The following is a 70,345-nucleotide window of genomic DNA, read 5'->3' on the forward strand; positions in this document are numbered from 1 at the left end:
GGTTATTTTTGTATAAATCTTTATCAAAGGAATAACCTTTACAATCATAATTACGTATGTGAATAGAATATTTTTGTATAATCATAATTACGTGTGTGAATTAAAAGATTCTTTTAGATGCCATCAGGTGAAACTTGAAGTGGCTTTCAGAATATCTTGACGTATTTGTCAGTTTAGCATTGATACGGCCTTATTTACAATCGGTAGCCATAAAATAAGTAATCTAAGAGATAAGTTGACCATATAAATGGGCACTACGCCTGACCACACTTTGGCATTACGTGCGCTGAAACGTCGCGATGTGGAGCAATCGCTGCTCGATTTTTATCCTGGCGCTGCTGGTCGCCAGCAATGCGGGAAAAGTACCCGGAAGATTGCCGAGAGTCCTGCCGGAACCCTTAGCCGAAGGGGATGAAGGAGTGATAGTGCGAGGAGATTGTGAATTTAAGGTCAACGGTGACCTCAACGACCCTGCTCCTCTGTTTTCGCGACACAACTCCTACGAAATTGTAGTGCCAGATCCCACGGACACAGTGCGTTTGGTTAATGGAGAGCAGTTGGATATGTTCTGCCCGGGCGTGGGATTTGCGGCTCCTTTCGCGAATCGCTCGCAGGTGACGGCCACGTGTCTGCAGAACAAGTATTTCCTGGTCGATGATCTCATCTATCCGTTCGCCAACTTCACCTGCACCAGCTGGCCCATTTTTAGTGCCCTGCGAACAGGCAAGGACTGCAACGGAGGCACAGATCTCGTCCAGGTGGGCTTCGAGGTGGATGATGGCGGCTTCCTGCAGTCCTACGAACTTTGCCACGATGCCGAGGCGGAAGCAACGCGATATGTTCACCATGTGCTCTACCCATCAAGCTATGACTATCAGCATGGAGTGGCGCGTCCCAGCTTTATCGAGCTCGACTTCTACGGGGGCAGGGATGTGAATACGAAGTACACTCAAGTGCAGCAGAACATCACCATCAGCAACATACTCGGACTAGATGCCTCGCCCTATTTCAATTATAGTGACAATCGCATCCTGGCCCGAGGGCATATGATAGCCAAAACGGATCAGATCTTTGGGGCAGCCCAACACTCGACTTTCCTGTTCATCAATGTGGCACCCCAGTGGCAGACCTTCAATGGAGGCAACTGGGAGAGGGTGGAGACTAGTGTTCGCAAGTTTGTGGCCGATCGGAATCTCACCACAGATTGCTATACAGGCACCTGGGGTGTTTCCACCCTGCCCGATGTGGATGGCATCGAAAAGGAGCTATACCTCGACTTTGATGCGAACAACAACGGTTTGATCCCCGTACCCAAGATATATTATCGCGTAATCATCGATCGGCTGACTCGCGAGGGCATCGTGATCATTGGCATTAACAACCCCTACTTGACATTGGAGCAAATCCTCAAGGATTACATTCTGTGCAAGGATATTGGTAATCAGATAAGCTGGCTAACTTGGTACAAGGAAGATCTCCACGAGGGTTATTCCTATGCCTGCACTGTGGAGGACTTTACAGAAGTGGTCAAGGACTTGCCGTTGGAAGATCTGCATACAAATGGAGTTCTTGGACTGGACGACGTTACAACTGTTGAGCCTTCTAGTACTACGAATACACCTGAGACTTCTACCATATCTTCAACAAGTACTGAAGAACCAAGCTCAACTACCACCACTGAAGTTCCCTCAACCACAGTGCCTGTAACTACACCTAGTACCACCACTGTTTCTTCCACTACCGATGAACCAAGCTCAACTACTACCACTGTAGTTCCCTCAACCTCAACAACTACACCTAGTACCACCACTGTTTCTTCCACTACCGAAGAACCAAGCTCTTCTACTGTTACGTCCACTGTACAACCGACTTCAACTACTGTTTCGTCCACTGTAGAACCCAGTTCCTCCACCACCGTGGAGACCACCTCAACCACTGTGGAATCCTCTTCATCTTCTTCGGTGTCTCCCAGTACCTCGAACCCCCCTGTCACTACTCCCTCACCCATTGTAAGTCCCTGCAAGTTCAGTACGAATGGGGATCTCAAGGACCCTGCTCCGCTGCTAACTCCTCAAGGAGCCCTCAGCTGGCTTCTGCCTGATGAAAGTGGTATTTACACAGTTGAAGAGGGATCTTCCATAGATCTGCATTGCACTGGAGCTCTATTATCACCCTTTAATAGGTACACCGCTCTAACAGCTCGTTGTGTTGGTGATCAGTTGTACGAGGCTGAAGGACAGCGGGTTAATATTCGGGGATTCGTCTGCCAGAGTTGGCCCACCTATGTGGCAGTCCGATCTGGAGAATCCTGTGAGGGTGGTACCGATCTTGTACAGATTGGATTCGATGTGTCCGCTGGTTTTCTCAGCCATGTGGAGCTCTGTTACAATCAGCTGGAGCAGATCTCGAAGTACGCTCGATATGAACTGACACCGGCCAATGTGGCCTATCAAAAAGGAGTTGCTGAACCGGGATATCTTCGGGGTGATTTCTACACAGGGGAAGATGTCAACGTTCTCTACGGCCAATCGCATCAGCTGGAGGCATTTAGTTCAGCCCTGGGCTTGGATGCCAGTCAGTACTTCGACAGCACTAAGGATCTCTACTTGATTCGAGGACAACTGGCCGCTCGTCTAGATTTTGTGCATAGTTCCGCCCAAAGAGCCACTCACTTCTACATCAATGCAGTTCCCCAATGGAGGAGCATCAATATTGGAAACTGGTTAGCCGTAGAATCGAGCCTAAGGCAATTTGTGGCCGATGAGGCCTTAAATGTGAGTGTACATTCTGGCAGCTATGACGTTTCAACTCTACCCAATTCCCAAGGAGTCCAGACTCCCCTCTATCTAAATGCCGAAACTAAACAACTGCCCGTAGCCAAGATACTCTATCGCATTGTCATCGATCAGGAAAGTCAGAAGGGCATTGTTTTGATAGTGGTGAACAATCCACATATCACTTTGGCCCAGGTTCTGGAGGATTATGTGATCTGTGAGGATGTGGGCGCGCAGCTGGATTGGTTGGACTGGGATAAGACAAATCTGCAGAAGGGATACTCGTATGCCTGCTCTGTTGAGGACTTTATTGAAGTGGTTAAGGATCTGCCCACGGACCAACTGCAGACTACAGGTATCCTTGGCTTGAGTAGCCAGTCGCTGGAAAATGAACTCTGCAGCTTTCAAGTAAACGGAGATCTGAAGGATCCGGCTCCTTTATTTGTGATCAGAAGTGAGTTGGGTCAGGCCAGATATGTGGAACCCAATCACGAGGGCTTAGTCGAGCTTAAGCATGGAGAGGCTCTGGAGTTCCACTGCATCAAATCCTTCACAGGACTATTCTCTGGCCTTACCTTCGTGAACTCCACCTGCTGGCAGCAGCAGAGTTTCCTCACCCTGGGCAGTTTGTATGATCTACAGGACTTTGTCTGCACCTCTTGGCCAACTTACACGGCTCGTCGGACTGGTCGTTCCTGCAATGGAGGTACTGATCTCCTGGAAGTGGGCTTCCAGCTCTCATCCTCCACTTCCGATGACTTCCTGCAGACCTACGATGTATGCCATAATGAACTGACTGAGGTCACCCGCTATGTGCATCATGTTTTGTACCCGGGCAGTGCCCAATATCAGCGATCTGTCTCCAGGCCGAGCTTCGTTACCGGGGACTTTTACGGCGGCAAGGATGTGAACACCTTGTACACCCAGGTGCGGCAGAATATCACGGTCTCGGAGATCCTGGGCATGGATGCCTCGCCCTACTTCAACATCAGTGGAAATGTTTACCTGGCCCGTGGACACCTTTCGGCTAAAACCGACTTTGTCTTCGGGGCCGCCCAGCAGGCCTCCTTCTTTTTTGTGAATGCGGCACCCCAGTGGCAGACCTTCAATGGAGGCAACTGGGAACGGATTGAGGATAGTGTGAGGAAGTTCGTGGCCGATGAAAATATTACAGCGGATTGTTATACGGGTACTTGGGGGGTGTCCACCCTGCCCGATGTGGATGGCATTGAAAGGGAGCTATATCTGGACTTTGATGAGAACAACAATGGCTTGATTCCAGTGCCCAAGTTGTACTATCGCGTAATAATTGATCGTCTGAGTAGAAAGGGCATTGTGCTTCTTGGAGTAAATAACCCGCATGTCAATCTAGAGCAAATCGAAAATGAGTACATTATTTGCAAGGATATTGGCGAGGAATTGTCTTGGGTCAGTTGGACCAAAGAGGATCTGAAGAAGGGTTATTCTTATGCCTGCACTGTAGAAGACTTTACTTCGGTGGTAAAAGACCTACCACTCGATGATCTACAGGTTGATGGTGTGCTGGGCATTTAAGGCTAGATTTTGTGGCTGAACAAAATCCAAAACAAAACGAATTTCTTAATTTAAAACCAATAAAAAATTACCCAATCGCAAACTTGTTTTCCTGCCTGGGAAAGCCCATGACGAAGGCTTTTGAGCACGCTTAAATTTAGTTGTTGCGGGCCATAAAGCTGAGGAATCACGTTTCCTTTTTGTTCTCTTTGGATTTTATTGCATGTTGGACATACTGATAAAAGTAAGGTTATCAAATGCTCGGCGTTATCGTTTATGGCCGGCGCACAGCTATTTATTTACCCTGCCATTGGGCTATTTGCTCACGTGCCGCACGTTTTCCAGTGCCTTTGGATTTTTCTCCTGCCGTTCCAGTGGCCCAAAAGGCGGTCCCTTGGCCCAAATCGAAGTCCCCATGGCAGTGACTTTCACATTACTTATCGACGCCAAGGAATTACCTGGTATTACTCGTGCGGTTTCTTTTGTTTATCTTATCGCACCGCAATCGCCTGGCTGGTTAATGATTATAATGGACTTTTCAGGGGATAAACAAAAGGCACAGAACGAGAGAGATAGAACTCAGCACGCGTGTCTTGATTTATTTTTGTCGAGTAATCATTCGAGTACTTGGGATTGTTGTGGATTGAAAAATTGGGCTTTAAACTATCTACCTTTGTTTCAAATAATCAGTAATATCAAATTTTAAGGCTGGACATGAATATATACGTTTATCACCCGGTGTTTGTTTATGCCTTGAACTTCTATTAGTTCAAAGACCGTTCGATGAGCTTTTTGCCAACCTACTTATGTATATATTAATTCCCTATGGGTGCAATATCCTATTGATGAACTTTATTTTAAATACTTCTGAACCATAACATTCCATTCGAAAATTTAATTGAATTTAATCTAAATTAAAAAGAGCTAGCTATTAACGTTTATATTTCAGTGATTTAATTTTTCAAACACAAATTATAGTAGCTCTTCAAGCGTAAATTTTGGAATGATATAAATTCGACAGTTTTTTCTGTAACGAGTTTAGTTGATTTCCCAACTCTTACCAGACTAGTATAAAATGATAAAAATATTTGGAATATCTTTAATATTAGCCACGGCAGTCATTGCACAGGGATACAGGAGTGAGTCAGTGCTTTAGGATTAATGAAAAGGTCTACAAATTATTCTTTACCACTTATGCAGAATTTGGTCTTAATTGCGAGGACATAGAATGTATATCGGGTAAAAAATGCATCATATCCAGGGTTCCCTGCGAAAATCCAGATCAACGAGAAGGGGAACAATGTGGAACCTATCCGGAGTGCAAAACAGGTTCGTGTCAGAATGTTTTTTCTCTGGATTTCACCACTCACTTACACTGAAATCTGGCTCTTTTAACTGATCCGTTTCAGATCAGCTGGCCAGCGATTTCTCCATCGACACCACACTGACCATCGCCAACACTCGCAATAGCATCATCATACCCAACACCATCACGAATAGCAATTGGACTTATAGGGATATTGACTTCGAGCTATTGACCGACTTCAGCAATCCCGATAAATTTGCATCGCATGCAGGGCAACGGCAAGCTAATGTTTTGGTTATTGTTCAGGATGGTTCTCAACAGCCACAACGGCAGAATCCTTGGCTGAATAGAGGACAAAGTCCTCCCTGTGCCGTCAGCCCCCTCTATCCATATTCCTGCAATTATCCAGGCAACATTCCCAATCCTGGCTCAGGAATACCTTCTTATCCGCAGGCGCGATCGGCCAATGGGCCACAATTAGTTCCTCCCACACCCCCTTGCTATTACAATTGCTATCCCAGAGTGCGGTCTAGTCCGTACGGTCAGTATGGATACCCCCTAGCTAGATCAGCAAATCCCTCATCCACCAATAATTATTTAATATACCTCACACTAGCTGGCTAAAAATTTTAAAATCTTTGCATTATATTATATAATCGTTGAGCAAATTATGATGAGACCCTTAATTTTTTTCTGTGTATTTACTAGCTCGTCACCGCTTTCGGCGAACGCCACAAATGTCTTATCAGCCTGTGGGAATGCCAGCTCCAATGCCTCCTGGGTACCCACCAACACGTCCGTTTCCAATGGAGAAGCCACGTCAATCTTTTCCACAATATATGATTCAATCTCAACCGCAAACTAACCTTCAATACCCGGCTCAATATCAAGCCAATAGCCAAAATGCTATGCAAGGACAACCCAACCCTCAGCTTTACTTTTCAGTAGGGATGTCCTATCCACCATATATGAACTATAATGGACGTTATCCTGGTGCCACACCCACATCCTTCTACAGCCCATATCTTACCAACTATACCACCTATTATTACAATGTTAACTTACCTTTCTTGGGAGGATCTTCTTGAGTTCCCTAATTTCTTTGCAATTATAAAACTCCATAATACCACTATTTAAAAAATAATAATATCTTACATTATTTCACTTTATATTGCTTTTATCCGTCAATTGCCAGAGTATCAAGGAGAGATGGCGACAGATCTTGAGAATGATACTGAATCTGCAGTTTCACGACTTCACAATCGATCGGTTCGACAAATTCCAATGTCCCCAATGCCCGGACCCATGCCTATACCAGGATCGATGCCGATTCCAGGTCCTGTTCCGTATTATACACCCTATATGGGACAACAGTACATGGGACAACAGATGGCAAGACCCATTCAACGTCCCATGCCCATGATGCCAATGATGCCCCAGGCTGGTCCGGGTTTTCCGATGGGAGGTGGTGGATTGAGTGGGACTAGCATTATTGTGGAACCCTTAGTAATCCTACCCATGGGCATTGGGGCAGCAACTGGGGTGGGAGGTAATCCCAATCAATTTTATGGGGCAAATGGTTCTTATCCCACTTATAACAACAATAATCCCTACAATACGTACACTACTGCACGACCCAATTATGACTATAACAATTATAACAACAATAATTACAATAATAATACTGGATATAATAACAGCAACAACGATTACAACTCTTATGGTTAGACTATTTGTATACTGCAATTTAAAATAAAATGTTCACTAAAACTAAATTTGAATGCTTAAATGTACATCGTTAGGTTAATGAAACGTGAACTTCTGACAATTGTATATTTGTTCACTTGCTTGCGAATCACTATATTGAGTAAATTTTATTGTCAATAACGTGTGATGTTTGTATAAAGTATTTTAAATGATTTTTAAGAAATAAAATGGGGTTACCAGGCTTGAGATAAGTCACTTTGTTTACCTTTTGATAAGGCTTGGTGGATTTACAAAAGTAAAGAATTCTTAGTAACCTAGACCTGAATTCACATACTCATTCTCGTACTATGCAAAGAATTCGGAAGCATTTTACAGAAATATTTAAGTAATATTATTATCGCTTTGTTCTCGCTGAGAGTCCAAACACAAAAACCAACAAAAAGTTTACTGAACGGAAAGAGAATGTAGACAGCTTGACGCTTTCAAGAGAAAATGTGAGAAGTTGAAGTCAGGTATACGAACTGAGAATATAAAATCACCTGTTCACCTAACAAATTATTCAGTCGGCGGTAAGATAGCCACCTCAGCGGTCGAGTTCCGATAAAAATGAAGCTTCTCCTGTTCGGCCTTATTTTGGGGATCGTGATTCTGAGAGAGATTCGGGCACGTGAAGCGATCACCTCCATTCCAGATGTGGGTCAAATCATAAAAGATCTCGATGGACTGCAAATTGATGGAGCAACATTTGAGCGGGGTAAGTGGTCGGGCAAGTTAATAACAATACTTGTATTCGATGAGATATCATTTCTCTTTTACTAAATTGTAGAAGACATTTCTTTAAAGGCTTAAACATTTCCAAATGCAGTAAAGGCGGCCAATAATGGATGCCTCAAGAGCAAAATTCCCTGTAACAGTATCTAAAAATAGAAAACATCTGTTTCAATAAACCAAAACATCTAACTTACTAGTTGTAACACGTATATGTCATGCTAAACTAAAATATAGTTTTAAACTCTAACTCTAGAGTTAGAGCTAGAGTTAGAATTAGAGTTGGAGTTGGAGTTAGAGTTAGAGTTAGAGTTAGATTCAAAATTAGAGTTATAGTTGGAGTTATAGTTAGAGTTATAGTTAGAGATATAGTTAGAGTCAAAACTAGAGCTAAAGTCAAAAATTAGAAATGGAGTTAGAGTTAGAGTTAGAGTTAGAGTTAGAGTTAGAGTTAGAGTTAGAGTTAGAGTTAGAGTTAGAGTTAGAGTTAGAGTTAGAGTTAGAGTTAGAGTTAGAGTTAGAGTTAGAGTTAGAGTTAGAGTTAGAGTTAGAGTTAGAGTTAGAGTTAGAGTTAGAGTTAGAGTTAGAGTTAGAGTTAGAGTTAGAGTTAGAGTTAGAGTTAGAGTTAGAGTTAGAGTTAGAGTTAGAGTTAGAGTTAGAGTTAGAGTTAGAGTTAGAGTTAGAGTTAGAGTTAGAGTTAGAGTTAGAGTTAGAGTTAGAGTTAGAGTTAGAGTTAGAGTTAGAGTTAGAGTTAGAGTTAGAGTTAGAGTTAGAGTTAGAGTTAGAGTTAGAGTTAGAGTTAGAGTTAGAGTTAGAGTTAGAGTTAGAGTTAGAGTTAGAGTTAGAGTTAGAGTTAGAGTTAGAGTTAGAGTTAGAGTTAGAGTTAGAGTTAGAGTTAGAGTTAGAGTTAGAGTTAGAGTTAGAGTTAGAGTTAGAGTTAGAGTTAGAGTTAGAGTTAGAGTTAGAGTTAGAGTTAGAGTTAGAGTTAGAGTTAGAGTTAGAGTTAGAGTTAGAGTTAGAGTTAGAGTTAGAGTTAGAGTTAGAGTTAGAGTTAGAGTTAGAGTTAGAGTTAGAGTTAGAGTTAGAGTTAGAGTTAGAGTTAGAGTTAGAGTTAGAGTTAGAGTTAGAGTTAGAGTTAGAGTTAGAGTTAGAGTTAGAGTTAGAGTTAGAGTTAGAGTTAGAGTTAGAGTTAGAGTTAGAGTTAGAGTTAGAGTTAGAGTTAGAGTTAGAGCTAGAGCTAAACTATTTTTTACGCCAAAAATTACGCCAATGAAAGCCAGCCACACCTAAACATTAACTTCCAATTTCAGGTGCCCCCTGCAGGGTGGACCTGCAAAAGGATCTCCCCCGTCCTGACCAGGTGCAGCCCCTTTACCTTCGTCCCGGCACGGAACTCTACTGGCTACCCAATAATGATGGACACCTAGAGATTCCCCGCGGAGCCAGCATAGAGCTGCACTGCAGCCATCCCTTTGCCCCTGTGAATGGAGAGCCCTTGGATGAGGAACTCCGCTCGATTCACGTGAAGTGTGTCGAGGACACCACCTTCGAGTGGACGGGGGCGAAAATGAAATTCCGCGACTTTGTCTGCAGTCACTCCATTCCCTACACCGTGGAGCGAATGGACAGGCGTTGTGGCGACCTCGTCACCTCATTCTTGTATCGCGTGGGCTACGACACCGGAGATGGCAGATTTGTGGCCACCATGGAGCTGTGCCACGACCCAAATCACCTGCGAACCCACTATGCCAGCTATCAGCTGACACCGGCCAATGTGCACTTTCAGAAAAACGTGAAACGCCTGAAGTTCAGCCTCGCCGGGCATTTTACGGGCTTTGACATGGCCGGGATTTATTCGCCCAAGAGCCAGGTGAAACTGATGGCGCCCGGCCTCATAGATGTCAAGAGTGGGCTGTTCCTGGCCCGCGGACACCTGGCGGCCAAGGCGGATCTGATCTATGCCAGTCAGCAGAGGAGCAGCTTTAACTACGTGAACGTTGCGCCGCAGTGGCAGAGCTTCAATGGGGGTCAGTGGGCCGTCCTGGAGGACTCCACCCGGCGGTATGTGGCCAGCTCGGGGATCTCGGCCAGCGTGTATACGGGCACCTATGGCGAAATGAAGGTGGCTGGCAGCAAAAGCCTTCACCTGACCACCGATGCCAATAACAATGGGCTGGTGGCCGTTCCCCAGCTCTTCTATCGCGTCCTCATCGACAACGGGAAACCAACCCGCGGAATCGCTTTGCTGGGTGTCAACAATCCACACGCCACTTTGGCCCAGATCCACGAGTCCTATATCATCTGCGATCCCGTCGAGGAGCAGGTGGATTGGCTGGGCTGGCTGCACAAAAGCAACGCCAAGGGTAACCTGAAGAAGGGCTATCTATATGCCTGCTCGGTGGCGGATTTGGCCCGGGTGGTCGAGCAACTGCCACGCCCCCTTCTCCAGGTGGACGAGCTGCTCGTCTAGATAGGGGCGTTGCGGTTCGGGCTTCGATTACTTTTAAGTGAGTGCAATAAAGACTGAGGGGATTGTGTGTCACAGCTTCAATGATTCATTGTTAGAATAAATTGTACACTGCTTAGAAACTCTTTAAATTAAAATATAAATTTTCGAACGTGTGAAATTTATTTCTTCAATATATTAGTTAAATACTATTTTAATTTTTACAAATCTCCTCATGTTAAAAAAGTTTATAAAGCGAATTTTTTAAGATTATTAAAAGTTTAATTTTTTAACAAAATCCTTTTCTTGTTCTTTGGGATGACTACATAATAAATAATTATGCATTGACAAACACATCAAATATAAAGGTTTAGATACCCGAAGCTTTCATTTTTTCCAAAACGGTCCATCAAGAGATTATCCACTTTTGAGATTTAAAGAAAGCCCGAATGAAACCGTCTGCAGATTTCAAAAATATATCAAGTCAATTTCCATGATAGAGTTGTTGTTCTTGATTTAAATATGTATATGTTAAAAATAATTTTCTTAAGCGAAAATGTGTATTAAACTGTTGAAAAACAGTTTTAAAAAATGTGCATTTATTTTTGTTAATTTCAAGACTATTTTTTAGGAGCATTTTTATCATTTTCTTTGGGATGATAATAATAATTATGCATCGATAAATACATAAAATACAAAGGTTTAAGTACCCACGGTCTTTATTTTTTCCACCACAATCTAAAAAGATATTTTTCACTTTTGAGATTTAAAGAAAGCCCCAAAGAAACCGACTTCAGATTTCATAAATCTAACAAGTTAATTTCCATGAGAGAGTTGTCCTGGCCCATGCTTCTTCCGTTCGCTTAAGCCAGTTTCGTGTGTGTTCAGATTATTAACGCTCGTGTGAGCTTCACGCCATCAAAATCAAATGGGACATCGTGTGTGGTCATGTGGGGGGCGGGGCCACGCCCACAAGGGGGCCCGAACCGGAAATGCTATACCCTCGTTATGCGTTTGCCTTGTTGGCGGTAGCGCAAAATCGGTGGAAGAAACGAGGATATCAAATACGGCTCGGCTGCATTACCTTCATGCCGCTCACAAAACACAATTTGTTCCACAACATTGATTTAATCCTTTTTCTTCTGGGCCACGCACACACACAACGCACAGCGGAGCGCAAAGCGAACGACACAAAAAGGCTGTCGTGAGGAATTTTCTTAAATTTTCCGCTGGGTTTTTCATGGCATTTCCCGTCGTGGAACTGTGTCCTTGGCATTATCATGAATATTTCCCCCCAACCCCCCCAATTCTGCGCATTCGATACATTTCCATTTGCTGATTTGAAGCGCACTTTCCACTTTGCTCCTCAGCTCCTCTACGCTTTTCCGTTTTTCCGATTTTCCGTTTTCCGCTCGCTTAGGTCAGAGTCGGCATTTGGAAAGGGGCAAGTCGAAATTATGTTTTTATGCTAGCTTGTGCGGTAAGCAATATTTGCTCAAGTATCCCTTACAGACTGTTGGACAGTAATCATCAAATGGGGCACACAATGTTGGAAAATGCCTGGTTTGGGTTTCAAGAAAACAAGAAGGGGCTTGTTAAAGGAAGTATTGAATTTATTACCTTTTAAAGGATAAGTGCCTATTTTAGAAACTGATAATTGCAATTAAGTAAATAAAAAATACTTAAATATTGAACATTTAAATACATAACATAAGAGCAACTAAAATATTAGAAAGTTTTATAAAAACCAAATCCTTTAGAGGAATGCACTCCAATCGCTCTAAAAATATCCAATTAAAAACTGATTTCCATGCAAATGAATTCCCACTCTGGGAAAACAATGATAACTTTAAAACATCGCTCACATTTCCTGAAAATGGAAGGTTTTTTTTTGCCAGCTGTCAAACATTTGTAGCAATTGTATACCGCTTTAGGATACGGAATGGAGTGCAGTACGAAGTCCAAAGTCCAGACGACTTTTCTTTAGTGGCAATAACATTTCCCTTAAAATTGGGCTAAAAAAGAGCACAACAAATTGTTTTGCTGTTGTTTGTCTCGTTTCTTTCACTGACTTGATGAAAGTTTATCTGCTCCATGGAGATTGTGAGCTGGCGGCCAAAAGGAGCAGCAAGGATACAAGCGACCAACGGGAAAAAGTCGAATAATTGAACGCACTTCACGCAGATGTTGTCGGGATTCTTTTTTATGTCATTGCCGGCGGTGGCGGGCAGAAGGATATGTTGTGTCCTGTGGCCTCCAGCGGAAATTATAATTTATATTTGGGTTCTCGCTCGGCCTCTGTGTGTATTTTAATATTGCCACCTCCTGGTCGGAGGCCAGCTTCAGTCGGCTCCTTTTTTATTTTGATTAAAATGCATATTAAATATTTGGCAAGCAAACAAAAAATAAAAACACCAGAAATGTATCAAATAAAATGATAAAAAACAACACGCAGCCATACGCATAAAAAATATAATATAAATAATTTCCTGCTACCGTCTGAATTTATTTCCCGCTGCGGGTCTTGCTTCCTTCCGTCCTGGCGATAAACTACATATATACCCCACATGTACATTGAGCTACGACCTGACCCGAACTTGCTGCAAATCCTTCTGCAAGGGCATAAAAAAAATAAACAAACAATGGATATGTTCCCCTGCTTTTGGGTTTATTTACATGTGCGTAAGGGCTGATGGGATTGGGGACACAGGACCTACAAAACCTACAGGAAGCTGTAAACGTTTTGATTTATATTGGAAATTGAGGTTCCTTTGACCGCCCCTTTTTTGGGTCTTTGTTCTTTAATCGATATGTGATGAGGGGGCCCACAATGTTTATGTTAGATTAATGCAAAAATAAATAATTGGCCATGATCTAAGCTGATTTATTGGATATATTTTATAAATAACTTTCTTTTCCCTCCCTCAAACATTATTTTCTTGTAGTCCGCGCTCGAATTGGGTTTTTTATATCCTCAATTTGAGCTACAATTTTGTTCACTTTGACCAGCTCTCCTTTGGCCTGGCATAAAAAGCGAAACAACGAGCAGAAGTGAATAAAATACGTGCACACAATTCAAATGAAATAAGAGGAAAATATGAAAATTGGAGAGCGCAGGAATGTGGGGTGAAGGAAATTCCGTTTCATTTTACTGGAAATTACAGTGGGGAATGCGCCCAGCAAGACAGGACAAGACGACGTTGACATCCAATATCCTTATTGTTGGCCAGCGGAATTTATGGCTAACAAAGTCGTTAAGTAGGCTAAAGTGTGTGGCTTGCAGTGGATTCTGCCACCCGGCGACTGCAACTGGAAGTGAGGGGAAAATGGCCAAGTCAGGGTCGGACCAAGTCATCGCAACCCGATGCTAATGAGGTCATCAACGTCCCCTCCGGCCACCAAATCCCGGCCGCATCCGCATCTACATCATCGTCGTGGCTGCGAAATTGAATTTTGAGTACTGCCAGAGTGCGGCCAGGTAGTCCCTGATTGAGGTGTTTGATTAATGGGACCTTCTCCCAGCCCTGTCCAAAAGCCGGATCCGAAACTTGTTAGCTGGTCAGCCACTAGCGGCAGGTAAGCCCGAGATCCGATTTCCATTCCTATTACAGAAAGAGAACTGCATTCATGGCTGCAGCAAGTTGTGGCAGTAACCTTAGCATTCTCTAATTTAATCCAATTTGCTGAAATGTCCTCTCGGTTGTCTCTGCTTAAATTTTTTACGACTTTAAGACACCAGCATTCACTTTACTCAGCCGATTAATACATTTCTTGTTTCCTTTTTGACTAATCTAGCTAATTACATGTTTGCGATAAGTCTCAGTGCTTTGATAATAATAAAATAGTACCTTTACCATTACTGGACCCACGATGGTCCAAAGTTTGGAGCTGCCTTCACCTAAAATTCTATTATTCTCTTGTTTATGGCTTGACTTTAAAGGCTGGCCCACTCGACCAAAAGACGCCAGAGGATCAGGAAGTGGGGCAGGAACAGGAAGGGGATGGGCAAATAAATTGGTTTCTGGCATAAAGGCATAAAACCATTAGATGCCAGGCTACACACACACACAGGAAGGGTGCTCCGGCCAGGCTCACAGCCTCAATTTGAATATGTGCGAATATTTATGAGTGTATACCTATACCTCCCCATCTGAAAACATTTCATAACCCAAGCTATAAAAAGCAACGATAATGTCGTACCTTACTTGCTGTCGTCGCCAGGTGAGATCAAAGGGTTTGCCATTGTCCTCGATGGCGTAAAGTCACCTGAAAGTTTGTGAATTCGCTTAAAGAGCGATGTTAATTAGGAAATGGTAAGGAAATATAAGCACAACACTTTAAATTTGGAAAAAAACAAATTTAAGCAGGTCAAAAATAAAGCATTAGTAATGATTCTAAAAAAAATCTATTTGATATACGTCTTTAGTAAAAGCAGATTTGATTAAACTTATTTTAGAGTACCAAAAAGTATTCAACAATATATATTTAAACTCAGAAGTACTAGTAATTCCTTCAGAAAGAGAACAACCCTTTATTTACTGCATACTTTTAAGAATTTAAAATGACATCTAATAGTTATTTCAAGCCCCTATGGTGTAGCTCGCCTATATACATATTTTCGGTAAAAATATTTATTTAAAATAGATCTTAACTCAATGTTACCCTTTACAAGGGCATAAAGAGCCATGTTCAAGTAAAATGATTGAGGGCAATCAAGTGCAACTGTGAGCGGCCCGTAAAAGCAGCGTAAAACACTGGCTGCTAAAATATGTAACAAGCCGCAGAACAACAACTGCCAGCCAAATGGGTTAACACTCTGTTTGCCCACCGTGTTTGAGGAGCATTCGGTGCTGCGCTTTTTATCATCTTTCTGTTTCTGGCCCGCCCAAAAGTCCCGCCGTCTTGGCCACAATTGGCATGTCGGTGTGCGGTTGTTGCAGCCTGCAGCCATGTGGGCCACAAAAATGCGGTAAAAAGATTACCAAAAGCGAGCGTGCTGCAAGACGTCGAAAGGAGCAACGGCGAGGTAACAACCGCTGGTGGGTTGGAAACGACTTTGCCATGCTAACCAAATTGTTATCATTCAGTTTCATTGTGGTCCTCATGCAAGTGGAGAGCTTTAAGGCTAGGCAGCTCTTGGTAATTTGCATTTGAGTCACAAGAATGGCGCAATCTCGTCATGTTCTGAAATGGGTGTGCCCTGAATTCAGTGATAGTTAAGAAGTTAAAGTAATCCTTGTGCTACGTCTTAACAAAATTTTCATTCATATTAACACATTGAATTAAATTATATTTTAATAAAAATATCTCAAAAGAATAATTCTAAATATAAATTTAAATATTTTTGTTATGACAGTGCCCTGAACTTAAACTTATCAGTATATTTTGTTAATAATTATCTTAACTTCGTACCTAAGCCAGAGTATACCGATTAGATCTAACAAGTTTCGATGTGTTATCACCGAGATGAACATTGTGGGCCTATTTTCTGTGGACTTAATGTGTTTGCATAATCCAGTTAATACCGGAAAATTAATGAAATGTCAGTAATTGATTTGTTTGTTGTTGGCAATCGAATTAACCCAAAAATATGCGCCAATAAAATGCCATTCATCTGATAATTCGGTGGGCACAATGAGGAATTTTAAAGGCAGCCCCAAATGATTTGCACTTCACAGTTCAGTGAACTTCCCATAGTTAGTGGAGGGGTACTTTGGGTTTCCGTAGTGACAAAATAGGAAAAGCGTTTGCCCGAGACACTTCAAGTGTAAATTTGATGGCCTCGAGGCGTCCGTACAAGTGCAATCAATGATAAATCTCGACGCAACAATGCGAATGGGAAAGTGTATATATAGGCCAAGCCACATATAGGCAAACAGTATATATATAAATCTATATAGGATGTGAGAGCGGCGCTATGGCGCTCCAATTTTATCGCTTTCGTTACTGGAAATCAATTGAATTGAGGCGTTCACAAAGGCGATTCGAATGGATACGTTTGCCGAGGCAATCTCGAGGAACGGAGAAAGGAAGTGAAAGCTCCGGTTGTTGGGGCTGGCAAACACCCTACAATGGTGGTCATTAGACCGCTTTAAGGGGTGCGTACGTATACTATATGTAGTCCCTACAATGTCTGGGACTTGGCCCTTTACTCCCACTCCGTCAGATTATCACCCGGCTGACAAATTGCCTCCCAGACAACGACTTCTGATGCCGCCAAATCCCCTCTGGAGCGGACTTTAATTCTCAATGAAGTCCAAGTGAAATAAAAAATCCTGAAAACCCAGAAACATAAAAGCGAAAATGTATTTCAATCTATTTGGCACAGTCTATAGGTGGCGACTGCTGGCCAGAAAAGATTTATGGCCCGCTCTCGTTAAATGCTCTGTCAGGAGACAACAAACAAAAAGGGTTTAACTGATGGCAGGGATATGGATATTTTTACTGAAAAGGGCGAAAGCAACAGGTTGAATTATTCAAGCGAATTCAACATGGAAATTTCATCTGCATAACTTTGGGTTGAAGAACATATACCGAATTCTTGTTATTGGAAATCAAAGTATTTTAAGAAAACTAAAGTGGTTTTTTATATGTATAATTTATGAAAGAACTAATAACCACACGCAAAATAAATAAATTCACTGAATTTTCATGAAAGCTCTTATTTCGTAATTCTTATAACGAATATAATAAACTCGCAGAATAAAAATGGACTACAAAATAAACCACTTTATCTTCCAGTTGTCAAGGGCCAGTGTTGCCATTTACCGAACACGGAATCTCACGAATAATGTGGATGTGACAAGAATATAAATTTATATTACAGCAACTGTGAGTTCAAATTCAGGCAGAGCCACGCCCACTGCCGCCGGGGGCGGAAGTATAACGAGCTAGAGTCCCCTTCTCCCCGAGAATGAGACTCTAATGTGACATTTATAAGTGCCGGGCGACGGATGGGCGACGTTGCATGTGCCACTCTGACGAGCTACCAGAATTACAAAGTGCATTTTTCATCATTCTCCCAGAAGGGCGAACAACTTGCACAACTATTTTTGAGATACTCATATCATGTTCTTGCTATGGCACTTGAGTATGCGAAATTTGCGACATACTTTTAAAGTTCTTTGAGCGGTAAAGTGTTCTGAACGGGAAGGCAACAAAGTCTAGATCTCACGAAAATTAGGCTCAGGCCCAGCAATATGTATTATCTGTAATATCCAAAGAATCCAAATTAAAAGTTTACCAACTCCTTGAAAATGTCAAACTTGGGAACTTAATTTACTTTTTGCTTCTCTAGCGGCCTTATCCATTTGATGACATTTAGTCATCACAACTAAGTGAAGTTTCCTCCTTAAATAATATAAAACATGTTTACAATTTGCTACTTTATCATATACATTATATTTTATTTTTATACATACATAAAAATGTGTTTATCATCTATTTATCTACCTCTAAGACTATTGGAGTCTTAGTGTTTTTTTTTGCTTTAGCGTTTTCAAGTCTTATGGCATCGTCTAAAACCTGTGTATCAACTTTACCCATCGCAATACGAAGAAGTTTGAGATTTTTACAGTTTGCAATAATTGTCAGTAGGGAATTGGAAATATCCAGTGAACAGGACATCGAGAGACATAGTTCTTCCAGATTCGCCAGGTTAGCCAGCATTTCCACACACTCTGTCGTTGAGCAGAAGCATTTGCAGTGTCTTAAGCTCTGGATGCGGACCAACTGGGATGCCTCTTGTAGAGTAAGACTTCCACCGTCTATGGACAGGTGTGTCAACTGGGATTTGGCCGCCAGAGCAGAAAGTAGAGGCTCAAAGGAGCCACTTCGGCGGATTCCAAAGTACGACAGCTCCCTGAGTTCTGGAAGCATTGCCAGTGGCAAGTACTCTGAAGAATTCGCGGACATCCCGAACTTGAGAACCTCCAGATTTTTGCAGTAGGGCACTATATCTCTCAAATTCTTCTGAACACATGCATAACCGAGGTGGAGGCTGCTAAGATTGCCATTGGACTTGCAGGACTTAACAAGAGTTGCTAGTGGAATTTTCGGTACGAGGATCTGCAGATTTTCGAGGTGACGAAGCTGACTCAGGCGATCCAAACTGCAGTCTGTAAAACAAAACATTTTAGGTCAAGATCTTACAAAGATTTTATTTGAAGAAGAGTTTTAAAGTGTAAAATGTTTTAGGTGGATTAGAATAAAATTCCAAGGAAAGTAATTCTATAATACATACAGTTTATATTTTTCCTAGAAAACAATGGACCAAGTATAAGGGTACTGAGGACTTTCTTAACTTCAAAGTTAAATAATAAAATAATAGTAAAAAAAACTTCCACCTAAAACCATATTTAACTAAATTTTTCCTTACCATCTATAGCATGCACTTCCAATCTTGTCAGTTGCGGCAAATGTCTTACGGCAGCCAGAATTTGATCGAAGGGCTTTACAATGGGTGTAATGAGAAAGACCAGTTGATTCACTACCAAGTGCTCTAACCCAATCATGCCGGCCAAAGTCTGGCAAAGAATTCCAAAGCAGTTTTCAGAAGCTATACATCCATAGTTCCTAAAACATCTGGCCGTATTAAAGTGATCCAGATCGATGGTCAAGGACGTTACCATCTCCCGACAGGTGCAAAATTGTATTAGCTCTATTCTCGTACTGTCTTTATCGAGAATATATTCGCGGTATTTACTACCGCACTGGTTGATAAAAAACTGACGAAATCGCTTGCATACTTGCGAAAAAGTAATGCGTTCTTCAGTGGATAAAAACTGGAATATATAGTATAGGCAGTCATCGTGAAGTTCTTCAAGATTTGGTGCACTCATTGCTAAAGCGGTCAAATTAAAACTGATATCGAAATCCCCATTTTAATCGAACGCAAGTACTAAACACGTCTGAGCTTTTTGTTATGAGTAATATGGTGTTTTTCCCCCCAATCAGATACGTACTCGTCAGCAATTGGCTGGAAAGCCAGTTTGCCGGGTATATTTGGGCTTGACCTATGGTAATATGTGCGTTGTTGATGAAAATCATCAGCTGATTTGAAAGTTTTGAGCTTTGTGTCTACTGGCGCCATCCAGCGGATGGATCGGTTATCTATTAAAGCTTTATGAAAATCAACGATCTTTATAAGGCCATTGTGATTCAGCCTCAATTTTGGGGCAATTTAAATCATTTAATTAAGGTAAGAATGATTGGTTTTTCGTTGTTGATTCTAGGAAAAGGGTATCACTTTAAAAATTTCCCAAATTTCTGATCCCCGGCTCCAGAGTTATTAGGATGCTCCCGTTTAAGGCGCTTCTTTTGCATTTTTTTTCTTGATTTGACAGAGTTTTCCACTTGTATATTAAATTTGGCCTTCGCGAAAAAGTGCTTAGGATTCAGTCTTAAGGGGTCGCCTTTAGGAGGTTGGATTGCTAAGATGTGGGATTTGGATCGTAGGCGAGAAGACTGCAAACGGTGACCGGTGGTGCGTTTCATGGCTATGTATTGTCCGCAAAATTTCGGTATAAAAATCTCAGATTCGAGGACATTGCACTCTACTAGCACCTCGCTGCCGTTTGAGATAAGCTTGAGGGAAAATTGCTGGGGGCTGGATTCTTCATCCGCGGCTCTTGTGAATGGACCTCCATCGATGGAAGCATCCCAGGGGGCCAGACCAGCCGTCGCCGTCGTCAAACGCGGCTGAATCTGTGGGCGCCGGATGATCTGGCCTTTAACTTGTCCCTGGGTGGATTCCACACAAACATCGGATCTTTTGGGTAATGGCCGACGACTACGTATAATGTTCTCCAGCACGATGTTATTCAGGTGTATCTCGGGTAGAAAGATCTCCGACTCGTGGCCCGGGGCCTCTACAAGAACAACATTTTTGTCAGACAGCAGTTTAATGTGAAAGCTTGTCATGGTTTTGCAAGAAATATCAGAAAAATCATTGGGTAAACAGAAATTTGGTAAATAATTATTATATAGTTTAGCAAATTTGGGTTTGAGATGTTTCTCTAGGAAGTAGCTAAAGACGAATATCAAAATCAAGCTCCAAAGTGTAGTTCTTAATGTGCATACAATTCTTGATATTAGCAAACTTTGAATTTGCCAAGACATCCTGGAGATATGTCAGCTGGACAAGCAAAATAACTATTTGAGTATCGAAATCGATGGCAATAACCGATTCACAGTCATCAACTTCGTTAGGATCCATAAATTGCATTAGTTGATCTTCAATGCTGAGCCATACTTTAATCTCAAGTTCCTTTATACCTCTGATTTTAGTCAAGATGTGTATATTACGTAAAATAGCTGGAAACTCTGATTGGAAGGATTCGAGCAAAGAAATAGCTGCTATTTTTGCAACTCGATCAGTAGTATTTATTGTTTTGATTTGCGATAGGGTCTGAATAAGCTTTTGTTTTTCGACCAGCATTGGGTTAAGTTCCTTTTTGCAATGCCAATCATTCAATCTCAATATAATGCTTCTTTCCAATTCTTGATTGATGGCTATTCCAATATAACCCCTACTTGTCAATATATCAATGCTGTTATAGTCAAACTTAATGTCATTCGACGTCACTGTTTTCAAGTCGATGGCAAAGATGTTTGGCAGTTTAAATGGAGTAGGACCTTCTGATGACCGTGTGGGCTTTAACTCGCACCTTAGTCGGTGTAAATGGCCTACTTTGGATAATTGCTCGACTTCCTCTGATCCTAGCTTTGCCTGCTGAATTGACAGTGCCTGCAAATCAGTTGAAGGATTCATCACCATTGATTTAAACAGCGCTCTTAGTGATCCCTCCTCTGGGCTTCCGAAAATTATAAACGTCTTTAACTTTGGTAATTTGGCCAGGGGTGCGTACTCGCTGGCATCCGTTTCTGGTTTCATTTGAATTTCCAGTGTTTCTAGATTTCTGCAGTATGGTGTTATATCTGCCAGTCTGCCGTGCATATCTGTGCTTGTGAATGCAAGTTCGATAAGGTTCGGATTGGATTTCACACATTCCGTCAAATCATCGGCTTCCATTGTCACATACAGGCTAAGGCTCCGCAGGCTTTGAAAGTTTTCCAGACTTCCTGCCGTGTAACCTGATAATAAAAACATTTATTTATGTTCAATCCGATGAGTGTTTACAGTATATATTTACCAAGCATTCGAAGGGTTAAGCTTTTAAGGTGTTTTTTCTTGGCCAGAACCCGCATGGTGTTTTCAAATATTTCCACATGATCTGGACAGTAGTCACTCTTTGGAAAGTAACTCAGCAGGCATTGCGTAAGTCTCGTATTTCCTTTAATAGTTATAAGAAATATATTCCAGAATACTTTCCTCTCAGCTGGAGTGCTTTTCTTCTGGCTAACGTGGAGTTCGTAAAAGTTAATGCTTATGACTTGAGAGGTCCACGAATGGATTTTTTCGACTTGAAGTCGCATGTAAAGACTTTCATTCCAACACCTAAATTGTAAATTAAGATAATCATTAGTAACCGCAAAACAAATTAAGTCCCTGTATCGAATGATGTCTGGAAGTCTTCTTTCATCTTGTTCGCAATTGTTTTTTATTTGCGCAAAGATTGAATATAAGCAATATTGGTTCAATTTAGAAATATCTGTGGTCATTTTTATAAAAATCGTATTTCTTTCGCAACGACGTGAAATGTTAAAGCTATTGCGATGAAGTTTCAGCTTAAACTATTTCCGGAAATCACTAATCTTTTCTTTGCTCAACTTATCGATTCCGATAAGATAAGATAAAAGCTACACAGGAAAACAATTTGTTGAAAACTGTTAAACTTAAAATAGTTTTAATCAAAATAAGGAAATAAATATTTTCTCCAATTTAAAGGTAAGATTTGTATCAGCTCTGTATATCTAGAAAAAATGTTCAACACCAAGTTCTATAATTTAGAGGGCGAAAAACACTTGGCCAGGTGTGAGAAGACCCAAACCATTATAAAAAGCTTATAATTGAATTTTTTATAATGTGCTGCGCTGGTTGAACGACTTACCTTCGGTAGCCGTGGTTTTCATTTCCTTGCACACATCCTGGCCTCTCCTTTTTTTACCAAGCTTCGGCCATAAAATACTGGAGCAGCACGGCAGGAGCTTGGGCGGGAACATTTAATAGTTGGGACAATAAATTAGCCTGCTCTGTTATACAATTAGGGGAAATGTTCGAGCTATTGGTTTCTGGTACATCGCCGATAGCTGGTTCGAGGTCTTCTCCTTTGTCTTCTCTTTTTATTGGCAACTTTCAGGAAAGTTGACGCAAATTGGTAGCATTAAATCCGGCTGGTTAAATGAAAGGAAATGGGTGAGCTAACCCATAATTTTTACCAAGGCACCGGATCAGTGGTGGTAGGTTTATTATACTCACTATTGATAGCCGATTCGTGTTGTTGATGTGCTCGTTAGCAGATTGGTTTTCGTGTCCGACATGTTTTTTATTTTTACTTACCCACAAGGATTGATGTAAGTTTGCGCTTCAATGACCTGTCAGCGCTTGTCGCCTGTCCAAAAATGTGTGTAATTTAATCAGACGGAGGGCCCAAAAATAAAGTAGGCCTAATGTGCGAAAAGATGACAGGCAATGTGTTGTTAGTCCCTGCCGCAGGCCAAGACCTCTGATATTGTATTATGTTTTATCCTTCTTTCATCCGTTTGTGTTGTCTCTGATGGGCAAATGAGAATACGGCATTTGCATAAGTAAGAAAGTGTGAAAGTGGCACTGGGATCCCTGTATCCCAGTATCCCTGCGAGTGCCTTTTGTTTTCTCCAAAGCCGTTTTTGCGCTTTTTGACAAATGACTTAAAGCCTCTGGGGGCATCCAACGGGCCATGAAAAGGGTTCAAGTAATTTGTTGAGACTCTTGAATATTGAATGCGAGTCTGGACCACGTGCAGGGACACAGTCGAATAAAAATGAAATATCTTTTTGGCGAGGCAACGAACCAAGTGAAAAGAAAAAGCACCAACCGCCATGACACCAAATGCTTTATGTCCAAATATGGTGAAATAAAATGCTTTATGGAATTTAGGCATTACGTAACACCATCAGATGTCCCATCAACATTTCATAAGCCATTAAGTATCCAATGACCTAGAGGGGTACGCTTTTTTGTGCCGAGTAAGATAAATCGTTGGCTCTTAAGTCTTAAAACACTTAAGAAACTATGTTATTTTAAAATTTTTTTTTACTTTTTATCTAATAAGTGAAAATATAGTTACAGCTAGCAAGAAATGTATTTCTTAGGGAAAGCAAACAACATTTTTAGGAACCATTGATATAAAGGTAGTAATATAGATCATTTAAGGAAATAAATCTCAGTGAAATATTTATATAACTAAGTATTCAGGAAATCTTTTGTGTTTTTCTGTATTCTACCACTTTAAATGTGAACAGTACAGATGGTCAGAAAACGCTTAGCCCGAATGAACGCCCATCTGTCTTCCATGTGCGTGATGAAATCTTCCGAATATGAGTTCAGATTGGCTTATTCGTAATGCCTGTGCCCGGTTCCATCTCGGTTTTATTGCACCAACTTGCGAGGACTTCCGCCCAAGGAAGCGGCAACGGAGGAGGTGGGCGTTTAATCCGGAAACTTATTTATGTATGCCTTTCCGGTCGTTTCCTTGCCCGACGCATTTCTCGCATGTGTAAGTTCGTTTATTGTCGCACAGACAATCGCACAAACAAGAGTGTTTCGATGGGTGTGTGTTGGCTGTGGGTAACTGTGGGTGCTCCTGGGTGTTTGTGGGTGTTCTCCATTCTTATGACACGCCCGCGCACACTTTCACTTTACATAAGCTCTGTGGCCGGGGGTCCTTTGAAGGGCCGAAAGCCGACGTGTGCGCTTGTGTTGACAACACTTGATAATTCCTTGCATACACGCACTTTGACTGCAAGACACTATTATCCATTGCCGTCGCATATACACATGTATCCACAAGATACTCTACTTCTGCTTCCATATATGTGCGCACTCTGCCCCTGGGCATCTCAAAGTTTCCTGTCTGCGGCTTTGAATTATTTAAAATTGTTTCCACGCCCCCGTTTGAGGGTGTCGCTGTGATATATATTCATAGAGGCACAGATCGATGCGAATTATGCGAAATATAATATTTGTCCTGGTCTATAAATTTTGATTTACAATATGGCCTGCGGGCTATCGTTTAGCTTTTAATCGTGCCTTGGGTTAAGTGAGTCCAAACAAGGAAGAACGCTATAGTCGAGTACCTCGACTATCAGATACCCGTTACTCAGCTAAAATGACCAAAGGAAAATGGAGATATGCAGCAAAGCGAGGTTGAAATGCGCCACCTACCGGCGGTAGACAGATTTAAGCGTTGTGGGCGTTAAAGTGGGCGTGGCAAAGTTTTTTTTGGATCAATCGATAGGTATTGACAAGACCAATACATTTCAGTTAAAATTTTTTATCTAGCATGAATATTGTGGGCGCCACAGGCTTGGGCGGTTTGTGGGCGTTAGAGTGGGCGTGGCATATTCGCGTGACAAACTTGCGCTGCGCTCAAGCCTACGGAATCTAAATCTGAATTCCCATTTCTCTATCTTTGATATTTTCCGAGATATCTGCGTTCATATTTACGATTTTTTGAAGTTTGTGGGCGGTTTGTGGGCGTTCAAGTGGGCGTGGCAAACTTTTTTTTGGGTCAATCGATAGGTATTGATGAGAACAATACATTTCAATTAAAATTTTTATTCTAGCATGAAAACTGTAGGAGCCTCAGTTTTGGGCGGTTTGTGGGCGTTAGAGTGGGCGTGGCACTCTGCTAAAACAAACTTGCGGTGCGTAAGAAGCTCAGGAATCTGCACGCCTAATATCAATAGCCTAGCTCTTATAGTTTCCAAGATCTCAGCGTTCATCCGGACGGACAGACAGACGGACAGACGGACAGACGGACATGGCTAGATCGACTCGGCTAGTGATCCCGATCAAGAATATATATACTTTATGGGGTCGGAAACGCTTCCTTCTGCCTGTTACATACTTTCCGACGAATCTAGTATACCCTTTTACTCTACGAGTAACGGGTATAATAATGGCCTTTTAGCGGCCATGATTTGAGATCCGATTCCTATATAAGGTCTTGAGACTTGAAATTTTAAGCATGTTTTTATAAGTCAATGAATATAAAATACAACTTTTCTAAATTTTGTTTAAAAAAATGCATTGTAAATTGTTTTAATGAATAGTTTATTTTTTACGAAAAGAAATATACAATTATTTATACCCAAGCAAAAAACATATAAAGCGACTGATTATAATTCAGGGATTATTGCATAACTCGTATTACTGCATAGAGAAAATTCTGACGTTCTCATCTGAGTTCAAAATATTCTTAAAAATAGAACGACATTTTTAAAGTTGAAAATATTTCATTTTGCTCAAGTTGAATTGGCGGTACTTACATTTTAATCCTCAACAAATAAACTATTAGTCTAGTCAGTAGTGTATACTTACCAAAAAGTTGTTTCTTTCTAATATTGAGAATCAAAATCTCCTGACACTGTTTTTAAGAACGAATATTCTTAATTCAAGAACAATTTACTTAATTAATTCTCTGTGTGTTTTACAAAATTTAAATCCTGATATTAGTTAGATCTCCTAAAGAAGACATGCATTTTCTTTTGGGCAGTGACATTGAATCGTGGATTGGTTTTGTTTTCCCCTATTCGGCGCTTCGACCCCGTGCTGTGTTAATTTAATTAACGAGCAAAGCAAAGAAATTACTTGCTGCCCCTCGGTGAAAAGTTTTACAGCTGCGGCTGGCGGATACCTTCGCGGAAAAGCCAAGGGAAAAGGAAAATGAATGGCAGTCAGGCCATAGATCAAAGCACGCCTGCTGAGCACGGCTTTTCCGCTCGTTCCTTCTTGTATTTGTGTGTGTGTTTCCTATGCGTGTGGGCTGTCAGCAGGTGTAGGTGTTTCCGTGTGTGTGTGCTGAGCCTTCTCGGTGTTATATAAAGTAGGTCAGTAGTAGTGCCGTGCCAATAAAAGTTAATGCTTCCAGGTGAGAGCCTGTGCCTGTGTGTGTGTGTGGGATGTGTGTCCTGGCCTGTTGATATTTTTTAATATTTATAGAATTTTAAAATGGCTGTTAAGTGTGGTTATTAAACATTTAAATTCGAAATCCAGTTAAAACAGTTTTTCAGCACACTTTAAGTTACATATTTCAACACAATATGACTTTTAAATTGTAGAACGTTCTTGATCACGAGAGTAACTACTATCAATTTTCCCATTTTTGCACTGAACTTTAACTGCAGTGCACACTATCTTTCTAAGTAAACTTGCATTGCACAGCTTTCAGTGAATCGTTTGTCTTATCTTGCCTTTGATAAAAAATTGTGCATTGCAATATAGCTTTGTGCAGTTTTTCTAGCATTTTACTAGTTGGTCAAATACTGTTGAAAATGGATGTCACTGGAATTTTGCAACTCAATGATTATTGTCTCGATTTAATATTACAATTTATGAATACAAAAGATAGAATCAATTTTGCCTACACCTGTTCCAGATTCCGATATGTTTTTCTTATCTGGTCACGTCGTGGACATTCAAATTTTTCTATTATTGGTATCGTTGAACCCTGGGAATTGAAATTACTAAGCCTTATAGCAAAAAGTGTAAGAACGCTCAATTTTTTTGTTGATGATTTGGTGTGTTCATTTAATGACAGTTATTCAAGTAATAAACGCAAAAATGCTGTTTTCAAATTCTGCAACCTGATCCTAAGAATGGAAAATCTTGAGTATGTGAAGATAATGCAGATACATCCTCACCCGATCGCTAAACTTTTTTTAAGAGCGCTACAGGACTTACCCAATTTAAAGCAGTTGCATATATGCACTCCAAGTAATTATTATAATAAATATTTACAATTTGTAACTAATGTTTTATTTTTTTAAAGGGCGGGAGAATTTTGGTAAATTTCATCGCTTGGAGTACATCTCAATAGATGTGGAAATTTCTCCGAAAGTTTTGCTGCGAACTTGCCGATCCCTGACCAGATTAAGAACTCTTCATCTCTCTGAACAAGTGAGCAGCTCCAATCTCAAGGATATATTAGAGCATTTGCCACTTTTACAAGAACTGAGTTTTTATGTTGATCGATGCAATAAGTGGGGACTGTTCGCCTGCCATCGATATCAAAGAAAATCTCTTGAAGGTATTTTTGAGTACCTGGCTAGAGAAAGAACTTTGAAAATCCTCAGAGTCAAAGGAGAAATCGTTGCAGTCCCTGAAGCCGAATACCTGGCCAATATAAAATCACTAAAATCCCTGGATTGCAGTTTCACAGATCCCGAATTAGTGTCATATATTTTGTCGCTCACATCCTTGGAAAGCCTGCGAATTACGTATCTTCATTCCATAGATATATCTTCGATTTATTTGGATATGATTCGGCAATGCAAGGACCTTCGCTTGTTAAGCATCTTTGACTATAACATTAATCCTGACTTTGTTTTGAGAGCCTCAAAAGTACTGGAAGATATTGAGTCAAAGAATACGTTACAACTATTGATCCACGGCCGTCGGAGCTCAGAAACGATGAGGGAGTTTAAGTCGAAGGCCTTGGACCGGAATAATCTGTTATTTCGTTCTATAACAGCCACTGAACTTTTAAAGTTAATATGAGCATTAAAAACCAGGGTGCTAAAATAAGAGTGCTATATAACTATAATGATCTTACTTTTTTGTGTTTGCAACCCACTTAAAGTATTAACAATAAATATATAGTTATAATTTAATGGTACATTTTAAAATAATTTGATGAAACGATTTGTTTTCGTAAACTGATTTTCATTATTATTAATTAATTTAGTTTTAAAAGTATTTTAACCAAACTAGTAATTATGTATTTATAATATTTTCATAGAAACTTTAACAAACAAATGTGTTACGTCTTATCGTCTTACTTTTTCTCACATTAAAAAGAAAATTGTCTTTTTTTGGCCCGCCCATTTGTATGAAAGCCCCTGCGGTGTTTGAAGCCGAAAAAAGTTAAAAGTAAAAGCGTCTTGGGGGTGGAGTGGCATTTCCAATTATGCGAAACTCCGAACTGTTAATGAAATGTGTCAGACACAATTTGGCATAATTTTTCACTTAAAGCTAAAAACAATTTATAATTAGAAAAGGCTCTTAGAATGAGAGCACAAAGACAAGGACGAAATGATGGCACCTGTTGGGCAATCTGCAGAGTCGCACAGTTTTCCCTCATTTTGCAGTGACAGAAAGCAAGGCGCTGGAAAAACAAGCAGTGATTGCGGATAGCCAAGGACAGACAGACGGGAAAACAAAATGGCAACTGTCGGAGACGGAAGTACGTCAAGTGTGGCGGAAGTGGGCTGCTAAAAGAAGAATAAGTGGGCGGCCAGGAAGCGGCCATTGTGTCCTGGCGGAGAAGATACGGATGGCGGCGGAAATGATTGTTTCTATTTTAGATTTTGCCGACTGTTTGACGGCCAAACTTTTCCATTTATAACAGAATCTGTCTCATTTTGGTTTTCCAAGTATAATACAATTGTATTTTATAAATTCAAGTTAATAATGTCATTGTGTTTTTGACTGCTGTTCTGGAGAATATTTATTGACAACAATTCGGTACCGAGTTAAATGTGTATGAATAAAGCCGAAATACCAAATCTTTTAGCATTAACAGAGCTTTACCATTATAGTTTTGATCAGGACTGAAAGTCTGAATTTATTTAGTATAAGTCATGATTTAACATTAAATTTAATATATAAATTCTTAATATGTTGTACAGCTAAAAAAAACACACCAGTCAGCCAAAAATCAATCCATTTTTCCTGGTTAAAAATGTAACTACTGAGACACAAAATAGTATCTGATATAAATATATTAAAATGCTTTAATTCATAAACCTGCATTTTTTTTGCTTAAATCCCAAGTTAAAGCTTTAAAGAGCCATTAAATCCAAATTCTAATTCTGGACTTGAAATATTCAATACTTTCATACTTCTTTTTGTCTCCCAGAGTAATTTACTTGTTTCACCAGTGTTTGAAATTGATTGCCTTGCTCTTGCCGTTTGAGAACTTGAGAATGTAATTGCATTGTTTGACAAAGGCCCAAACAAAACCGTGTGACCTTTTCACTGTTTACAGTCTTAACTTACATTGCCCTCGGGCAGAAGTCTCGAAGTTTTTGTCAAAATCCTTTGGCTTGTTGACACTTGAACTAGCTTGACATGGCGCAATGCTCCGTCAGACTATTTCGTAATTGAATATTTCGAAACATTTTAAAATGTCGTGCAAATTTTCGATGCCAGGAAGCAGAACTTGGTGAAGTGTTTCAATTAAAACTTGCTCAACTTGTTGACATTTATCGAACACAAAGCCATCAGTGTCGCATCCTTTTCTGACTAGGGTTTTTGTCGGGCTAAAGGCCCTCCCACATCCTGTCCGCCCTTATATCCTGGGGCATCCTCAACATGATGGTAGTTCTTAATGTCATTGTTGAAGGGCTCCTAGTTCCCTGGTAGCAGACATCTCAGAGCCATTCCCATGATGTTTTCGAAGGAAGTGCATTTGCCGAAGGACATTTCACAGCAATAACCAGAAACAGAGCTCTGCAATCAATGGGTGACATACATCTGCTGGCTTCGGGAGTTGCTGGTTGGCCAAATGGAGTTAAAAGTCATTTGAATTCTACCAATAGTTTTCTTGTCTCTGTTTATTCCCTGGTACAGCATTTTCTACAAACTACTTGTTACCAAATAACAAAATCGAACTAAATGAGTTCCAGCAATCGTAGTTTCAATTGCTTTCACTTATCAAGTTTACCTTTGGATCTATCCCGTTCTATAGAAAAACCAATTATTTAAATTAGTTTTTTAAATGGTAATGTGTACTTTTTGCGGCTTTTATACCATCCTATTTATGGCTTTTTTATTTGTATTAATTTAGAAAGCCTTTTCAAGCTAAAAACAGCCTTGATACTTAAAAAGTCATTGCATATACTGCATTTATTTGAACATTAATGACTGCAAACAGCAAAAAATAAATTAATGTTTGTCTCTCATTAACTCAATGGCCGTGTCCATCGATGCATTTAACAGCTGTTCTACGATTAATTGACCTACTTCGAGAGGGAAAAAATGAATACTCGAATGCTTTTAAATTACCAGCATAGCCTGGATTAATGTCAGGGACCGAAATCTGAAATTTATGTGACAGTCTTGCGTCTGCGAATTTTACGGCATCTGAGATTTTGTCACACGCGTGCAAAGTGATTGCGTTTTGTTGCCAGCAAAATACACATAAATAATCCAATTAATTGACACGAGGCATCCTTCTGGGACCCCGAATAATTGCTTTACTGCCAAAGGCCCTCCACTCGCTCAAAGTGGCGGTTTGAAGTTTCAGACACAGTTTCAGGTGTATTTGATGGGGCCCACACCCTCGAGACCCGCACGAAATGGCTAATTGGTTGCACAGAAAGGCACATAATTGGCAGGACGGGTAACGGGCCAATCGGAACCAGAGCGGCCGGCTTAATTGAATCTGCCCAGAAGGGTTCTCTGTAATAGATGAACCGTCGCCAGGGAAGATATAATATAGAATTCCTTAAGAGGTTATGAAAATTTCACATGTATTTCCAAGAAATTTTAAGTACAAAATCAAATATTTATCGCTGCTAAGCTCATGAACAAGCACCATAGACTAATATTTATTTTAAATTGATTGTAACATATTTGTAAGCCCTCTGTGTGTTTTAATCAGCACAAAGGTTATATACAAAAACCCTCTCATGTAAGCTAAAATAATAATGTCTGAAAAAATGGGACAAATTCTCCGCATTATCAGTCCTCTCGTTTCTTTCTCCATATTTTCGCTTTAAAAAATATAAATAATTAAAACCAAATAAAGTTCACTTGCCGACTTTAACGGATGAATTGATGCCCAAAGTCAGCGAACCGATAAATGCGAGTTCATAATTCTTCGCAATGCATTTTGTAATTAAGTGCACAAATATTTATGCCCGGCTTGAGGGATGATATTTTTTCACAATAAATACATAATTAGCGCTGCTCTTTTGTATAATGTATTTTAATAAACTTTCGACGTATGCCTTAAATAAATATCACACAATGCATTGACCTCGGTAGCCTTGATTAAAATAAATGCACATCTGGCTTTCGAGAGCGAGCCGCAAAAGCAGATATATTTGAATGCTTTTTATAGGCCACGGCTTGGGCTTTATATATATGTCGGCCCCCTTACTGTGCTTTTTGCATCAATATAAATATATTCGAGCAATTTTTTGCCCGCCACTCTTATCGCTGTGTGTGAATGGAAAACCCGCACCCGAAATGTGAGAATTCATTCAATTGCAATTGCAAATTTGTGTCACTGAACTGTGAAACAATAAAGATTATCCCGGCCGGAGATGAGAATGCGATGTATGACCGGGTTTCGGTTACCAATTTAAATATCAGTTGGCCTGACTTACGAGGCAAGAAAGGCATAAAAGGATTTATCTCTTCCGTCAACGGAAGGTTGGGAACATTTTGAGAAAAGCCAACGGAAAGTGAAGTATACGGCTAATGAGAATGGAATTAAGACGAATACGTGTATATTTAATGCCAGAACTGAATTAATCGCAAACGAAGAAGCCACAAGAATCTGGTTTCACAGATGAGTGCCCGGGCATCCGTTGACATTCTCTGATTAAGAGTGGTCTGAAGTGAGCCGGCTGATTGGAAAGTTCTTTGTGTTTTCTGGGCCATTGTTTGCATTGGCCGGGACTGGGGATTGGCTTTCCGTCCGATCCGATTGGCCAAGTTGTGTCTGGATTGGCTATTTGCATGGCACTCAACTACTTTGCCGATTTGCTCGCACTGTCTATATGTCGGCATATTTAATTAGCACCAGTCTAACAAAATTGCCCGACAGCTGACAAATTATGCCAGTGCGGCCCCGGTCTGTCCTTGTGTCCTTGTGACAGGAGGACAGGACTCGGCCACTAATGCACTCGGCCTAAATAATTTAACATTCATTGTCTCTTTCCAGCGATGGCTCTCCGGCTGTGTGTTTTCAACGAGTTTTCAGTGCGTAAATAAAACAGAGGCTGCTGCTCGATGCTTAGTTTGCACACTGCCACTCGCATCACACACTGCGTATACGCAATTTGCATTGCATTCGAGAATGCCCCAGGCACTTTCAACACCGCAACACACGCACACACAATGCCAAGTGCCAGCTGTTGACTATTAAACGCCAATTCCAATTTGTAGCTGGCTTAAAAATTGCAATTGCAAAACCTTGCCAATCAGGGGTCCAAAATCCCTAAATTCAACAAATATTTTACCATTTCCATTCGCCACTTGCTCATTTCATTTGATTTTAGGCGAATTCCCACCCCGCCAGCACTCGATTTTCCAAGTGTCATTATTTAATTATTACTTAAGCCGCAGCCCAGCTGACAAAATGCCAGCGTCATGCAATTCCGCTCAATTGCATTTCCCGAAAATAAACACCTGTCATTCGGTTGGGCGGATGGAAAGTGCAGCCCACCTGCAAGTAAGAAGTACAAATTATTTCCAGCAAGCGACAAGCTTGTTGAATTTAATCAAAATGCAAACTTACTTGTAAAGTAAATACTTGTCTTTTCCGGTGCTACATGAAAATGTCTGCGATTGTATGTGCTTAATTTATTTAATTCCATCTGTATGAGTTGCAATCCAATAATGTTGTCGGCAGGTGCAAATTGAATTTATTTAATTGTCGTTGTGGTCGGTGCAAGTTGGTTCTTGAGTAAATTTATGGCATTTGCATGGCTATGTAAAGGAATTTAAAAATGATTTATCTTTAATGTGTCCCTTAATTTTCTATATTTGTTCAATCAAGCAAATGTTGGTTTTCTACGTATTTAGTTGTCAGCCTCATGGACTTAAATGGTTTTGTTATAGGTATAATCTGCAAATAAATATTTATAAAATATTATAAGAGCTATTAAATAACCGTGACACACCTGTTTCGCAGTTACCATCTGAAATCGAAAAATTACTTTAAAAATCTGTACCGTCTTTTCCACTGCCATCATACTTACCTCATCTGGGGTAGTATATGGTTGGCATTTCAAGCATAGGCAAATTTCTAAGTCCTTGTCTTTCTCGTGATCCCGGCTTTTCACAACCGCATACTGAAGGCCAGCTAAAAACTTCTTGGTTATTCCGTTGACGGGCACTTTAATCTGAAACGAGTTCAGCTTGCGACAGTTCTTCAGAAGTGGTTCTAGGCACCTCGGAAAGTGTACATCCTTGGGGTGGTGCTCCGATAAAACCTCCACATCCTCCAGATCCTTCAACTGAGCCAGAGGTTGAATGTAAATCAACTTCTGAAACCCACATGAGATTTTCCTCAAACATCTCAAGGTGACCAAAGCTTTAACATCGTGCTTACTGAGGTATACTTCTTTGGGTATTTCAAATATTGTTAAGGGAGTTCCTATATAAACCTCTTGCATCGTTCCTAGGTTGATTGTCGACAAATTGTGGAAAAGATGAGAAGTTGGCATATTTATAAAAAATACTTTTAAGGAGCGCAGATTTTTGACCAACGGAATTGGCAGTTCTTTATCTACGTAGGTCATACTGTAAAGCATTTTAAGCTCCCTCTTTTGGGGATCCAAGGAAATATCGCATGCATCACTCTTGATCTGTACACCGAGCTCCAAAAACCGAAACAACGTCGACTCCATTGACACGATCATTTCGTTGGGCAGTCCGATAATCTTAAGGTTTTCCAGTTTCGTAAAAGGTTCAAAGTTAACAGACCGGTAAATTTCCGCATAACTATTATTTCGCGTGCAAATACCTAGGTAACCCCGGGCAGATAAGAACATTTTTGCATCATGACTTGAGACGGTAACTTGTTTTCTTAGTAAATCTGCGATATCATCCGTTACTAGGTGACCTTTATTGAGTATGCTCAATCGGTTGAGTGTTGGGTGCTGTACTAGGTGCTTAATGCTTTTGGGATCGCAAAACCCGCATTCCAACATTCTTAGACCTTTGATTTTCGCAATGACCTGAACCATCTCGTCATCAATATCGAACTTCAGACACAATCGGATTAATTTCGATCTTTTCTTTTCGCTGAAAGCTCTGAGAAGCTGCAGAATGGGAATGGATTGTTCTAAAGTTGAGACTCCTTCCATTAGAGACTCGTATTCGTAGTCCATCCTGGGTCGTTTGGATCTAAAGTCCTCATCCATTTCTAATTGCTGGGGCTTATGCCAATGCAATTCGTTTTCCTCCATATTTGCATCATCATCAGGCAGCTGAAACTGTAATTCCTTCGGCATTGGGGGCTTTCCGATTTCCAATTGCTGTAGCTTATCTAAAAGTGCCAGCCCGACATAACCATTATCCCTTTCATTATCATTCAGCAGAAATTTAAATTGCTTTAAGTTGGGACAATGACGAACGATTTGAGTGAGCTTTCCCTGGTCGGAAAACCGATTTACATTAACTTCCAAAGTTACCAGTGAGGGATTATTAATGCAAAACTCCACTAGGTCGCACATCTCCAAGGAAGCTGTAATGGTAAGTTTTGAAATATTGCGAAATAGCCCGAGATTGCTTATTTGATGATCTGGAATATGTTCAATATATTAGTAAGAAATAATTTACGGGTAAAAAGAATCCATTTGCCTGCAATATCCACAATAATCTCCTTAAATTTCGGAATTCGCCCTGGATCCAAAACTATGCGCTTAGCTTTGCCCTGCAGTCCCATTATAATTTCATCGAATATACTCTCGTGTTCTTTGTTATATTCTTGAGTGTTATAACTCAGCTCGATGATTTTCAGAAGGGGATTCCCCATCATGGCCTTAATATAAATGTCCATGTACTGGTCTCTCTTTAGCTTTGTGGCTCTTTTAAGAGTTTTGTGAATCTCAATAAACTTGACGGTTAACATTTTATGGGGTAGCGCATGTAGCAGATCGATTTCCAAGCGATCGTACATTTCTCTCGACCAGTCCCAAACGATTCGTCGCAATATCTTGCAGGTGGCAGCAAAGTTAAAGATGTCAGCATACTTGATTGCGTCCAAAGATTCTTTGCCATTCTGTATTTCGCAGTTTGTTTTTATAATGTCGAGTATGCGAAACAGATCGTAGTGACTTATGTCTGTTATAGTCTTTGAAGTCCCCATTTTAAGGTAGGTATTCTGCGTATTCTACTTATGACCGGTACCCAACGATCGCGAAAGGCACGTCCGCTGTGCCCTATATGTAACAATACACTGGTTTTTTAGCTCTGAGCGGATTTTACTGGAATGCCAATATAAGGTATACCTTATATACGTTTGGGGTGTATTCGGCTCATAAATTTATAAGCCTGACATTTTAATTTATAACTGCTGCTCCATTAATTAATGTTTTTTGGTAAGCCACTAACATTTTATCTAATAGTTAACCTATTATTCTACATAGGTCTGGAATTGTTTTTGTAATACCGAAGACAGGGTAAGTTTTTGTCGAGCAATCTAAATTGAAAACATGAGTATTTATATTATCGGCTTGCTGATAGCCTCACCAAACAAAAACAAAAAAGCTTTCCCAGCTTTCATCGTTTATATGCAGTCACGTTAGGGTGGACCTAAGATTTTATTTAAATATGAGTAATTTTATATTTATTATTTTATATATTTCTAAAACAGGGTCTGATCTAACGATCTATTAAATTACAAACCTTTGATCTTACGCCACAGATTAAGAATATTTTATAATTAAAAATGTTTTCGTAGAGTATTCAAAATGTATAAATGATAAATCAAATTTGCAGCTTTCGCATAAGTGAGTTTGCCAAAACTTCGGCAAAATTATAGTAAATCGAAAGTGCTAATAATAGAAAATAGTATTTCAGTATTTAAAGTTGACTCATCAAAAATTATATTTTCTTGCGATTTGGTAGTACATAGAACAAAGATAAAGTTTTAATTAAATGTAATAATACAAAATCTTAAGCGAGTAGATGGAATAAGGGTAATGCTTTATGCTGATGGACCGGCGGACATCATTATTTAAAAGTTGCATCGTTGGGATTTATGATCTGGGCTGCATCTTTTGAATGAAAACTTAAAGCGCAGTTAAAGTTTGTTTAAAGTAGTTGCCGCGGCCAAGTGAAACTGGCAGCTGCACTTAATTTGCAGTCATCTCATTTGTTTTGCCAGCCACCCAAGCCACCCCACCACCCAAAACCACCCCAACCGCAAGTCTCAGGAAGCGTGCATTTTTCTCCGCCTTTCCCCCGTTTTTTATCCCACTTTTCTCGTCCTCCTTACATCTCTATCTCATGCAATGCGGTTGGCAGGGAATAAGGAACAAAAAAATGGAGAAACTTTAGAAGCCGTTACCCCCCCCAGGAAAATCCTTCCGTACCCTTGGTGTTGTGGTGGGTGCGTGTAATCTACTCAAAGCAAATAAATTTTTAATGCTGACTAATGTAGAAAATGTGAGCAGAAATTTACCTGGAAAACTATAAGGGACCGTGGCATCAACTTTCGCGTTTTTACCTCAGCCAGCCGACTTTATGCCAGCTTCCGGACCTTATTCCTTGGTCTATAGTCCTTCGTCCTGCGTTGCAGCAATTTGCAACAGGACTCTACAAATTGAAAACGAAGCCCTGTTGCTGCATATTTACTTAGGTCTGAAAATCATTTTTAAAACTTATCTTAGGTTGCAGTTTACTTGATAACCTGACAGCTTAAGCAGACTTTCGCAGGCAAGGAGTTGACCTAATTGCATGTGTACAAACTTGTCTGCACTTTGAGGCATCGATTGCGCTTACAATTACAAAAGGCAATAAGAAGCGCAACAAATTGGCAAAAATGGCAAGTCATTAAAAATAATTTAAAACAAACATCACAGAAAAGTTGTACACCAAAAAAGTTGAGGACATCTTAAATGCGAAAATAACTGCGACAATGGCTGGGCAAAAAGGGTGGCAGCTGAAAATTGCAAGACAGCAGCAGTCGCAGCAACAAATTGGCAAAATTCATAACGAGGAAAATAGGAACATGGTGGGATCAAAAAGGGGATTTTTGGCCAAAAGGATTCTTTATAAATTTGGTGAGAATTACGATTCCTTTGATATCTTCTAATTGTATATTAATTATGTTTAACAAATAAGAGGATTATTGAACAATTACGGGGGTGCCACTCAAAATCACTGGGGTTTTTAAATCTTTCTTAGCTTAGCTTTCTTAAAGTATGCAGTGATTAAAAGATAGTCGTTATTCTGAATGAATTGATGGTGCTTAGGAGTTTTAAATATATTGTTGCATACTGATATCAAGTGATATCAAATCCGAAGTGAATTGGGTGCCCTGTAAGATAAATAAATATTTTTTTGTGGATTTATTAATTGCAGAGGATCATAGCTAAAAACACTTTCCACTTTTCCATGATATTTGGGTTGGCACAACTTAATTGAAATGTTATAATATATAAAAGTAGATAATATCTTCTAGATAAAAAAACCAAAAATTTATTTTATTTTTTTTAACAAATCAATTACATTATTTTAATGAAAAGTCTGAGTTTGTGTTACCGTGTGGTTAATTGTTAATATTATTATTATTAACTATTACTATTATTATTTATTTATACAAATTCTGATATTTTTTTATTTACTGTGATCTTTTTGTAAGATTGGGTTTTATCTTTCTTCATCTTGTAATTGTTTTGGTTTAATTTAGAGTCAAAATTTTTGACAACGCCCATGAGCAGAAATGGCCAGACACCCCGCAAATGGCCCGAAACAGTCGCAAGTGACAACGAGCTGAGGACGCCCAAAGGATGCTGGTGCTGCCACTTTCGCAGTTGCCTCTGCCTGCCGTTGTTTTAGTTGGTAATGAAAGCGACTGATGTCCAGGGGGCGGGGCTGGGCGGAAGCCGGCCAAACATTAACGAGCATCAGCGAAAAACTTGCAACTCGCAGACGCCTGCAACTGAATCGAGTTCTGCAGGGGAAGGGGCAGCCTTGCATTGTTTGCAAAACGCTTCGAGTAAATTATGCAGAATTGCTGCAGAACAGCCAAAGCCGAAGCAAAAGTTAAGCGCCCAACAAAATGGAATTTACATTGCCTTTCACAACTTGCCCGCCGATGTCTTTGTTGCCTTGTTGTATGTTGCTTTGTATTTTGTGCGAGGGTTTTTAATAAACTTAATAACTTTGCAATTTGTTGCTGCAATCAGCGAGTGGAGCCAGCTGTTCCCTTCATGCAAATGGCCAAAAAGGCTCGGACACTCCAAAGGGGCAGTCTTTGAAAATTGCCACAGGCACCGCATGGCGTATACTTAATTTGCAGTCGCATTATGCAGGCAGCACGTGCCAATTAATAAAATAAATTCCCTAACAAAGCAGCAAACTCATAAATTCCAAAAGGGGCGGGGGTTTTCAATTCCTTTTAATTCACTTAAAAGGTTCTGCTCGTCCCAAATATTATCTCTGCGGCAAGCTTCGACGTCGGGCCTCTTTAAAAATGCATGTCCAGTCCCATATCAACCGCCGAATCCTGAATCGATCCTTCAGAGGAGTCCTGGCGTCGCAGAAGCACGGAGCAGATGTTGTTGCTCGGGGCGGGTCATTGAATAAACAAACATCTGTGGCAAGTGAGGTTAGGACACAAATTGAATTTGCGCCCTAAAAGAGCATAACAAATAGACGACACGCATACGCCGTGTGGTACGCAAAGCCACAAAACCCACATGCATGTCAGTGGATAACCAAGACACCGGACAGCGCAAAAAATCACTCACCCAATCGCTCACCTGTGGTGATGGGAAAAATAAACAGGTAGTTCTACCATATAATACAATATTTGGGTACATATAAGCTTTTTTTATTTAGCCTAACAAGTTGGAAAATTTATTAAGCCAATAAAACATTAATTTAATGAGTGTTTTTAAAGACAAAAATATTTGAAATGTATTTCTCTGACACCATTGATTATAATCTTTTTAAATAAACTATATTACTACCTACAAGTATGCTATAAAAAAGACCCAAACGTCGCTTTACCCATAGGATTTTTTGTTTTAAACTACATAATATCTTACTTTTCGGGAATTTTAAATGTAACTTCAAGTTCATGGACTTGTAGTACAACTTTGACCTGAACTAGCCCCATAAAAGTACCTTTCCCATCACTACTCACCTGGAGTCCCCGTTCAGTGAGCCATGACGCTTAGATATTTTTGGCATGCGTGGCGAGTGACAGCGAATGGCAAAAACAGCTCTCCGACATGGACGCAGCTGCTGTTGGCCAAATCCCGACTCAAACCCACATGGCTACATCATCATCGTCATCATCATCGCTATAGCGATGGCGTCTGGATAATGGCTACCCGGAGATGACAGTTAACAGTTGCCGAGCTGGCCAGCGCCAGGTAAATAAATCAAACAAAAATGGCGACTTTCGGCTACGTGACGGGCGAGCTGAAGTAGCCGGGAAAAGATATAGACGACAAAAGTCACGGAGGCTCAATAGCTTGACTGATTATCGTGTGTGTGTATATAGTACCTCCAAGTTGGATTTGGGTGTACCAAACTGACGCAGAATGGCGGGCCAGACACAGAAACAGAACCCCTAGCATGCAGCCAGTGTGCTGACAAATGCTTCCTGTAAGTTGTCTGTCGACGTCCATCATTGGACGCCATAGAAGAGGCTAACAGGCGAACAGCTGGCCAATAGCAACAGTTAAGTCGATTTTGACACATTGAACTCAGTTCGTTTGGCAGAAATCAATAATGTCTAGTGGAGGTGCTTAGAAGGGCAGGAACTGCCACGCGAAAGATTGCAAAGGGAATAATCGAATCGAATTTAATCGAATTTGAAAAACATGTTTTTATGAAACACTCTACCTTACATTACTAAATTATTTTTAAAGAAATATATTCAGCTATTTAAAGTCGAATTTTGTAAAACCGGAATAAATATGTGAGTACTTTACATCTATTTCAAGCATTATATGTTTTCAATTTGTGTTTAACTTACCCATTTCAAGGATTCAAGTTATTGTAAATAACAACATTTAAATTGTGTTATACTCGCATAAAGTAAAAAATACATTGCTCACATACTTTATGACTTTATAACCAAACCCCTATTTTTACCGCGTCACCTGAAAAGGCAATAAAATCACTTAAAGTTTGTGAGTGCATTCAACTGAATGTCGTAAAATAGAATAGCTCGCTGAATTTTTGAATGATGTATATTATTTATGGCATAGCCGAGCTGTGGTCCTCTGGTTTAAGTGACCTCACCTGACCCACTGAACCTGGTGACCCCGAACGCCGGCCCCTGCCTGCGAAATGTGACTCCATCTGTGAGTGCGAGTGTGAGTGCTATTGTGAGTGTGAGTGCCGCACAATTGAATATATTATGGAATATATATTGCGGCATATATTAGTCTACCATTGGATTGCGGTCGGTGGTCCATGCAGCATTGTCCGTACGTGGCGGACACTACGGTGCTGTTTGCTTTATGGTGATCACTCAATTTGAATTAATTTGCGGCTGTCATGCCAACCTTAAATTAGTTTGCAGAGATTTGCATAAACACAAGTGGAAACTTTGCGGGAGTCCCGGCATTTGACGTGATTTTGATTAGATTGCCCCACACAGCAGGAAAATGTAACGCTGCTTATTAGCCAAAAAAAAAGAAAATCCCCCATTCCCCAGTCTTATAATTCTCCTCACTTTCTAATTAAATTAAATGTTCTTTCCGTTCGCCAGGGGAGGCAGTGCTTCTTTGTATTTTTTACGAGGCACTCAATTTGACTTGAAAGTAACGCCAGTAAGCGAGCAGAGGAAAGTGAACAGCAGCTGTCCGAGCCCGAAAGCCATTGAGGTTTTGTGGCTTTTTGGCCAAGAGCAAGGCAGGAGCACAACAGCTGTGGAAAAAGGGAAAAAATAAATGTTTTGGCACTCTGCTTTTCACGACTAATTCGGTTTTTGTTTATCTCCACACTCTCGCACATGAAGAGATTTTCTCCTTTACGTATTTTTTTCCTCGGTTTTCGAGGCATCTGCATTGCCCTTTGTGTGACAGGCTGGCCAAGAGCGGGCTAACTGCAATTTGGCCGCTTTAAGGCTACCCGGTGCAGATGTGCCCTAATGCCATGTGAGAATGAGGGATTAACAGCAACGAGGACTTCTCGTCAGCCACCGCACCACAATGAGCTGGCATTCTGCAGGCTGCAGCTGCTCTTGCTTCTTATACCCACCATGCAGCGAACTCTGCAGGATGTCAGTGGTCAGCAGACGTAAGTGCATCTATTTTTTATGCCCCGTAAACACTTTAAGCCAAAGTGATGGGGGTTGAATTCTCGCACTCTTGGGAATTCTGGGCTAAACACCTTGTCTGCATCTCTCGTGGGACCATTCAAAGTACTGGCCTTAAATATGTTAGTTAATGAAATTATTTTCTGTTGGCTTAGGTAAACATATACATAGATCGAAGTTCATCATATATTATATATCTTAGAACGAGGTCAAGGTTTGTTTTCGTACTTAAATTACTAGCATTATATCACACATGCACTGAGATGTGAACGTCGACATTTTGAACTGGTTATTAAATCAGTCTCATCAGCTAAGCTTTAGGATTGAGCAGATGGAGAATATTAGTGCTAATACCCTTTTTTTTAATAGTTAAAAGACCTATTTTTTGATGCAATATTTTTATAAATAAATTACCTAAGTTTTGGGACTTAGAAACAAATTAATTTAACAGTACCTAACAAATGTTGTATTAAATCCGAAAATTCTTCGAATCCCTTTTTTGTAAAAACGTTGAATTAATTTTTTTTCTTAATTTAAGTAATTTTTATTATTAGTATTCATATTGTCAATAAAATAATAAATATATCATCATACTGTTTATAAAATACTTATTTCAAAGATTCCAAGCCTGTCTTAATAGATTTTTTTTAAGACCAAATAACTGAATTGTAAACGGATAACGAAAAAAAAACAATATTCCACATCATCGATAGCATTATAGATTTTTTTTTCGTGTAGATTATAATCGAAATCAATTTGTATCTTAACACTTACGTCGTGGGAAATAATTATTTAATAAGCTGACAGCTGATTAAAACGCCACAAAGCTTCGGGGCGGGGAAAATGCCAGGAGAGCAGGACATTCCACAGCGGAAATGGGGGCTGGATGGGGGATATCCTGTAAGCTCCAGAGTCTGTGGTCTAAGCTGCTCTTCCACACACACCGTCGATGGGAGAATCGCTTGTGTGTGTGCTGCGTTGCAAAATGGCATGTAAATGACGCTAATTGTATTACAATTTGCTCGAATGCCTGAGCGCTGGCAATGGCAAATTAGAAACCGCTTAGTTTGGGTATATTCCATGGCCAAGTGGCCCGGGAGGAGGGTCTCCTTTGAGCCCCGGTGCAATGGCAATTGTTGTGGCCCACTCCCCACCGCCTTTGTCCCATGCAATTCTAATCATGCAATCACGAAATGCAACAGACTCCGAGGACGATGATGTCGAGGGAGTATTTTGCATAGGGGGCTTAGTGACGCTCAGCTGGCATCTCATCCCATAAGAAAGCTGAATATGCCTGGAATTTACTCGGGAGAGGGAGCTGGGGTAAGGTGGTTTAACTCAATTGAATAGCTTAAACTGCTCAAGATTGGCTTAAAAGGTAATATAAACATCAGGACTTACGCAAGACTGTTAAATGATTTTGAATATATCAAATGATAATAAAATAACTTTTAAAGTACCTGTTTGAAAAATACATTTTCTAGCATCCCTAAAAATATATTAAGTTCATTTTCCCCAGCAGACCTTAAAGCCTACAAAGTCGCAATGTCAGACCAAAGAGAAACGTGACAAATTCTCAGCAATTGTCCTCTATTTCTGCTATCTGTGCAGCCCCGAAAACGTAGTCCCAACCCCAAAAGTGATCCAATGAACCCGAGAAGAACACTGTCATAGTTTATCACATTCTCTGCAGTGGGTAGAATTTTTTTTATATTTCCCTGCTTGGCTCCTTGCGTTTTTTGTTCACCTCCCCAAAAGACTCACCCACAAAAAGTGTGCCAGGGAATATGTCCACAAACTCCTCCTCCTGCGATTGTGATATACGTTGTGCCATCCCGACTGTCATATTTTGCGACAATGTGCGTTGGGGGAAAGTGGAATTGGATGCCAAAGAGGCTGCGGCACTCGGAAAGTGCCAGCTCACTTGGATCGTCTGGATTAGCTGGATGTTGTGGTGGCAGGATAGCAAGAAAAAACGAAGGCCAAAAAGTGTGAGCCAAGGAGAAATGGGGAAAAAGGCAATATGAAATTCAAGTGTTGCAGTTGCCTCGAGCAAACGCCCAGCAATTGTCCAAGAAAATATTTATCAAACTAGAAATTGATTAAAAAAGTGTTTGCAGCAAGCAAAAAAAGCAGAAATGTGGAAAAAAATATTGAATCAAATGGCCAGCTTGCAAAGAAAAGAAAAGAGGCTAACGTTTGCAGCTAGCAAAAAGGTGTTTCACCTAAGGAAATTTTAACATTAAATATTTATAAAGGCTAGAATTCATTTAAAATGGTTTTCACAACTCTAAATAAAATATAAATCTTGGCCTGGGAAAAAAGAGCATGCCAATAAAATTCTTTGTTTACATATTAGATCCAACAAACTCAAAGAAATGCCTCACGTACATTTAAAGAATCGAAATTCCATACTAAATTTCCGAATCACTTTAACTTGATTTTTCATTAAATTTAATTTACTTAACATTCCAGTTTGAATATTCAACCATCGCCCAAAGAGATAACCCATTTATTATAGCTAATGTGCTGACGTTGTGTTTACACTTTGCCTGCAAGCTGGCAAAATAATTATCACGAATTGCTTGGGGCGATTGAGCTACATGGCTAAATTAATTATTTATAATATTTCTGGTTACCGCAAACGACTACAATTTTTGACCATAGGGCATAATTTGGCCCTGTGTGGGTTCCTAAATTTATCATAAGTTGGTTGACTGAAAAATATCCGATCCCATGACTTATATTATCTCATTTAACTTGTGGGTAAATCAAAAGTGTACCAATGTGGCAAGGGGTACACAGTGTCCACTAACCAAATTAAATGCATTAATTAGAAGCACATGGGCATGTTAATATTTGCTGAACATGCACACTTGACACTTCGACATCGATGTTAACCAAAGTGAGGGGGATAAGTAAAGCCATTGAAATGTGGCTTAGGTTTAGAATTAGCACTGGAACAAACAATTGCTGTAGCAAAACACTTTAATTTGTTATAATTAATCTTTAAACAGAGATTAGTTGATCTTATATTTATTAATATTTACTAATTTGTTCACGTTATATATTATTATAAATACCTATATTTAATGGACTTTTAAAGCAATGTACTCAATAGCAAAAGTACACCCGACATAAATTGCTTAGCCATTAGGTTATGTGTCACATGCATGGGTTGACAAAGCGCCTGGTAATCAATTGCCAAAAAATAATGTTATTGAATATTGAAATTTTATTTACAATTTATGGGCCCATTGGGCGTTGACAGTCGATTGTTTCGAGGCCGAGACACGCCCAGCTGGATATAAAATTGCATATTAGCAGGCATAAATAAATGCGCTGGCTGTTTAACATTTTAGCACAACATTATGCCATTCGACCGGCGACTCGCATGTTTTTATCACTCGAATTTAGGATTGTTGCCATGACTTTTATTGCGGTCGTAAATTTGGAAAGAAGCAGCCAGCACGACCACAACTGCAAGTGAATTTTGTTGGCTGCATTAATGGTGAATTATAGCCCCAAATGCCGAAGAACTTTTTGAATTCATTACATTTTAATTAGTTTACTTTCATGATGGCACTCCAGCCCTATCCTTTGTTCATTCATTTTTTTGTTCCCCCCTCTCGATTTTAATTCCAGCCCGTATACCTGTGGGAAAAAGAGTAGAATGAACTATGGTTTCAATTGTTTACTAGCCTGACTTTCATCCGAGCCCTTTGCCACACCACCCCTCGCCGAGGGTCGCCACTAAAGTTCGTCCTGGTAGGTCGCTTGATTTGCTGGGGTTGTTCCTCGACCCTCCCATTTGCATAGGCAAGCATTTCCCGTCTGGGGACTCTGCACTTACTTTGCATATTTGGAAATGGCCCCATCCTCGATAAAGTCTATCGTATCTATTTTATGGAAATTCGAATATTGTCTACCGGCTCAGGCCAGACAAATACTGATTTTCTAAATATTTCCTAGGGCGGAAGAATATTAAAATGTTCGCTTCGAGTGCAATTCGGCATGTTTTATTCATGGGATAACTAAGGAATAAGGTATTGTCTGGGATTTACTGCTACATATACTTTTTGCGTGATGGGCTGGGCCTCTATAACCTTAAATACAAGTAACGTTCTTTAAATACTTACTTATTTTAGTTATTACTGAAAAAATAATACTAAACAATCTTTAAATATGGCAAAGAAAAAGAGGCTTACCCAATTTACATGCATGTACATTATAAATACCCAATTGCGTAGATTATGTGCTTTTATTTTTAGTTCCCACATTGTACCTACCCTTTTTCTAAGCCAAAGAGTGTGTCTTTAAAGTCTTAAATTTTGTTCCAAAGAGATCCCCAGTGAAGTTTATTTTCGGCTAATCCCCCTCTAATTCCATTCCAAGGGCCGAACCAATTAAGATGAGTTCCATTTCGGCTTTCGCAAAAGGAAAAATGATATCCGACTTAACCCGAAAAGTCCATTAAAACACATGAAAATACATTTTCAGGCCAGTGTCCTAATGGCCAACGTGGCCAACACACACACACCTGGAGATGCAAAAATGTTTGGACGAGGCAAGGAAAAATGGAAAAAGGTGAGCCAAAGCTCCTCAATTTACACTCGCTCACAGACACACACGCATTAGGCAGAGGTTCTGCTTGGCAAAAAAACATTCACACGTGCGAAAATGTAACAATTTACAAAAGGATATGCCAAAAGGGACACGGTCACACACACGCACACATGGAAACGGCAAAGGATTCGCACTGGAGATGGCCGTAAGTCTGTGATTTGATCGAGGGAAACGCCGGAAAGTCACGTCTCATGCAAATTAGTAGCTGAAGAAGGTCCTCGCATGTCCTGTCACCGGCTGACCCAATTGCAATTCCTCGCAAGCAATTTAAAGTGAAATTTGAGAAATCTTCCTAAGGGTCTCGCCACACTTATCGTGTGAATTATCGCAGGTGTGAGTGGGTCACGGTTTCGAAGGCCCCAATGTCGTGACTCTCCTCACATCCCTAATGCAGATGCGTTGCCTTGCTTTATCCCTTTCGGTCGCTTTTTATTTGTATTTTCATTTTGCTTTTTACTTTTGTATGTAAATGTTTGAACTGTCTGCACGAGTGCCACAAGGATGAACAACTACAGCAGCAACAACAGTGGAAATTGCAAAGGGGGTCAGCAGTTCACATACACACACACACACACACACACACACACTACACATACGTACACACAATATGCCTGCATTAATATGCAAATATTTGAGGGAGCACATTTTGACTCGGCTAAAAACCCGCCTGCATCTGTTCTGTGCTCCTCTATTCTCTTGTGTTTTGGTTTGTTGGGGTATTTTGGGGGATTCCCCTTTGGTTTGCATGGGGATTTCCCCCATTTCGCCTTTATTTTTGTTGGTAGAATCTTTTTTGATAAGCCAAATTTGCATTTACTTAATTTAGATAACTCGAGCGGAGCTGGATGAAGTTTTTGGGAGCGTTTACGCATTGATTTGTTGCTTGTTATATTGTGTAAACCTAATACCAATATAAAGCCTCCGGTCATAAAAGTAATGTTATACACAAGAGGGAAAATGCTTGTATAAAATAACATCTTGAACATAGTAGAAGTGAAACTGACTTAAGTTATGATCTATTATTTTAGTTACAATAGCCTTGTTAATCAACATTAAAGATAATTTAAATTTAGACGATAAAAAGACGTACTTGCTCAGAAGGTAAAGGTTTCTGTGACATTTTTGTAATTTATAATTTACCCTTATACATAACACTTTCTTTGGTATTTTATACATGGGTGAGTTGTGGATATACACCTCAAAAAAATATTTTCTCTGAATTTTAGATCAATGTCCATTTTTCTACCAATGAAAAATAAAAGAAAAAGAAAAAAGGTTAACTAAAGTAAATTTACTAAATAAATGGAATTTCTTTCTAAATTTTCGGTTTGCTTCCTTTTTGAGTGCACAATAGCCTTGTACTCTGCGAGTACCTATTGAACTTTGCCACTTTTCCATTACTAAAGTGCTACTTGGTGTGACCCCGTTTTTGGGGACTTCAGGCAGCTGAGGCAAACAACCATACACCGAAAAGGTGTTGCTAATCAAGCAACAAAGTTAGTCCCGGGGACAAAGTAAGCCGGTGGCAATGGAGCACTCCGGCATTAGAGAACGTGGATTTAATGCACTCGAGCGGACCGTGTTCGACTCCTGGTGCTGGCCAAGGTTGGCAGCCGGGTCAGGTGGCAGCAACAAAAGCTGGCAGAACCCCAAAGGCACGTCTGGCGGTCTGTTTGAAGCGTGAAATCGATCAGCCCCCATGCACCCCGATGCCAACCATCCAACCCATCGCGATATCATACCATTCCCATCGAGAACCTTGTTTTGGCAGCATCCGTGTCAGTGGCAATTGAATTTGCTTTGCCACCCACTGTGTAACCTGCCACGCCCCTCTTTTTGCTTCGATTTTGATGGCGCTTAAGTCGCAAGTCGCTGCGCTCCACTTTCCTGCTAACTGCACATTAAACGGCTCGATGGCAAAAGCTCCACTCGGGCGAAAGCTCCTCGAACTCACTCACACTGTAATCAATGGGTGATCTCGAAACCCCCAACCTCCCAATATCCCAACATCCCCTCTATTTTGCCAGTTTTCCATAGCTTTTCCCAGCTTTGTTTGATTTTTCACTGCCGTTTGCTGTTGATTTTCTTGCTGCACTGTTTTCTTCATTTGTTTCCGTTTGCCTCTTTGTTGACTGCTACATGGTCAAATGTAATTATCGTGGGAAATAATTTTGGCTTCGGTTTTTCCTAGCCGCACTTTCTTTTCTTTTGTTTTGAGAACCCAATTGAACTGGCGATTGATTGGGGTTTTCTTGTAGGGCAGCAAATAGGATAAGCCTTTGTCTGCAAAGAAAGGAACAGGACAGCTCAAAAGGAATGAATATGGTTTCCAAAAGTAATTATGAGATGAGGAGATTATATAATCGAATAGTATATTAAATAGTATTTGCCAACTCACCAGCATAAAATAATTCCTTAAGCTACTCATATATATGAGTTATTTATGATAGGACTGGCGTAAAGCTTTTCGCTCACTTTATTTCTCAGTCGTTCCGTAATATGACAAGACTTAAGAATAAAAACCACTCTACAAGTCCACATAATAACCAAAATTGACAGAGCTCACCTAGGGGAAGAAGTGGGCATCACTTATGGTTGAACAGCGCCGTAAACAACTTGTCCCCGTCCTTGGATGAAGGCATTCCGAATGTACCCGCAAAAGCACACATATATCTTGCTTAGCGAACTACTCTGTTTCCTATCTGGCTCTCAAAGATTCACATTCGCACACTTGTCGCTCATAACTTCATGGTAATGCAATTTGCGTGGCAAGGTGCAAAAAAGTGGCCAACAAAAAGCAGAAACAGAAAATACTTCTTTACCCTCTTAGCCACTTTTCTTCTGTCTGGTTTTTTCTTTCTCGAATTTTGTTCGTTTTTTTTTTTTTTTTTGGCTAGGTCAAATGCAATTTGAACGGTGAAATTTTGTGCGAAGCTAAAAAGAAAATGCCTGGGAATGTGCTGAAAAGGAGGCGACGAACGGCAAAAGAAAAACGGAACCGCATTTGAGCCCTTTTTATCGAGCAGAAAGTGGAACAGGCACAGAAAGCCATGGCGAGATGAGGGGGTGGGGTGGGGCGGGGAAATGGGCTGGGGAAAATTTATATAGCCATGGAGATAGGAATGAAGATGGTGGCTGCAGTTTTCGGCTGTCGTTGCTGTTGTACAAAGTGGAAAATGTGGTTAAAAACCGCAATACGAAATAAATTACTTTTTCTGCTTTGAGCTGCAGTCCGAGAGACTGTTCCTTCGTCCTTCGTCCTTCGTCCTGCGTCCTGCGTCCTTGTCCCGATACTGGGCCACTTGCCTGCGACTTGCTCACTCGCTCCCTCCACCGCTCCACTGCAGCTTGAAATTGAAAGCTTCCGTTTCGGGCCCGGCCCAATGGAAAGGCCATTTAGCCACCCACCCAGAACGCTCACACCCACTGTGCACTGTACATTAGGCCGCAGTTCGCCATTGCTCGCTTCCGTTTTCCGCCAGACGCGCGCCCATTGTCCCTCAGTCTCTATTTTCCATTTTCCAGCCCCCATCTTTGGCTCATCCCCCCCGTTTCCTTAAAGTGGCGACCCCAAAATTTGGTCAACTTAAAGCCCGCTTAAAGGCAGCCATGTCCCCCCGCCTATTTGTCAGTTGACTAATTTGAATTATGGCCATCAAAGAGTGATTAAACTTGTTTGCTTTGTTGGCCTAACGCCCGGAGTCTGGCCCGAATCGTTTTCTTGGCAGACACATATGCTGTACTTGCTGAAAAGTGGCAAGGTTATTTGGCTATCTCAACCGTTTGTCTGGCAGCGGGGTTTCCTTTGGCCAGGGGTGAAAGTTTAAATGTGGCCAAGGTTGGCATGTGGATAGGATAAATTTCCGTCTTTCATAGGACACATTCGCCAGACTTAACTTATTATTATGTTTAAAAGTATTCTAAAACACTTCCTGTAATCTATTTATATTGCCAAACACATATTGGGCATAATTTTTATGAAATACTTACCATTAGTCAAATCAATATAAATAAATAATTTGTATTAATTTTAGGAATCAATCTAGAGTTCATACCAGTAAAACTACAGCTTCCACTTTTTTTTACTAAATGTTCCATCTGAATTGTATAATTGTTACAAGAATGGGTTTCTGAACCGAGGGACCGCAAACAATCCCAGTTGTTTTCGCATCCATAATTAGATAATCTTGTAAAAACATTAAACACAAAGATGATATCGAACTTATTTTATTCAGGGCTTATTTATTCCTGATAATCTTTTTTAAGAATTTATAAAAATATTACATAAATAAAATCATAACAAAGTCCTAGCCGCTCGACAAATCTCAAAACTTAGCTTCTTTCATTGGGTTTCTTTCAGTTAAAGCGGCAATTAAACTACCCTCACCATTCACCTTAAGCTTTTGTTTGAAGAAACAATTTCCAGTTAGATGAAAATAGTTTTCGAACACATTTCAAAGGCAACAATGGCGTTTGTGTAGGTCCAAAGAAAAGTCGCATTAAGGCAAAAGAGCGCTAAGTGGGCAAGTACATACAATTACAATTACAATTACATTACCCCGCCGACCTTTCGACCCGTAGTGAGTCACAGCCCGGCGATGTTGAGTCGACAGATTTCTATGACAATTGTTGGCTGGTCAGCCATTGTTGGGCGCTGGAAAGGAGCAGGATCAGGAGGAGGATGCCAGTGGAGCAGGGGGCTGGAGTGTGGGACGGGAAGTTGCGACAGTTGCCATTTATTTGCCGTTTGCATTCAACGAGTCTGATGAATGGCCATTTGAAGTAAGCGCAGCGCTCGCCGAGATTACCTTAAGTATGCGGCAATTGCACAAGCAGCTTAAGGACATCGTCGTTTGCCCGGAGCTGGGGGAGAAAAAAGGATGTGGAGCCGGAGGAGGAGCTGAAGGAGCAGCCGTAGCACAAGTAGAATCTGTTGATGGTGATAAAATAAAGTGCGCCTCACGCACCCCTCCTGCACATAATTTATGCACTTGGTCGAGCTGAATTTATGGCCTACAAACAAAAGACAGCTGCCCGGGGGCGCTAAGAAAACTATGCAGACCAGAGCCTCCCCATCCCAGCAGGCTACTAAATAAACGCCAATTGATGATGCGTGAAAAAGCCAAGTTGACAATTTTAAACTGTATCGAAAGAGGCGACGGAGCATTGGGTGGCTGGCACTGGCAAAGTAAGACAAAAGTTATCAATATAGGGTTTTTCCCTCTTCGCCAGTCACATTTATCATCATCGAAAATTTGCTAAGCAGACAGATGGGCAGGAGGAGCTGGGAAAGCAGGGGGAAGCTGGAGAAGCCTCCATTTGTTTCCATTTTGTGCCAACGTCAGCAGGTCGAACGCTCTGGAACAATGGAGACACAGATTCAGTATCCGAATCCGAATCAGGATCGGCAGGCAAAGTTGTGAAAGTAGGCAGCGGAAGTGCAAGTGCCGTTGCATTGACATTTCCGCTTCGCAGCGCTTTTTGGCCACATCGCATGGGAATGGGAAGTGCGAATCGGTATCGGGATCGGGATGGGATGGGCTGAAGCGTAGGCAACTTGCGGAAAACTTTTCCTCCGTTTGGCACTTTTCTTGCACCCGAGCCTGCGGAAAAATCTAAAAAAAAGAACAACTTCTGGTAGCTTAACATATTAATGCCGACTCATTTCATAAGGGACTTTCGTTGAATCATATACGAAAACGTTTAAGAAAATGTATCCAATATTGAATGTTCATTAAATTTTGTAAATTGCGGAATTTTTGTTTAAAGTTATTTAATAAAAATGTTAGTCAATGTATATCCTTCAATACTTGTTTTACAAGAAACATATGAGGAATTCTATGTGAAACCTATTGAATTTTACTTCTTTCTCTGAAAATGATTACACATTTTTATTCATGAGTATAATTATTATATCTATCTGTTTATAACTATAACTTATTTGGGATTAAAAATAAATACAAGTGGTCAAAAATATTATATATGTTTAATATTTATTTTCAAAACAAAATATAGCATATTCATTAAATTTGGTTTTCATTTAAATGACAACAATTTATCCAATAAAATATTCCATTTCATCGTTTATTAAAGTATCAAAAATATAAAGAAGCAATTAAGATCACTAAGGATTTCCCATTAAAAAGATTTTAATTTCCTTACCAAACGAGAGGGCGAAAAAATGAATTTCTCGTTTTGATATGCTCTTTCATTAACTGCTCAAGGCGAAATACTTCAGTACAACATTTTCTGGCTATTTGTATATTCCTTGTTTGAATTATTACAGCAGTGAATTGCCTTAAAATGACTGAAAAGCTGAAAAAACAGGCCAGAACTCCGGGACGGCAGAGGCTAACATCAAATGAATGTTCATTGTTGACTTTATAGAGGGGGAGGCAACTACTTACAGCTGGCCATGGTTGTTGTTTGAGCCGAGCATTGAGACTGGGGATTATAGAGTTATTTTACAATGACAATGACAGGGATGGGCGGGCGTTATCTGGCTCGTTTCTGTCCCCAGACATTCGAGTGCAGTTCGGCATTTGGGTCTGTGCATCTGCATCTGCATCTTCAGCTGCCATCCTGCGGAATCCGGGCCGAATCTGGATCTAAATGGTCCACTGATGCTGTTGGCTCTGCTCTTGACCAGCTCGGTTGGCCGTTGTTTGTGAGTTTTCGCATCACGTGGCACTGACAAAACAATGGGGCCGACAGCAGCCAAGTAGCCAAATGGCAGCCGTCTGGCGCCCCACACTTTCATTATCATCCTTGGAAGCCACCTCCCTCACTCAACTCATTCATTTCGACAGAAAATTTAGCTTTTTCACTGGGCGACAGTTTTTTGTTGTTGCCGTTGTTGCTGCTTAATTAAAAAGTCATCATAATTCTGTGTTGCAGCTGCTGACGTCGTCGGGAATGGAGGCGACTTTGTTGTAATTTTCTAAAGCTAATAAAATTGCTTTGTAGCTGAAGTGGAAATAAAGCATTTTAAGTGCTGGGGCGCTTATCGCCGACGAAGCAGTTTCCAAATTGAACCCAATGCACTTAGGCACACCCAGCCCCAAGGAAAAGTTAAAGGACTTGTTGAAAATTTTATGACATTTTAAAACTTGGGACCGAGCATGCCGGGCCATTAAAATGTTATAAGGCAACATTTAGGCACTTAACTTGATATCTCTCAATCTCAAAATCTTCATCTAGGCGAACAAAGGCCCAGAGTCCCGAAAAATGTCATTACACTCAAGCCATGCCCATATATTAAACACGGCGAACTCTCTTGTTTGCATTTCTTGGCGTTGGCAAATTAACAATTAACAAACTTCAAGCAATCCGATGTAATCCAGTAACCGAACTTTTTCGAAATTGTTCAATTGTCTGTGCGGGATTTTGGTGCATTAATAAAGTCGTTAGCTTAAGGGTCGTAAACGAGGGAAGAGCCAATAAACGCGTTTGACTTATGGGGCAGGTAATCGCTGATTTCTGGAATGGGAATCTGAACATCAAGTAATTTAGGTGGCAAATATAATTTTTAATGGTACTTTCAGTTGACTTAATGACGGATTTTTCAATTGAAAGTGAAGTTGTAAGAGCTTCGTTTATTAAATAAATTTTATTTATAAGGGTTGGTAAAAAGATCGATAGCACTGTCGGTACTATCGATGGTTTTACAATTTAGGAAATATCGATGGCTTGGCCCAATTTTAGTATAGCTCAACAAAACAGTTTATTTTGACATCCAATTTTTTTTATAAGTATACGTGTTAAGAATCAATTAAATTGGCTTACAGTTTTTCTTTAGACTTTCAATAGTATCGATAATATCGATAGTTGCCACTTTCGATAGCCAATTTTTCATATCTTTTAGTTAGGTCCTAACAGAACTTTTTGAAATGTATAATACATGCAAAGTAGTATCCTTGTTCACTCTATCATTACACCAGCCGTATTTACCCTACCGCAATGCACTGTTTATCCACTTCCATCAACTCGGGTGCTAATGAAGACACGTACTCGTACTTTCCTTGGGAAATATTCACAAAAATTGAATTATAAGCAAAAATTGGTTGCTAGAACCAGAGCCCCCGGGGCATGCATTACATGAAAAATGTGCTGCGGAATGAAATTGAAGTTATTGCACGGCAAAGCCGCAACCGCAAACTGGATGCAGCCAGCACGTGTGCATAGCGGGAAACTTTTGGCCTGCTGGCAGCACCCACCTGGCGTATGCGTAATAATATTTTGCAGCTCCCCACGCATTTTGCATAATTTCCACTTGCGAAACTTTCGCCATATACAAACAAAGGGAAGCCGGATAGCTTGAATAAAAAAGTGAAGTCAACTTAGCAAACAGAAAATTAAATTTCAACTAATATACATTTTTTGAGCACCCCGCAATTGCAACAAATTACGGTGGCGCAAAAAAATGAAGGGAGCCAAGTCTTGGAGTCCAAAGACATTTGGCACTTGAGCAGCTTTCAGCGCTGGCATTGTTGCAGCTGAATGTGACTTTTGCTTTTCCTACGTCCCTGCCACATGTTGAGTGGCACAAAATTGTGTCACACACAGCGCCCCACGCCCAGTGTGAGGTTGTTTTTGGGTGGTTTCTTGGTGGTTCCGGGTGTTTTCTGGGGTGGTTGGGTGGTGTGCCACGCGTAGCATGAAATTTGCATAAATTAAAGAGCGCAGAGTCAGCTCTGCCAACAGTTCTTCCAGTGAAAGTCTGGCGGGGAAAAAGAAACCGCAATAAGTTGTTTAATTTCCCGTAACGATTTTATAGCCTTCGGTTACTTGTTGCATCTGTGAGTCTTAGCCCTGATTATAGTGCTCCTCTCGAAATGGAAAGTTGTTTCTTAAGTGCTATTGGTTCCTTGGCTTCGTATTACTTTAATTTTCCAACTGGCATTTGCAACTTACGTTTATTTCACTCATTTTTCAATCGCTACTTGTGAAAGCCAAAGTTTCTTATACAAACCTAAACATCTCTACAAAAAACTTTATCTGCAATTTTTTTAAGCGAAATGAAGCATGCTAAAAGCTTTAGAAAAAATATAGTAAAAGTGCCTCAAAACTAGTTCTTATTTCCAGCTCTGTTTTAGCACATAAAGCGGGTTTTCTTAACACGAAATTGATTTTTAAAAAGCAACACACAGTGAAATAGTGCCAAATGTATAATGAAAAGAGCTCACTCAAATTTTTTTCTAAAAAAATAAAACGAAACATATCTTCCATTTTGTACTCTTTCCGTGCAGATATTGCCTTTCAAACATATCCTGTCTGCCAGCAAAGCAAATTTGTACGTGGAAGTCTTTTTTTTTTGTTAAAATTTCGACAAAAAGTATTAGGTATCGTGATAAAATTTTGCACAGCACAAAATCAATTGGCAGATAAATGGGACTTATTTTATTATTCGTCAACTTTTGGGTAAAAAGTTGTGACTAAAAATATATTATTTTTAAAAAGGGGTATAAAGTTACAGGGATTAAAAAATAAATATGCAGTTAAATAGCTATACAGTTAAACAAATATCACTAGTATGACAAGCCACAAAAAAATTAAAGAAATTTATTATCCGTGAAATATAATATATTGTAAATACATTTGAATCTTAATTTTTTATCACAATATCATCAAATCAAACTTTTTTACTGATTGCATTTTAATTAAATTACGGTAAAAAGCAGCGATTCCCAACTACACGTTTATAGGCGATGAGGTGGAATATTTGAAATCACCGAAATCAGATTTACGACACAATTGCCCATGCCCAACACACAAAATGTTCTCCATATCCAGCGTGGCGTATGCGTAATTTTCAATTAAAATCTAGGCGACCAACGCCCAAAATGCATTTACGATGACAGTTTCAGTTTCGGTACCATTGTCGTGTTTTTCTCAAATGACGGAAAACAATATTTGAATTTGCGTGAGCGGAAAATGGCCGAGCCATAAAAGTGGAAATGCAGGCTCAAAGAGTGTGGCAAGGGGCTTTTCGTTGGGGGGGCATTTTGTTGGGGGAAAAGCACGCATCGCAGCGTTGATAAACTGTGCATAATTTTGCATATCAAAAGCAAAAGCAGCAATTAAGCCTACATGCACTAGATGCACGAGAGCGGCATCATACAACAATTGCTTTTGATAGATAATTGCTGCAGATGTGTGGATGTGCGAAGGCCCGGCCATTTCAAACCATTCCGCACACACGTATGCGCATCCTGTTTTGTGTGGAACAGAAACGCTCCACACTCCGGTAATTTTCATAAAATTAAAGCCACAACAGAGCTACGAGGGCTGACAAATGCAACCTTATAAAATTATATCATTTGAATTTATTGTTGACAAGCTACATAAGATAAATAGATAATTTTAAATTAAATAAATTACAAAAATGGCACATAAAAGATATTTTTATACTAATCTTGAAAATTAGAAACATTGACATTATAGCACATTTAACAAAAAAAAAAAATTTTCATTTTCATTTAATATTTTGTTTTATAAAAGTATCCGTATTTGTCATTGAAAATAACAACCTATTTAAAAACGCGTCAGAAATGAAGTTTCCAAATTAAGAGCATGCCTGAAATTTCAATAACACACCTCGTTCCGCCACTTTATATCGTGGGTCTCTGCTTATGTATGCATCACATTTTCCACACATAAAATAATTATAATTTTGTGCGTGCTTTGATTTTGTGCCACTTGACAATTTTCCATTGCGTTTCCTGTAAATATCAAATTGCAAATGAGCACCAGCAACTCTGCTCTTATTATTCCCCCATATATGTGTATGTGAACGTACATTTAATAAATATGTTTATTATAAACGGGAAAGAGCTTCTGCTCTGGGATATTATCACTAGGAGCAACAGTTAATAAGTGTGGAAAAGCATCCTCTTTTTGATGAATTTGATTAAAGGAAATGTGTTGGGTTCGATGGAGGAACCAACAATTGAGTTTTTGCTGATCCGACTTACAGGAAGGTTTTTGTTTTAATGAGCTATAAAACACCTGCTTGTGCTATTTTTACATTCTTCGATGGTGGTAAAATAAGTCAATAAACTCCTTGTTCATGTTGTTCATTTTAAGTCATAGCACCCTTAGATTTAATTTTCTGATTTTATTGATTTATACCTTTAACATATAGTTGTATTTCTAGTACTTTTCCCACTTCGTCTATGTTATGTAGACCATAAGTAAAATTTCCTTAGACTCATAGTTGCAATTATAGTGCTATTTCCCATTCATCCCTTAGGGGTGCACCATAGTTTTAATTAGTTTTCTAATTAATCGGAGCAAGTTAAGCTTGGGGTTACTTCATTCCCTTATTTTTACTCTGATTATTAACGTATTTTGTTACGTGCACTGAGAATGCGTGTGCTTTGTTTATTTACTTTGAAGTACTTGCTTGGTTGGGTATTAAAAATTCATTGCTCTCAAATCCAATTAAATTTCTCATTAATATGCAAGCGAAGTGAACGCGAACACCTGCTCACATGCTTAGTCAGTGAAATATATGTCAACCACCAAAATCAAGACTTTGATCTTAAAAGTTTCGAAACACCTATGCTAATTAAACAGAGTGCGTACCTCAGTTGACGTCACAACTCTTGACCTTTGGCCTCAGCCAATAGTTGGAAGGTGGAGGAAGCATGAAATAATCATGCCGCAGCTTTTAGCCAATTTGCGGCCCATTCATTAAAACCCGCTTAGCTGGCAAAAAGCAGTGGAAAGGCCGTGAAACGAGCAGAGGGTGTAACCCACATCATGCGGGCTGTTGACATAAAAATTACGCGCATGAAAGTCAACAGGGAAAATGAGTTAAATCAACATCGTAAGCGAGCGTCATTTGCGGAGTGGAAAACGCAGTGGGAAAAACAGGAGGAAAAGCAGAAAAAAACCGCAGTGAAATTAAATTAGTTGCACAAAATGCTGTGGAGGCTTTATTCAAATGTGTGGCTACACTTAAATACTGCAAGCTCTGGGTGAAAAAGACGTTTTTTATCTATGCCAACAATGCAAAACGCTCTTTTAAATGAGCTAAATAAAGTTCAGCAGTATAAGTACCCACTTATAAAAGGATATTCAGAGTGAACCAAGTAAATTATTTACATAAAGCGGTAGGGAAACTAAAGTGCAAGTTAAGCAAACATATTGAAATGGAAACAGTTTGTATAATGAGTTAATAAGCATGAATTATACTATGGGCAAACACATGTGTAAGTAAATGTAAGGGAAATTATTTTAGATGTACTAAAGCGCATAGCTTATATTAAAAAGGCAACGACTCAGCTGAAATTTTTTAATTTCCATAAAACATTTTAAATACATATCACAAACACTCAAATCAGAGTTAAATCGTTGAATCCATTAAAAACTAGTTTTCAAATACCACCTGCTGTTTACGTTTCCATCAACTGCCACAAACTTTAAGAAGCTTTTGATTTATTTGAACAATATGCTGACAATCTAAAAAGAAAAAAACAGTAAACATTGGGTAAAAGTGTTGGTTTGGGATATAGCTAAAACGCTAAGCTCTTAAGCGAGTTTTTATTTATTTATGTAAAACGCTTTTTATGAATATTTGTTTGCAATGCATACTGAAAGCCAGCTCCTCCCGATAGTCATTCATATTTATATACAATTCAGTACATATTTTTGCTAATATTTTAAGCTGATTTCCGCATGGAATTGAACGGTAACAAAACAAGATAAGCGGCCACCATCAAAAGCCTGATTTTTTCAACGTAACCATAAACCAGGCTTATGTACAAAAAATAAACTAAAATGTGGCCAAACAATAAATAATATTTACGAAATGGCCACAAAGATTTAACAAAGTGATTGCAAAGATACAAAAGTATTTAAATTATAATGCGTAAATGAATTTGAATGGGCATTGATGAATAAATACTTTGACAAATCTTTTCATTTATTTTTCCGTGACACTCATACCATTTGTTTTTATTTGGTTTTGAGTCCCGATGACCCAGAATTCAATTGAAGCAATAATTGCAAACATAAATCAATTCTGGGCATTTAAAAATGATTAAAATATTGTACAATATTTTCGGCCAAAAAAGAGTCGAACTAATTGGTCCACCTGCCAGTTGTCAAGTCATAAAACAAAGTAAAACGTGGCTATATTGAATAAATATATAATATATAAATAAAATATGGTCGAAAAGTGAGCACAGGTGCATATTACCAACATATATAAAGCAACCATGCGCAAAATAAGCAAAAAGGTTTCCAAATTTTCCGGCATCTGTGTGAGAAATACACCAACACAAATTAAGATCCGGTCCTGGCAACTGATATAACCAAATAAAACAAGATGTATTGCCTATTTTTTGGCACAGTGAATTGCATAGCAGCTGCTTTCGATTTATTCATATTTGAGCCAAATGGAAGAGCAACAAATTTAGGGTCAAAATTGTTTTCTATTTTTTGCATACTGCAAACATCGTATTGATGGACACCGTTTCTGATTTGTTGATTGTGTCAATTTAAAATGGCGCAGAAAATATTTTCCCAATTCTATTGATTGTTATGTGGGGCATATGTTTTATTTTGCGGTATAGAGGCCATTTACTTTTTTATTCTGTTTTTATTGATTCGCCACTCAACCGAATCGAATAGATACGCTAGAGTATTTATTAGAACTGCAACAAGAACATAAAACCAATCAGATGGATCGCCAGACATGTTCAGAAACATCTGAGCGAAATTCAATTTATTGGCTTATCTTCATCATTGTCTGACTTAATTACATTTTTGGTATAGAGCGGTAATTATGGCTAATGTCACTTGTAAACCAATTACACCTGATAATATCAACATTATCATAATTCCGCTTTGGGCGTGACAATGAAAATTACCTAAATTGTTCACTATATCAGCTTTAAAAATTAGCTTGGAAAATATTTATCGATGAAAAGTAGGTATATTCTTTGAAATATATGTGTGTAAATATTTCATCAGAATCAGATCACAACTATAATTGTGCATGTTTCCTGCCATCACATTAATAACCAAAAATTTAATTAAAAAGGAACTTTTGCTAATTAACTGTCTGCCAACTAACGATATCAATTACAGCAGAATAATCAATATGTTTTATGGCAATTATGCCACTCAAATTGAATTCATAACCGAACGTTGGATTGGCACTTCCGTTTCCGTTCTATTAACACACATTTCCGGCGCATTCATATTCAAGCATGTGTAAGTTCGAAACCCACAAAAATCTATGTTCAATACTTTTGTGTTCTTTTTTTTAGTTTCTACCCCTCTTATTTTGTTGTTCATGTGGCGGCCATATAAAAGAAAGAATAAAACGAATTTCAGCTGGCGAAAAAGTCTGTAAATTAGTATGTGATATTTCGGATAGTTTGCCCTTTGGCCAAGCCAAACCGGAAACGAAAGCTGCACCGGGGAAATGGGGGGAAAGTGGGAGAAAGGAGGAAGTGGGACAGTTGGATGCAACATGACGACGGTCAGACCAATCCGACCGCAACAAAACCAAAACGCAAAAGCAAAGCGCAAACTCCAATTGCAACTAATTTCTGTTTTATGGCCCCCTCGCACAAACACACACGCACTCACTCACACATACGTGCCTTCATCACAAACACAGATACACTCACACACTCATAAGGGGAAAACTTTTGTTTGCAACGTTTGCTGCATTGGCCGCGTGGTTGGATTTTCGATACGCTTTCAATTTCCTTGCGGGCTCAGTTCCCAGCAGCGAAAACCAAAATGCTCAATGAATCCAAACAAACGAACTAAAAAAGAGCAAATAACATATTCGATATCTGGTCTTGTGTGTGGAATGAATGAAGTTGGGGATTTTTGGTTTGCCATTAAAAGGAATTTAAAGCCAAAAATGGTCAAGGCACTCATAAAAAAATTCCAATTAAATGCTTGAATGATTCAAAAGTTATATTTCAAATATATCAATATAACCATATTTATTTAATATTACCTTAAGACTATACATTTCCAGTCTTAAATATAACTTATAGAGAAAAGAAGACATTGTCTGATTGAAGCAAAGTGCTGATAATTTAATCCGATAGCAAGTCTATAAATCTATCCCAAAATTTTGATGATAAATAAATTAATTTTATCATCACTTTATTAAAATCCTTTTAAAGTATGCTTTATATTTTTTGATTCTAATTTTATTTAAACAGTTTTGCTTTGATAAATGTGGCCCATCATTTTTCAGTTGTAAAGTGGAGACCATAAACTATGGCAAATGAAGAACACGAGCACATTAATTAGATACTATATACAGTGAAAGAATCCAACCTTCTGCATCCAACTGTTTCCGTCTCGCTCTCCTGCCGGCGGCATCTTCCGTCTCACTCGCCGCAATGCGTCAGTAAACGAGCGATTAAGTGAATGATGCAGAGCTACGGCAACACTCGGCGTATAATTAATTTTAAATGAGAACGGCACTACCACGTCCTGTCACATCCGTCTACCCCGCTGACCCCCGGATCCTGCTGCCCCATATGGGGCTGCCTTGTTGTCCTGTTTATCCCACATATCCTTAACTGTCCAACGCTGATGTGTGCTTTGTCTGCCCATCTCTCTCGCTCTCCAGACGCCGACAGTTTTATAAATTTGCCATTTGTTTTATTTGCAACATTTTCGCATTCCCATATTTATTGTTTAATTACATGGCAAGCTTTAAAATTAATTACCCACTATTTTCAGAGTGTCCCACTAAGACCAGTAATTAACTTTGTTGGGTAATCGTTCGGCGGAAATAAAAGGTAATTATTTTGGGTCAACTTACAAATTCCCAGTTATTGGAAAATAAATAAAATCAATTGAGCTGATAGACAGGGTCACAACATGTTAAGTCCATTAAATAATTTCCAAATATTTTTACTGCAGCAATACAAAGCAGAGTTCTTTGATTTAATTTAATAAGGGTATTGTTCATAGAAATTATAATTTGGTTTATTTACTTAAAACATTTACTCTCAATTTTCTAGAGACCTACAAATCACATTATTATAATTAAGTAAAAATATAAATCAACTTTTCCATATCCATATTCCATCAAATTTTGATGTAGCCAATATAAAAATCTCTAAACCATATATCACAGGTTGAAGCTCATCAAAAAATACTTTGTTTCAAATAGATTTTCCTACAACTAATAAACCTGGCTTTTTTGGAGTACTACACTAGTAAAACCAATTGTGCTTGCACTTCAAAGCATTTTCGCAGTGGCTTGAATGTTTTTCATATTTTGCATTTTGGCAGCCCCTTGACCTGTTCCAAAATAAATGTGTGTGTAACGACCAAAAAGCCTTTTTGACTATTTTCGTCAGCATGTAAATATTATTTTTATACTTTGCCATGCTGGGAACAAGCACACACTCACTCCCCCCACGTCGCGCCCATGTCAAAAAAGTTTACACTGTGCAAAGAGTTGGGGCAACACAAGCACGCACACTTTGGGGTTGCCTGTTTATTCAATCAACAACTGGGGATGGGATGGGGATGGAAAGGGTTGTACTTTTTTTGGGGTGTGAGGGGCCGGGACTCAATGCCACAATGCAGAAGGACATGACAAACGCAAGATGACAGTTGCCATGTTGAAAAGTGTCACAGCTACACACACTCACTCTGAGGTTATCTGTCCATGCAGGAGGTTTTGCATTTGTCCCCACGCCACAGTGAGTGCAAAGTTTTTCTACTATTTAAATCATGACAGTTTATCTAAGCAAAAAAAAAATGTTGCCCACTCCACTCGGACTTCATCTCCGAGCAACGGAAGCCGCAACAGTTGCCACACCTTCTTGAACAACACCCATCCCATCCGAGAAGACAATCCCCATCCCCTCCAAAACCACATTTTCTCGCTGTTTTTGGCATCTTGTCAAGTTCCCGTCAGTTGGCCGCAATTTTCTTGTTTCTTTTCTGCTCCCCAGCCTGTTTCCTTTTCATTTTACCTAAAACTTTGCCATTTCCATTGCGTGAGTGGCGATAATATAACATTTCTTTTAGGTTTCCTCCTCCCCCATTTACTAAGAAATTCGTTAAGGTTCCACAAAATCAAAAGGAAAATCAAAAATAATTAAGTGTATTAAGTTTTGGCGGGGGGAAATCAAAAGAAAATGTTAATTTTCTGTATCAGACTGAATGGCGGCTCAGCGCAAGAGGTCGTAAATTAACGCCCTATGTAAATGACTTAAATACTATATAAACGCAGGGAAACTTTCTTTCACACCTGCGACCCCATTAACCTGATAGAGTCTGAGGCCAACTGAAGGCCAAAAATGGATGCGCAAGTTCGCTAATCAAATTAGCGGCTGTTGTGATTTATAGACCGCACCCTCGAATTTCCAGAGAGCTAACTTTTAATTTATGCAACTTAATTGAAATGCCGTAAAAAATCGGGTAAAACGAAGGCAAAGGCGAAAACGTGTAACTAAATTTATGCGTCCTTCATCCTTTTATTGGGTTAGTTTGCCCAACTAGAATTTACAGGGTAACTGAAGGTGGTTATAAGGAAAACGAAGGATGCTAAAAAAAATTAATGCCAGATACTTAAAATAAATAATTTGATAGCAATTTATATATTTTGTAGCTGACTAAGATATAAATATTTTAAAAACCTGTTTTGGGATTAATTTGATATATAAATTATTAACATGGTTAATATAAATAACTGTGTTTAATGGTATTATATTTATTTTTATTTCTGATTTTCTTAATTTCACTTTACGACCATGGCACCATGACTTTAAATTTTAAGAATCCCACTTTAGGGTAACTTTTAACTGTATTTAATAGTGTATTGTACAAATGTTTCATATGATTTTCTTAATTTAAGAAATCTATTTTTGGGTATCAACTTTACGACTATGGCACTCCAACTTTCTCTTTGATGCGTGCTAGCAACTTTCGTGCGGTGTGTCGTGTTAATGAACTTGGCTATGAGGGGCGAAATCGATTAGCCAAAATGCCCTCTCGCGACTAGTTGAAACTTCCCTCTGAAATCATTCGCTTGATGTTTCGAATTAATTAAAATTCTGTCAGGAGCAGCGAGAGCGCGGAACCGAAGGCAAAACAAGGTACATAGGTGCAAGTCAGGCAAATTACATACATTAAGTATACGCATTGTGTACAAGATAATTCTGATGCCGGAAATTACCAGGTGAGTCAACAATTCCTCTCATTTTTTCTGGTTTCCTCTGCGAGCGGTTACCATTTTTTTGTTTCTGTATGTTCGCGTATCAAGGCAACCTTTTTGAAACGCATAACAATAACGAAAATTTGAAAGAGATAAAAGACTTGAACGTGGGCCGGAAAACGGAAATGATTATTTCAGCTCCTCCGCCATCTTCCTTTCCGAAAATGGTCGATGAGGGGGCGGGGCCAAGGGGGCGTTAGCGTCGGCCATTGTTGTCATTGCCCCATTGTTCCATTACAGAATTTTGTGCCGCTGATGCTGCTGCAATTTCATTTGGCCCGGCCTTTTTCTTTCTTGGCCGTTATCAGTGACAAACGGCCGGGCTCAGGTCGTAAACGGGGGGCGGGGAGATTGGTGTTTCGGCTCAGTTCGTGGCGGACAGGCACACAATTTACACATTTAAAATTCAAATAAAGTCATTTGCATGCAGACGAAATGAGCGGCTCGGCCATCTGGACACTGTCGCAACATATGCGACGCTGTCTGACCTTTGAACTCGGCCACTCGACCACTCGTCCCCGCCCCAGTGTTTTTTTGATTTTGTACATTTGTCATCATTAGTGACCCGACCTGGCGGCTGGCCCCAAAAACAAAAAGGTAGACCAACGAATTTCGCAGGGAAAACCCCGTGGCAAATGGCTAAATGAAGCGACAGCCAGAACTGGCTTAGCAAAGTGGATTTTACTTTGGGATTTGAGGTGAGGGAACCCCAAAGAGAAGGTGCCATATTTATGCAGAAAAGTTACAGGAGTTCCTGACAAATTTTTATAATATTTTGATACCTCTGAGTGCTCATATTTCAGGTTCTCCAAACAATTTGCTCTTACTTTAATTTTTATGAAGAACCAAAAAGAAATATTTTATCTTTTGATATTGATCGGCTACTGGCACTAAGCTGTCTGTTCCATGTTTTGACAGGCTTGCCAGGCAATTTCAGAGTCCGCCACTAATCCAGACAAACTCGGCTTAATTACTTACAAGCAAATTGAAACCATAAATAAATAAAATGCGTTGAAACGAAAACTTCAACGGTCGAGGGAAAAATATATATGTGGACCAAAGCGGTGAAGAGAAGGCCATCTAATACACATATTGATAACTTAAGCCAGATGATTTACGGCCCGGTCAATCAACAGAAGGAGCAGCGAATACGGCCTTAGTCCCCTGGCTAAGTCCTATCGATTTGACTTTTGATTGATATTTGTATTGGGCTTACCGGGGGTATTTGGCTGGGGTTCCGTACAGGTTGTCGGGTTTTAGGCATAAATCCCTTAAATGAAGTTAGAAAGTTGCCGCTACGGCTTAAGCGTATCAATTTTAATAAATTTCCGCATGTTCCGCCATTAATTTCAGTTAATTTGCCATTTTTCATGCTTTGCCACACGACACATTCGGCACGCTACTGCCATTCTGCAAGGACCTTTGCATACAGCACCGCCCGTTCATCAATGACACACGGCGAAGAGGGCCCGTAAATATCCTCGGAGGCAGCCAATATGTTTACACGCACAGGGGGCTTTGGCTTTGGCCAGGAGATTTCCGCTTCCGCTGGCAGCCTGCTCAATGGATCATAAATTTCGCAATGCAACGTAATTCTTTGCCAGGTTGAGGCTTTCCGAAAACCAGACGAAGAGGATAGTAGGGGCTTGGGGCAGCTACAAGTTGGCCATTTGTTGGCGCTTTGGCTAATAGTTGGCAAAAGTTTAGCCCCATTCCGGGCCGAGATGAAGGACATCACGACTGGTGGAATAAATATTGAAATTGCCAGAAAAGAAAACTTTCAAGGCACTCTCTCAATATGCTACAAAGCAAAACTTTTTCAAGACGGACGGCACTTGCTATTTTGAAGTTTCTGCGCTTGGCCAGAGGAGCTAATTTTCCCCGCCGGTTAATTATTCAAATGGACAAGTAATCTCCCATTTTATGGCAGTCTCACGGAGCTATGCTTTTCGGTTCGATTGGGAAAAAGGAGTTTTTCGGAGGATTTCACCCTTATTCGGTTTAGTAATTTCTATATAAAGGCTCTGACCTCAGTGCTCGATGTTCTGTTTTCGGTGCTTAACATTGAAGTGCTTTCCTCGGCAATTGTTTCACAAATGAATGGAGGCTGAACTTTTTGTGGTCCTTGGCCATTGACCAGCTGCTGCCCTATTGATTTTATTCCCTTTATGTTCGACTCTTACCTGCCTCGGATTATGGATGGCTCTTTGGCCGGAACTTAATGGAGATCAGGCCAAATTGTATGCTGAGCCAATCAATTGGTGGGTAGAATACCTAATTATTCGGCAAGGTATTTCCATCCTTTGTTCTTACAATGATTGCAGTTGAAAAAATACATTCAATTACATATATTAATTATTTTAGTTGAAGAATATGCTTATGCACTTAGTCACACTTACTTACCAAGTGGTAATGAAGTTTTTTCGATTGCCCATTGCAAAAAGCTAACGTTTATGAAGCAAACAATACTGTTGAGGTGTCACATACAACCAGCGGCGTTTACCAAAAACTCCGAAAATAAACGAAATGAGATATGGCCGAAAAATTATGCGCAGGAAAATATTTTGATAGAGGCATTAAAAGCAGCTCAGTGCCGCCGGGATAAACCATTGAAATGTGTAGAGCAAAAAGTGAAATCGAAACGCCTGAGGGCATATAAAATGCACACAACTCGCGCCGGCAAACACACTCGTTTATCATACGAATTATTCAATTGAAGCAAAAGCAACCGCTGCATTTGGCAGCTGAGGGGATTTTTCACGTGGCTCGTTTTCCTTTTTCCGTATATTTTTTTTGGCCAACAGGCCCTCGATCTTTCGGCGGCTTGCCAAATGTGGAAAACCCGATAATGACGCGGATGATGAACGCCTGCCACGGCCACATTCGCATCAGCAGTCGGTTTCGCATCCAAGTGGCCTTGGCGGTGATTTAACTGCTCACGGACCGAGTGAAATATAAAATCAACTTCGACTTGGTTGGCTGCGAAGGGCGGGAATCGAATGTGGGCATGGGAAAATCCATTGACCAATCCACTACGAAAAAACCTCGGGTGTAATTAATGTTGAATGAAGTGGCACTGAGTCCTTTTATGAGTTCGCAAATCTTGCAGGTCGGCTACAGTTTCGACTTGGCAGGTGCTCATTGTGGGTTAACAGCATTTTAAAAACAAAATGTATAAAAATGCATTACATAGTAAAATACATTTTAAAATATATAAATAATTTGTAAGCATCAACATTAAAAATCGCTGAAGGTCGCATTACATGCACAAACGACTTCAAAACAATAGCCTTGCTGATATTTTATATTTAAAATTAATAAATAAATTATCTCAAAATATATTTATGATATTATAACTAGTCTAATTATAAATTCAATAAATTATAAATTAATGAAAATTTTAGTTTTATTTATTTATGTTATTATTATTTATTTACATAATTAGTTTTAGTCAAACTTCCTTAACACAAATCTGAAATCCAGGAAGTTGGAAGTCGAATAAATGAAATAGATTGTATGAGCATTTATATATTACGTGTTGAGTAGGGTTACTTAAACTATAGTTCGCTTAAAATGGGATGGTATACTACTTTTTTGATTAATGTAACTTCTACTTATCACTTACAAGCTCTTCAGTATCAAGATAATCTTGGTTTTTTAGACTCTACCAAGAACGCTTCGACGCAATGCCTGAAGGTACTATCATACCCTTCGAATTGCCCCGAATTGACCGCAGCCGCAATCAATTTTGCCCTCTTCTCGCTTTTTTTTGCACTTGCGGTTTCTAATTAAGTGTTGCAGATACTCGGAAAATGCAATTTGCACACACACACACACCAACTTTCTCACTGGGTGCGGCGGCCCTATCGCCAGATGGCGCTAATGAACTTCCGCTGTCAAATGAAACGCTTACCATGCAAATCGCGCCATTTTCAATAATTGAAGACGCCTGCCACCGCATTGTTATTATCATTTTCATCTTGTGCTTCCGCCACTCGACTGTTTCACTTTTCCTTGGCTCATTCGTATTTTTTCGACCTTTTTTTTTGTAAGGGGAGTTCCGCACATGATTCACATCCGTTTAACGGCATTTTCTTCTCGATGGCCCCAGAAAGTAGGCAACAGTTTTTTCGTTTTTTTCGCCTGCGTTGTCGTTCATTTGCTGCTTCTTTCAGTTGGCGCCGGCAAATTGCTCGCATTTAAATGCAAAAATTGTCGGCACGTCTAGGTGTTCATGATGTCCCACCTGCCCGAACACCTTTGCCCCTCCTTCACCCCCTCCCCCCCCTCACTTTTACCCTCTGTTTTTCATCTGAAAATTTACTGCTGCGCGTGCGTTTTCATTTGCTTTTACTGTCTTCGCTCTATCTTTCATTTCGCTCTGGGTTTTTATTTTTTTGGATTTTATTTATTTGCCCAAGATTTATGTCACATGCAGGAAGACAGGGCCTGTCGTAATATTTTCGCACGAACACACACGCATACACACGCACACACCTGTGGGTCACATACGCAGCCGAAAGGTGTGTGCGTGCGCGTTATGAATATGTATGTGTTCATTATGTGGAAAGGGGTGGCAGGGTGGAATTTTTTGTTTTTTCGCAACTGCGGAAATGTTCCACAACTTTGGACTGGCATATGAATTATATTTTAATCATCCAGCCAGCCTTAGTCGGTGTTTCCGCATTTGCATTGTAAAGGACTGAACGAGGGACCGGAGATCTAAGTTTTTGAGTTCATTGAACCCAGGGGTTAATGACACCATTTATTCGAGGTGGTCAAATCATAAAATGGTCAATTTATTTGAGTATTTAAGTTAAGTAATTATACAAGAAGTCCAGCTCTGGAAACTGTCCTAAAAACCATTTTATTAATTTGAGACTCTTTATAATTGGAAAATTAGTTATAATTTAAATAATTATTAGAAATTTAAAAATTTAAGAATTTGAATATAAAAAAATTTATTTTTGAATTTTTAAGAAATATCTTTGTGGGACTTACTCTTTAAATTTAAAATAATTTGGGTTCATAATAAACTTGGAAAATATATTAAATTGATATTTATGTATATTTAAAGAAATTTATTTGTGGGACGTCAACATTTACCAATACCAATATTTAATTTTACAAAATTTATGAACAAACTACGTAGTTCAATATTTATTATATAAGTACTTCATGAATAAATATGCAAAGCAGCTACTCAAATAAAATATTTTGAAACAAATAACCAAATGCCAACATTCCCTGATAATCAACAGTTTCAACGACAATTAAAATATGGCTGGCAGCAAAGTGCGTTAATGAATTGCAGGTAATGACAAAAGGTTATGCGTATAGAAAATGCCATAAAATTCGGCAAATTAAATGTTGAAATTGGAAAATTTACGGCAAACTGCACTTGCAAATTGTGAATTGGCAGTGGTCAGGGCTCAATTGGCTGGCCCGCAGTGAAGTGCTTTGAGCCCGGGTTCATTTGGCAGCGGGCCCTGTCACATTTTCAGAGCATTTCCCACCCAAGTCCGCTTGTGTTTTGCGTTACGGCCGATTTAATCTGCCGTCGGAGCCCTAACAACATGGCCAACAATTAAGCCGTGCGTTCAAATTCAGTGCAAA

At 39.7% G+C, this 70,345-nt stretch overlaps 9 protein-coding genes across 11 annotated transcripts; 5 read left to right on the forward strand and 4 right to left on the reverse strand.

Moving 5' to 3' along the window:
- The first annotated feature begins 286 nt into the window (after positions 1-286).
- Positions 287-4,410, forward strand: LOC119554916. Its single transcript, XM_037866019.1, has one exon. The coding sequence runs from the start codon at positions 300-302 to the stop codon at positions 4,326-4,328; it is 4,029 nt and encodes a 1,342-aa protein (XP_037721947.1). The 5' UTR covers positions 287-299; the 3' UTR covers positions 4,329-4,410.
- Positions 4,411-5,382: 972 nt separating this feature from the next.
- LOC119555479 lies at positions 5,383-6,237 on the forward strand. The gene is made up of 3 exons (XM_037866886.1): positions 5,383-5,446; positions 5,508-5,636; positions 5,717-6,237. Exons 1-3 carry the CDS (start codon positions 5,383-5,385, stop codon positions 6,235-6,237), a joined length of 714 nt encoding a protein of 237 aa, XP_037722814.1.
- Positions 6,238-6,822: 585 nt separating this feature from the next.
- LOC119555481 (probable serine/threonine-protein kinase DDB_G0267514) lies at positions 6,823-7,341 on the forward strand. Its single transcript, XM_037866887.1, has one exon. The coding sequence runs from the start codon at positions 6,823-6,825 to the stop codon at positions 7,339-7,341; it is 519 nt and encodes a 172-aa protein (XP_037722815.1).
- Positions 7,342-7,895: 554 nt separating this feature from the next.
- On the forward strand, positions 7,896-10,744 carry LOC119553477. Its single transcript, XM_037863887.1, has 2 exons — positions 7,896-8,074; positions 9,399-10,744. The coding sequence occupies exons 1-2, from the start codon at positions 7,927-7,929 to the stop codon at positions 10,556-10,558; spliced, it is 1,308 nt and encodes a 435-aa protein (XP_037719815.1). The 5' UTR covers positions 7,896-7,926; the 3' UTR covers positions 10,559-10,744.
- A 7,230-nt stretch (positions 10,745-17,974) lies between these two features.
- LOC119555484 lies at positions 17,975-19,406 on the reverse strand. The gene is made up of 2 exons (XM_037866891.1): positions 18,912-19,406; positions 17,975-18,651 (listed from the first exon to the last, which is right to left on the reverse strand). The coding sequence occupies exons 1-2, from the start codon at positions 19,372-19,374 to the stop codon at positions 17,975-17,977; spliced, it is 1,140 nt and encodes a 379-aa protein (XP_037722819.1). The 5' UTR covers positions 19,375-19,406.
- Positions 19,407-19,667: 261 nt separating this feature from the next.
- On the reverse strand, positions 19,668-20,667 carry LOC119553576. Its single transcript, XM_037864024.1, has one exon. The coding sequence runs from the start codon at positions 20,651-20,653 to the stop codon at positions 19,778-19,780; it is 876 nt and encodes a 291-aa protein (XP_037719952.1). The 5' UTR covers positions 20,654-20,667; the 3' UTR covers positions 19,668-19,777.
- Positions 20,668-20,758: 91 nt separating this feature from the next.
- Positions 20,759-23,046, reverse strand: LOC119555490. Its single transcript, XM_037866899.1, has 5 exons — positions 22,914-23,046; positions 22,546-22,828; positions 21,688-21,992; positions 20,840-21,628; positions 20,759-20,775 (listed from the first exon to the last, which is right to left on the reverse strand). Exons 3-5 carry the CDS (start codon positions 21,968-21,970, stop codon positions 20,759-20,761), a joined length of 1,089 nt encoding a protein of 362 aa, XP_037722827.1. The 5' UTR covers positions 21,971-21,992; positions 22,546-22,828; positions 22,914-23,046.
- A 3,397-nt stretch (positions 23,047-26,443) lies between these two features.
- LOC119554008 lies at positions 26,444-28,266 on the forward strand. Of its 3 annotated transcripts, none has more exons than XM_037864719.1 (3): positions 26,444-26,568; positions 27,076-27,413; positions 27,469-28,266. In XM_037864719.1, exons 2-3 carry the CDS (start codon positions 27,296-27,298, stop codon positions 28,194-28,196), a joined length of 846 nt encoding a protein of 281 aa, XP_037720647.1. In that variant the 5' UTR covers positions 26,444-26,568; positions 27,076-27,295; the 3' UTR covers positions 28,197-28,266. The 3 variants fall into 3 exon arrangements, with proteins under 3 accessions (XP_037720647.1, XP_037720648.1, XP_037720646.1); XM_037864720.1 differs by lacking the exon at positions 26,444-26,568 and having other exon boundaries at positions 26,971-27,184; positions 27,238-27,413; XM_037864718.1 differs by lacking the exon at positions 26,444-26,568 and having other exon boundaries at positions 26,971-27,413.
- A 2,930-nt stretch (positions 28,267-31,196) lies between these two features.
- On the reverse strand, positions 31,197-35,811 carry LOC119555055. The gene is made up of 5 exons (XM_037866252.1): positions 35,238-35,811; positions 33,632-35,178; positions 33,554-33,571; positions 33,169-33,498; positions 31,197-33,096 (listed from the first exon to the last, which is right to left on the reverse strand). Exons 1-4 carry the CDS (start codon positions 35,743-35,745, stop codon positions 33,421-33,423), a joined length of 2,151 nt encoding a protein of 716 aa, XP_037722180.1. The 5' UTR covers positions 35,746-35,811; the 3' UTR covers positions 31,197-33,096; positions 33,169-33,420.
- Positions 35,812-70,345: the final 34,534 nt, after the last annotated feature.

The sequence above is a fragment of the Drosophila subpulchrella genome, chromosome 3L (genome assembly GCF_014743375.2).
Source record: "Drosophila subpulchrella strain 33 F10 #4 breed RU33 chromosome 3L, RU_Dsub_v1.1 Primary Assembly, whole genome shotgun sequence".
Classification (NCBI taxonomy): Eukaryota; Metazoa; Arthropoda; class Insecta; order Diptera; family Drosophilidae; genus Drosophila; species Drosophila subpulchrella.

Bases quoted from the DNA above. Each gene is read 5' to 3' on its own strand.
- LOC119554916 (XM_037866019.1), top strand. From the start codon at position 300: ATGTGGAGCAATCGCTGCTCGATTTTTATCCTGGCGCTGCTGGTCGCC.
- LOC119555479 (XM_037866886.1), top strand. From the start codon at position 5,383: ATGATAAAAATATTTGGAATATCTTTAATATTAGCCACGGCAGTCATT. The intron at 5,447-5,507 runs GTGAGTCAGTGC...CCACTTATGCAG, and splicing joins CATTGCACAGGGATACAGGA to AATTTGGTCTTAATTGCGAG. The intron at 5,637-5,716 runs GTTCGTGTCAGA...GATCCGTTTCAG, and splicing joins CTATCCGGAGTGCAAAACAG to ATCAGCTGGCCAGCGATTTC.
- LOC119555481 (XM_037866887.1), top strand. From the start codon at position 6,823: ATGGCGACAGATCTTGAGAATGATACTGAATCTGCAGTTTCACGACTT.
- LOC119553477 (XM_037863887.1), top strand. From the start codon at position 7,927: ATGAAGCTTCTCCTGTTCGGCCTTATTTTGGGGATCGTGATTCTGAGA. The intron at 8,075-9,398 runs GTAAGTGGTCGG...TTCCAATTTCAG, and splicing joins TGGAGCAACATTTGAGCGGG to GTGCCCCCTGCAGGGTGGAC.
- LOC119555484 (XM_037866891.1), bottom strand. From the start codon at position 19,374: ATGAGTGCACCAAATCTTGAAGAACTTCACGATGACTGCCTATACTAT. The intron at 18,652-18,911 runs GTAAGGAAAAAT...TTTGTTTTACAG, and splicing joins GGAAGTGCATGCTATAGATG to ACTGCAGTTTGGATCGCCTG.
- LOC119553576 (XM_037864024.1), bottom strand. From the start codon at position 20,653: ATGTCTTGGCAAATTCAAAGTTTGCTAATATCAAGAATTGTATGCACA.
- LOC119555490 (XM_037866899.1), bottom strand. From the start codon at position 21,970: ATGCGACTTCAAGTCGAAAAAATCCATTCGTGGACCTCTCAAGTCATA. The intron at 21,629-21,687 runs GTAAATATATAC...TTTTATTATCAG, and splicing joins CTTAACCCTTCGAATGCTTG to GTTACACGGCAGGAAGTCTG.
- LOC119554008 (XM_037864718.1), top strand. From the start codon at position 26,972: ATGGATGTCACTGGAATTTTGCAACTCAATGATTATTGTCTCGATTTA. The intron at 27,414-27,468 runs GTAATTATTATA...ATTTTTTTAAAG, and splicing joins GTTGCATATATGCACTCCAA to GGCGGGAGAATTTTGGTAAA.
- LOC119555055 (XM_037866252.1), bottom strand. From the start codon at position 35,745: ATGGGGACTTCAAAGACTATAACAGACATAAGTCACTACGATCTGTTT. The intron at 35,179-35,237 runs GCAAATGGATTC...AACATATTCCAG, and splicing joins GATTATTGTGGATATTGCAG to ATCATCAAATAAGCAATCTC.